Below are 72,089 nucleotides of genomic sequence, written 5' to 3' on the forward strand. Positions count from 1 at the left end.
AACAAGTTGTGAAGATATGATTGATAAATAAATTGACAGACTTCAGTGATTTCTCTCAAATTGTTTAAATACTGATTCCGTACACTTTCTTTTTCCTCATACCTAGTTGCAGGTTCTTAAACGATGCCTTTTAACATAAAAGAGATCCATTCCACAAATGACCACAAATAGGGATATATATTTGATAACTCTCTGTGTAACAAAATGGAGGTGAGTCACAAAGTTGCCAATTAATGTATGATTGATAACAAATTCATATTCTTAACTTTCATATCCTTTATCAAATTCTCCTTAAGCTTTTACCGATCTGTGACTCCTGATCTTTCTGCCTTGATGAAATCCAATTTGTTAGCAGAGTGGACTGGCTCCCAATCGATAAAAAATGACAATTGAAGACTGCCCATCTCCTATCTATCATAATAAGTAACCTTTAAATAAATTCACGCAACTTAAATTAAAATAAACGTGTATTTCTCAGAATATATCTATACTTAGCACACTGAGATGTATTTATATTGCTAATACAACAGAATACACGATACCATCTTCTTTTTTACTGTCATACCTATTCACCACCGACTATATACAAAGCATAAATCATGACTTTCATCATTAATAAGACACAGGTATTTAATTATAAGTATCACATCGATAGTATCATGTTTTAAAAAAACAATTAAAAATATATACTACAGCTTTGAAGCAAGACTCTCAGGACGAGTTTGAGAATTTTCAAAAGGAAAACATTTTCTTCTCATCGTAAGGCCATTTTATAAACTCTTGTGGAGTCATAAAACAAGATGATAATGAAACACTGTGATATACATCGTCTTATCAATGGTTTGGGGGCATTAAAACAATGTTTAGACCAGATGGTTTGTACACAACATGAAAGTATAGAAAGTCAGGCAAATTATTTTTTTCTCCTCACATTTTACTGAAGACCTTAAATCAAAATTCCACATTTATTTCTATTTCATGGCAATTCATTTCAGCAAAATATGTACACACCAATGTTTCTTTGATCAATTTAAATAGACACACAAATGTGTTACTGTAAGTTAATTGAAAGTAAAAAATGAAATGATAAAAAAGTAAAAGATGGTTAAATATGCCGAATTACCATTCCTTTTTAAATAAAGCTGACCTTTAGGCCATTTTATTAAATATCATTCCAACTAAAAAGAATTTTTCATTATTTGTATAAGATGCATAGGGTTAAAAAAAATTGCATAACATTTTGTAATTGTGTCATAATCATATCATAATCTACATGCACAAGACATAAATAGGACTGTTACTTTATTTCCTCTAAAAAAATAATGAAGTAAAATTCAGCATTCTGTCTTTTTATCTATTTCTTTTTTTATATAGACAAAAATGATGCATTGACTCACATGCATTGCCAAATGAAAAGAGTATAAATTTTTAAAATTGCAAGGCACAAGTGCTGAATACTGTTATTTGTCAAAAAAGAAAGATTTCTTTAAAATGATTAAAGTTCATGACTTAAATGCCTTATTTTCCCCCTTCATCTTCTGAAATAAACAAGTTGTAAACCTTATCTCTTCTTTGAAATCTCCAAGGGCAATTCTTATCCTGGCTCAAATGAAAAAGAAAAAAATCACATATTATAGGGAAGGTCGAGTTTTGGAGAGATTAACAAAAATGTAAAGCTTTTTCATTCTCTTTATGTACATGTAAGTGTGGAAAATTGTCATTAGAAAAAATGACCAGAACTTAACTCACCTTTCAAGAATGGTATCAACAAAATTGTTCAAATTATGGATTTTGTGAAATGATCTAAAACCACAGTACTATTAAATCGCTTGAGAAATAAACAGAAATGATCTTCACTTAGCCCAAACAAATAAAACACTTAAATTTCAAATCAGTTCGGCTGGACAATTACTTTACTCCCAACATTGAAATTAACCTAAAAACAATTACAAACTTTACTTTTAAGACAGCGTTGTATACAGTGAATATTCAGCATAAAACATGGCTTTAAATTTTCTACAATCTTATAAGGAGAGCCTACATCAACAGTACAGCCCTCAAATAGTTGCATGATCAAGGCATGTAGCAAATAGCTCTTATAAATAAAATGTAAACCTAAAACAAAAGGTGTCCATTGTGCATATTTGAAGCAATAGCACTTAAAATGATGATTTTTTGCCGTTGCTGTCCAATAATCATAATGATTTTGTTACATGTATGTACAACGAATAGGCGTCAGATCTTTGTTATCAACGAGTCATAAGTTACAAGTGTACCGAGACAACCGGCATCAAATACAACATTAATCTCACTTGTAGCTTTCATCATCGTAACCACCAGTCACGTGTTGAAGACATATCGTGCATACATACAGAAGTTATTGCGATAATATTGAACCAAGTTTATATGAATGTTAACCTTTTAAATACATTCATGTTAGATACTTGCCGATACCATTTCAAAAAACAATTATTCTTTATCATCATCATCATCATCATCATCACCATCATCATCATCATCATCAACATCACCATCATCACCATCATTCGATCATCATCCTCTTTCATTCAAAATATGCAAAAATTGCAGTGAACAGTATTGCCTACATGTATATCGTTGGCAGCAGCAGCAGCATCATCATCATCATCATCATCATCATCATCATCATCATCATCAAGTTTACAAAATTCATTTCCTTTACAAGATTCTTTCTCAAAGACAACATTACATAGACATGTATAGATTACATAATCAAGATTATTCAGACGTATTATGAACACATTCTCCCCACAGGGAATCATTCATAAACATTTACAAAATACTCACTATCGACTTATAGTACAACTTATTCATTTCATTTACTTGTGAGCAGTTGCATATAAATAAATACACAGCTAAAAGCCATGCGCTGTTTTAAGGCACTGTGCTTCTCTCAAAGACACTATCTTGAAGTGACATCAAGTAGGTGCAGATGTGGATGGTTTGTCGCCCTCTGTGTTGGCAGTGGGTGATGTCTGGGGCTCGGTATCTGGAGTCTGTGATGCTTCTTTGGCTTCAAGGGATTCTTGGGTGGGATGAAAGAAAAGATTTGTGAGGATTCAAATATGCAAGGAACAAGTGTAATAAATATTCTGAGAATTTAAACATTTGACTGATTTGTTTCTCTCAAGCCTCGTTCAAATATGATGATTTTATGACAATGTAAAGTTTAATATGCTCCACATTTCTCTCTCTTTTAACACAGAGGTTAGTGAATACTCATTAGGACCTTGGTTACGTACAGTTGCTATTCATTTACCTACTAAAATAAAACACAGTGGTGTTATTGGTGGTTTACCGCATCATATTTCAATGAGCCTTCATTTTTACAGTTCTGTTTCAGCCGACTCGATGGCTGATAGAAACATTCCTTCAACCCCATCAACATAGTATGGAGGGTTTCTTTATACCTTCTTTTCTTTTTCTTTTCTTAATGTTTTTAATACACATACCCAAGGGTCTTTGTTACATAAAAAATGTAATGGGTGTATCTATTAACTAAAAGGTTTTAATAAAATATTTGAAGACAGATTCAGCCACAATTATAGAAACATGAATAACATTCATACCAGATGTCTGATTGGCTGCTCGACTGTCAGAGGGCTCCACTGGAGATGAAACACCCTCTGTCATTGGTTCTTTAGGCTCTTCCTCTATGACACTGGATGAGACGTGCTCTGTGATTGGCCCCTTTGGACCATCATCCATGCCAGTCAAGTCAAAGGGGTCAGGGATTGGTGAAACATCTACACAATCAAATGAACAGAAACACTGTAAAAACAGGAACATTCATGTAACGTTTCTACGTGGTGGCTGTTTTAATGCATTACAAAAGTGTGAATGTTGAATCGGTTGTAACTGAATCATGTACATGCATACATACATTCCAATTCAATACATAGAATCACAAATTTTTATTATTAGATGTGGTCCTAGGAAGAAAAAAAAACGTCTGACAATCTATTTTGACTACAAAATCATGCTGTTTACTGCTTTGCAAAAGGAGAAAAAAAAAATAATTTCCTTCAATGATCAAGCTTCAATTTTCAACCATGGCTAACACTATATGTAACCCTTAAAATGACTTGTTCCCCTTACCCTAAAGCCAAGGGTTCGTTCAGATATGACGCGATAAACGGCTACAAAAAACAGTTGCAGCTTTTCTATGTGCAAATCAATGGCATCTGCGTGCAATGAAGATCCAACGTGTATTCACTAAGCTATGCGTTTTGAGATACAGAGGTGGGATACATATTTCACTTTACGTCATTATAATGCAGCTGTTTTGCCGCTTCATATCTGAATGAGGCCTTACCCTACATCTTTGACAAAATTTGTGATATTTGTAAAGAGCAATGTCGCAGGAGTAAATGTAAAATCACCGATTAAATAAGTCTTGGTAGAGGTATATACCTTCATTAAAGAGCACCTCGTGTGCTTTGTAGTAGTACCCGTCTTCGCTCTTTGGTTTGTTGATAGAGCACAGCTGAAAACCACTGACCGGTTGGTTCCCGAACACCGTCGCACTGTGTTGGCGGTAGAGCTCAGACTTGATGCGACGCACGCCCTTCTTGCGCAGACTAGGGGCGCGAGAGAGTTTCATGACGGTGAGGTGAGGCTTGAACCCTCTCTCTCCGGTGGATTGGATGCCATGGCGTCGGTAGCAGTTCTCAACAGTTTCTGGAACGGAACAAAAATGTGAAAGAAAAAAAATTAAAGGTATAGACTAATACGTGGTGATACAAATTTTGCTAAGAAACCGCCTACTAATTGATATATTTGGTACATTATTACATCTATCGGGACTGGATAGATATTGCGTATTCCCATATTCATCTTTATGTGTACAGTGCTTATCAAAAACTGGGCCAAATTTCTTATCATTTTGATGATTCCAGAACCTTGCAATACACACCAATACATGTACTATATGCTAGATGATCAACCTTTTCTGATCTATTCCACAACCTTTCTTTCACAATGCAATCGCATGACCAGAACTGGTCTATACCTTTAAAGTTTGGCATTGATCTTCAAACACTGGTAGCAGTTCTAAGCGGTTTCTGGGGGAAAAAATTGGTATAAAAACAGATATGTTTACCTTGCTACCATAAGCTCATATCACTTTTCTCATCTTCATAAAAAAAAGCTAACGGGGCATTCTAAGGATTCTTATTCATAGATGTCCCACAACAATTGAGCAGCGCAAACAGACATGAGCTCTATACAAGGACCCATTTTTATTATTGTTATTAAGACAACCAGATGCCAAATTCTACCAAAATAGAATAGTTGAACTCTAGAGGGCTAAACTCTTGAAACTTGGGCCAGGTTTCTCATCCCCTCAAAATCCAATTTTGAGTCCTCCTGTGGAGACTGTGCACACACTGAGTGTTATCCAATGACATTCAAACCTGCTTTAGTGACCACCTGTCAACAAAGACCACATTTTTTTGTTTCCCTAGAAAATTGTTACTCATTGAAACATGTACTAAAGGAACCCGTCTACAAAGACCACTTTTTTCGTGTTTCCCTTGGGCGGTTGCTATAGACAGGTTGACTGGTCTTGTAAAGCACCAAGAGATATTGCAGATGTAAGAAGAGCTATAGAAATTCAAATTAATATTTTCACTATCATACCTGCTACATTATAGAGCGTGTCGAGGATCCCATCGATGTCCTTGATCTTAGCGAACATGACCTGATTGTTGAAGTGTCCTAAGCCATGGAACCACACGTTGAGTTTCTTGCGGGTGATCTCTGGACCTAGTAACCGATGGCACTCCATCAAGGCTAGCTTGGCTCTGAAAGAGAAGAAAAAAGGAAAAGTGGTTACACACATATGTTGGGTCAAGCTCGCTATCCATAAGGACCGCTATCCATAATGCGTAACAAAATGAATAGCGATCCCTCATAAATGGCGGGCCTTATAAATAGAGAGCAAACCATAGCCAATTAAGCTCTCTGTTCATAAGGACCGCCATACATAAGGACCACTATTCATAAGGACCGCTATCCATAACGCGTGACTAAGTGAATAGCCGTCCTTATAAAAAGCGAGCAGAACCCCTTACGTTCCAACACACAATATCATGACCATTACAAAATTTCAGCACTGGCTACATGCACTGATTTGACACTTGAGCCTTCAAAAAATATAATATTATCATGATTCCGTAGGCAACACAAAAAACTTTTTCAGATATGACTTGGTAAACCGGAGCATGTATTTTTTTTGTGATAATGCAAGTGTAATACACTATATTTTGGTGTCTTTAATACACCAGAGCACTATTAAATATGCAAAGATGTCATTCATTGACACATATCTGAACAAACCTTTGAGGGTTCTAAGTATAACTACATCCACATTGTGTCTCAGAACATAAAGTTGTTATCCCTATTAATAACTGTACAATGTTTTGTTTATACGTCTCAGTCAGGGATATGTGAATGTGCCCCCTCCCATCATTTCCAAGAAAGCTGATTACTTCTTGGCAAAGAGATTATAGCTCTTCTAAATATGGCACTAAAGCAAAACTAGTCTGACTCTTGGATGGGAAATTAAAGGCCAAAAGGGGGAAGAAAAAAACAGTGGTACACGGAAGAACAAAACAGAGAAGGAAAGAGAGAGAGGCTACAGGATGGGAGTGTGGGAATCACTTACAGAAAAACAGGATGAATAGGATGATTGAAAGAGAAAAAAGAAGAAAGAAATCAGAACAACAGGTGCAGCACAACAACTTTTTGTTATCGATAACAATTCAATCTGATTTGGGGTTTAAAGGTAAAACAATGTAGCTGCTTTCAGCTGGCCTCACTATTATCTGTTCTTAACACAGGATAACCTATTTAAATGTTGGTTGTTACTTGTGAATGTTCTTCCCACTGGTGATAATTGCTGCTGATCAATTCCAAGCATTTTGATAATTCTATGCATTTTTTTTAAAGCCGTGGCAGGACTTTAAGTGCGTACCGTGTCGGGTGACTTATCCACTAGACCACAACACCTTTACAGGATAAGACCTATCGGCTGTACGATTCTAAATGGTCATCCGATGAAAGTTTGAATGATTATCTTACCTTTCTACATCTTCATCGTTAGCTAGATGCATGACCATGATGGTCAGATGAAGCGTTGGTATGGGAACCATAGCATCCTTCAGCTTCTCATCTCCTGCCATCACTGTCTGCTGCACATTCTGAAGAGCTTGGTGAATCTGGACGTGACGAAGGAGAGAGAGAGAGAGAGAGAGAGAGAGAGAGGGAGAGAGAAAGAGAAAGAAAGAGAGAGAGAGAAAAAATTGTTTCTGATGTTCATTTCTTTCCCAATCAACAATAATAATAATAATATACCGTACTTCTATAGCGCATATCACAATATTTCTCTATGCGCTGTAAGAAAGAATAAGAAGGAAAGGTGGATAGAGTAACATAAGAAGAGTGAGATATGCTCAACATACTTCCTCTTGTTAACATTGGACATTATTTCTAAGAAGAATAGACAAGTTACAGAAAAGGAGCAAATAGGGACTTTTAGATTTGCGTGGACTGATACGTGAGACGTCCATTCAAGGCAGTGCATTACAAGTACGTCGATCGTAGCAATCCACGTTGTCGTTTGACAATTCTAAAAGTCCCTAATGTGTGGATGAGAACCTACTAGTCTTGTACAAACCACCCCTTGGTTAGCTGTGGGGGCATGGTTGAAATTATTGTCTAAGTTAATTTCAAAACTGTGCTTTGCTCTAGGACAAAGGTGAAAGAAAATTATTTAGACTCTTTGATTAAACGGAAGATTTGAATAAACCTAACATGAAAACAATTATATCATATACAAAATCCTACTGTAATGATTTATCTTTGCATACTGTGAAATTGAGTATAATATTAAAACTAAAATCTACATACATAATTAGGGCTCATATAGATTGGTAAAAAAGCTGCTGTACACTGTAATTTATTGGGAATGATTTTCATTAACATTTGTTTGCTTTGGTTTATCAACTATTTGGCACTACTTCAACAACACAGCAGCTTATTGGAAAAGGATCCTCTAATAAGTTTGACATTTCCTCGACCCTACACTGTGCCAGGTTTAACTACTAACATGTACACAACTTCCATCTCCTTTTCCTGTAACTTGATACAATCATGTGATTACAAACATGGGATACATGTATCGGAAAGCGAAAGAGGTTCACCGTCGGACGTTATTAGCCCATTAGACTAATGCTAACAAATTACCGTCTTGCGTCGTAAGCTTGCACTTCATCTCCCTCGACATAACCCTAAATCCCCCGTGTCATCTGATCTAGATCGTCAAGACTTAGTCACGGCCAAATATAAACACACCCCCAAGCTAGTTTCCGTAGTGGCCTGAGTAGCTATGTCTATACATAAATACTTGTAGGCCCACGCATAGACTTACATGTAGGTTGGGCCAACTAAAGCCGTGTCCACATGTGGTCATTGCAGCAGACTGCTAATAATATGCAGCAAAATAATGAGACAACTATAATATTGTATCTTATAAAATATAGAAAAGGAAGTAGGCTTAGAACCTTTGTTGCATGCAGCTCCTTATTTGTTTACATCCTTGTATTCATATATGTCTCAATTGTGCTAGCATTCTTTTCTTTTTCTCAGTTTACTACATGTATGTCTTGTGGGAACATGGCCACCTGTCAATGCTTTCAAATATGTTCTAAAGTTTTGCTCCCCCCCCCCCCCCCCCCCCCCCCCCCCCCCCCCCCCTCTGAGTATGTACATAAAGTTCTGTTAGGCCAGATACAGTGTAGCTGATAATTATTAGGATCTCTGTCCAGTAGTGCTGTGTTTGGGCCATCGAACTGGATCGACCAAATCAATTGATTCAAAGTATATATATATATATAATATTTTTTCCTGTAACATGAGAGTAATTTTAATAGTTTCATACTATTAATTAAATGCAATGTTAACTGTTATTGTATAACTGTTTTAAATGGGGGCACGCTACAAGAGTCCTATCTCGCACCCCGCGGCAACGTGTCTGACACGGCCAGTTGTAGCAACTACTCCGAAGATCAAGATACATTAAAGGTATTACAAAGTTTTGGTATGGGGTCATGAATTTGGTTCAAATTAACATATTGGAAGCATATGCGTTCCTATAATATACATTGATCGTTGTCGCGGTTGAAATCGAGTCTAAAGTTATGAAATTATAAATAATAAACTCTTTATGTTGTATAGCTCCCTCTCAAGGTCAAGATATTAATTTAGCTATGAAACAATGTTTCTTGACTGAAATCGACCGATTAGCTATTCCCGTTCGGAAATTATATATCCCAACTACATATTCTGAGATTTTCATGGTCGCAGCTACGATTGTACGGCCATAGGCGCTATTTGAAATATATCCAAATTTACCGGGAGCACCGGTAAATTTTTATATTCAATTTTTCTCGAAAACAGAAGTGTTTAGGGGCTAATTTTTTTAGTGCTTATAATACATCCACAGGGGCATCCAAATATATCAAAACTGTAAAGATTCACTATCCATCCAATTTTCAAAATTTCCCAAAACTTTGTATTACCTTTAATCTTGATCTAAGGAGACACGAACGAACGAGTGTAGCTGATCATAAAAATACCAAGATTCCTAATATATCCACTTGTTGTTTATTTTAGATTAGAATGACGAGTTGAGTTTGATTCTGTTATAACTTTCCTAAGTCATGTATGCAAATACACATGTATGGCATTGTAGCTGCAAAGCACTTAGAGACATCTTAGATGTATTAAGCGCTATATAAAAGCGGAATATTATTATTATTATTATTATTATGATATTAGTTGAAAAGTTATTGCTACTTTCAGTAGCTTCATAAAAGTACCTGCATATATGAATAAAAGCCTCATAACATTTATGTATTATTCCATTTCTCATGACGGCAAGTAAACACTTGTTGCCGATTGAGGGAATATACAGATTCTGTCATAATTGACGGGTCTCTTGCCAGGAAGCCTAGCTTTATCACTCTGCGGTTGAGGGGCTTGATGGCTTTGTCCTTACACTCAGGAAATACCAGATTAGTGCTTCAAGATACATTTCAAAGCCATCATGGCGTGTTTGGGTTAATGGCACTGTGTGTGACCTGTCTCTGATTAAATGCAAGTTTTAATCCACCTGTTTATTGTTTGGCTGGCAATCAGTATAACAGGTTTTTGTTATGAAGCCTTTAACAAAATTGTTCTGAAGTTTGAAATGGAAACTAGAATATCACATTTTTAAACCCCCTACAGCTCCACCCCACATACATGAGAATGAAAATGGTGATAATAATGATGATGAATATGATGATGATGATGATGATGATGAATATGATGATGATGATGATGAATATGGTGATGAATATGATGATGATGATGATGAATATGATGATGATGATGATGATGATGATGATGATGATGATGATGGTGATGATGATGATGACGATGATGATGATGCTGATGATGATGATGATGCTAATGATGATGATGATGACGATAATAATAATGATGATAATTTTTACTTTGGCAAAAGAAGAAGTTGATTTTGATACCAATTCTGGCAAATGAGAAAGACATTTTATACAATGCTTATCAATTATTTTTGAAACTTAACACCTTCCTTTGATGCTTGTTCTCATTCTATGGTTGTAACTTGTCATTTTTCATCAATTATTCAACATTTGTTTCAATAAAATTTCTGGATTTTTCTGTGCACCCTGGCCCCTGGGTGCTATTATATTCAGGCATAAGCACTTTCCAAATTAAAACGTTTCATTACTACTTTTATTTTGTATAAATTTTCTACACATACACATGTACATGTACTAGTACTACAAATAGGAAGAAAATAATCACACTGCAATTCCTCTGGCCTTTAACGTTTGCAGAAAGATATGCCATCCTGAATTTTAATTGGGAATTCCTCCAGCTTCAAGTTCCTGCTACTAGCACACATGGAATGAATATTTCGGAGACAAACTAATTGAGATTTCATGATCAGCAAACCTCCAACCAAGTTCATGCCCTTGTCTCTAGCACTTGAAATAGAGATGTTTATATTGATTAATAAATGTGTTTGGCACTTCAGTTTCATGCATTGCTTACACTAAATTAAAAGCAGCTAAATTTAGTCATTATGATATCAATGTCAGCGGGGTCTTGTGGTTGAAGTGAAAATGATATGAAATCTGATGTGTCGTACGGCTGAAGGCAAAACATCCACTTCCTTTTAAAAAGTGTGAGTAAATTTCCTAATTAAGTCTAAGTCTTATTAAATTACATAATTGTAAATCAATAGTCGGATACATGAACATGTATCTTGACTTTCTAATATCAGATTTTTGAAGAACACCTACTCTGAAAGGGATTTTTATTTTCAATGATAACTATTGAAAATTCATCCACTGCCTCGTGGATGAATAGAACAGATCCTTAATAGGCCTTCATGTTTGAATTAACCTTGATTAATCATAATAGCAACTAAGTGTGGAAAGATGTTCCTTATGAACATCAGCTTATTTAATCATAATATAATTATATAGGCGCGTCTCGGGTCATGGCAGGATGCAACGTCCCCTTGAGCCTATCAAACAGCCAGGCCTCTCATAGCAGTCAATATGTCTATACAAGCCCCCATGCAAACACACCCTTGATCCACAAATGATTACTGAAAGACTCTATAAAACACCACCTCTTTCTCACCTCTGGACTGCACACCTGGATGGCAACAAAGTAGTTTGGTGCGACTCTCTTCTGCTTTTTGTCGTCTCCCTCGTCTAGCCCTCCACCGATCACCGACCCATCACCGCCGGACTTGTCCGATGTCCGCCGCTTCCTCTTCTTTGCCTTGAGGGAAAGCTTCCTGGTCGCCTCTTTGAGAAGACTATCCCTTCCTGAGGTCATAGGTCAAGGGTCAAGAGAGAAAGTGATGATAAACATTTGAAAGACATGATGAAGAGGTTTGTTGAAGAGCATCTGCTTCTTTTTGTCCTTGTCTACTCTTTGTATTATGACCGTGTTCTTCTATCTTTGTCGTGTAAAGTATTGTCTTGTCCCTTTCTCGTCTCTGTTGGCATCCCCCTTTTTCTTTTCCCTATTTTGTAGTTCATTTTGTAGTTACAGATTAGTCAATTTAATTACTCAATATTCCTAAGTATTATTTGAGGTGTTCACACTTGTACAAGCATTGATTTTTAGTGGACTCCTCTGTTTCCAACATGTATTTCTTACATTTGTTTTAAATGCTTATAATTGATTTGTAATGTTTTGTTGGAAACATGAATAAATTTGAAATTTGAAATTTTATATTAAATCTATGCTCAATTTGACCACTTTAATTTCCCTTGGAAAAATCAAATAGGACATATATGGCATTGATAATTAACTTCTTTAATATCCAGTTTTAATATCACACAAGTACATGTGACAGTACCTTAAAAATACGCAACAAACAAATGCTACAGAATACAAACTATCACCACTGTACCAACCCAATTGGGTATAATCTAATTTTGGTGTAATCACAATTGTCCATAGGCTCTACCACTATTCATCTTTGGTTTAGTGTCCATGGGGACAATTACAGTGCCCATTTCAATTGATACAGAGAGTCATGATGAAAGGATTGAGTCTGAAGGAGGCTAGGTTTTGGAACAAAGTGACCTGGGGGTGTTTCACAAAGACTAAGATCGACTTTAAGTTGGACATAACTATGGTAGGCTGTTCATGCCTCTATTTGCTATCACCATTATGATCTTTAGATAATAATTTTTCTTTCAATAGTGAACTATCAAAAAATGTAAATTCTGTAGATTTGTGACCATGATTTGTACGTCCCTTGAGAGACCAATGCCAGTAAATGGTGAGAGAAAACAGTGGCAAGAATGGCCTGCCATAGGTAATTCCAACTTGAAGTCGATCTTAGTCTTTGTGAAACACCCCCCAGGTCACTTTGTTCCAAAACCTGTCCACTTCAAATGCTGCTTGTACCATGACTCATCAATGAAATGCTCTCCAACATTGAGTCTTCAAGCACTGCCGAACCTAGCACCAAAAGAGATTACCAAACTAAAGCCTTCTCGACCATCCAATCCAATCCCTTCATATTTGGATCCCATATGTGGTCTAAAACTTCAATAAGGTTGGCATACACATAGAACTGCTCAAAGCAATTTGTTTCAATGCATTGTGATAGATAAAAAACACATAACACAATAGCCAAGTTTGTTAAGAGTTAAAAATAGCCTTCATGATTTAATTTGGGGTCTCTTCCATTTGTTAGGCTCTTTATAAAGTTAGAGGTGGTAACCAAGTTTTTGACTGACCATTTTGGATATACAAATATTTGATATGTTAGGGGTCTTTCTTGTATCAGGGGGAAAGAAAGCAAACTGCCCTAGGCCCCATTACTTCTTTTTTTCTTCGCTTCTCACCAGTTATTTCTTTATATTTTTTTTTATGCTGAAATCATATTTCAACCGTCACTGCAGTTTAGCTGTCATTACAGAGAGGTACATTTGTACGCAGTGCATGGAAACATGCATGTTTACAGATTACAAATTGTACTTGTAGCTTGGGCACTATGGGTTTATAGTTTCACTGACTGGCAGAGTGACTCATCAGCTCATATGGTATGCCCTCTGCCACACACATTGAGACTTCAAACCACACTGAAGCACCAAAGGAGATTACTCAACTGAAGTCTTGTCGGCCATTCTACCAAATCCCTTAATACACAGATCCCATATGGGGTATAAAGCGTCAGGAAATATACTTTTCAGAAAAGCTAACATTCCCGCAATCTGTCGGCTTGGATAGCATGGGAAAGTATGACATGCAAATTAATGATTTTTCAGTGAAATTCAGTCTTTCATAGCACTTCAATACAAACATTCAATTTTGTCAACACATCCTTATATCTAATATGATCTAATTTAAATCAAGCATGTTTTAAGATACTTTTTGGAAAAGAGATTACTGATTATTATGCAATGCATACAATTTAACTCTGCACTTTTGATAACAGTGGATTTGAAAAGTACCTTTTATTAAACATGATCGCCTATTCATCCACGTTCTCAAAATAAGGGACAAAGCCATAGGCCCGAATTCACAAAGGCCGTTTGGCAACAAACCTAGGTTTATGTGTGTCATATGACGAGTTCTGATGTGTTTCAGACCAAGGTTCAGACAAACCTTGGTCTTATTCTTACACTTCCTTTGTTAAATACATTCATTTGACAAATGCACTAGGGATGTAATTATCCACCTATTTGATCTGTTCTTGTCTGTTTTGTTATCTTGCTAGCCATACAAGTATGGATTCATTTTGCCTGACATGATGTCCTTTGCTTAACATGTACAACAAAATACAACATTGTGGCCCGAATTCACAAAGGAGGTTTGTCAACAAACCAAGCTTTATGTGCGTCATATGCGTTTGGAAGCGTTTCAAACCAACGTTCAGACAAACCTTGGTTTGAAACGCGGTGAAGTGCAGGTTTATCGACGAACCTCCTTTATGAATTTGGGCCTGTATGTTTGGGGTTTGGTAGTTTCAACACAAAGACTTTCCGCAGACTCACCTCCCTTGTCGGCACCCAAGAGGGCTCGCCTCCGTCTGATCGTCTCGACACCAAACTCTTCATCTGTAGGAAAGAGATCAATAGCTGCTAGACCAGATTCTTGAAGTCCAGAGAAAGACTCTGGTAACCCTGGAAATGGACCACCTGATGACCCTTCCCCACCTGTCTCCTCCTTCCTCCCTTCAGCCTCAACAATCTCATCTCCCTTATAAGCCAAGCAGTCCATACTATCATGCTCATGATGCTCCTTACCAACCGGACATTCATTGTCCACTTCCATTTCATCTTCTTCTAATAACGCTAGTTCTGTCCTAACTGCCAATTCTTTGGAAGATGAACATTCTGTCCCAAGGACATCTTCCCTTTCCGCATCACCTACTACGGAATCGCTACCCTCACTCTCCATAAGTTCATCCCTTTCGGATTTGCTTGTTTGTCCTATTAATTTGCTACTGATGTCATCTTCATCTGACATTGGACAACTTCTTGAGGATTTGCCGACTTTTAAAAGAGATTGTCTACATGTAGGTGCCTTTCTGGAACTCTCTCTTGCTTTGGCCCTTCTCATTTGACTTGGACCCATGTTTCCACCCTGCGCATGTAATGCGACACTTCTCGGTACCATTTTCCCCAAAGCTGAACTTCTCTTCAAAGTTTCTCTAACAGGAGAGTGGTCCCTTGACCTTGTCCTTTTTGCAGAAGTCTTTGCTTCTGAGACAGTCACTGTGCTATCATGGCTTTTGTCAGGTTCTACGTCTTTTGCTTCGACCTGTTTACAAGGCTTCGAAAAATCCTTACAGCTTTCTTCCTGGTTGCTCTGTACAACCCTACTTTCAGTCATTACATCAGACTGTTCTATATGACTTGGAACAGTCTTTGAGGTTCTCAAAGCCTGTAAATGTACACTTTCCATTTCCTCTCCCCAAGATTCCTTTGGCATATCCCTTACATGATCTGTCCCTGAATGATATTCATCCATTACTGAGTAATAATCATCTATGAATCGCAGCCCTGATACATCTTCTTTGGCATTTTCTTCATCGCTACAAAAGAGCTTCTTGTCAGTTGATGACTGGCAAGTAATGTTACTAGGTGAGTGTAAGCTAGGATGACAGACTACATTTTGATGAGAACTTGGTGAGGGTATATCTTGGCTAGATGAGATAAGCGATTGTTTTAGTAAGCCCGGCAAAGCAACCCCAACCTGACTCTCCGAACGTGTTAGTTGATCGTCTGCAGGCATTAGCATACTTGAAGCTGGTGTTAATGTAGCCGGTAATGATGCATTTGGGGCTTTCGAAGGTGAAACGGTATAAGATGACGGGGATGTTAGTGGGGTTTGACACTGCACTCTAGCAATACATGTATCAGTTGAAAGGTCATCTTTATGGCAACGAAGATGTGCCTCATGGCTTGGACTGTCAGTCATGGAGGGTTTGATAATCATAGTATCTTTTGTAGAGGGCGGTATGGATAATTTGTGACGCTTTGCATGGAATGAAACGCTCCCACTTTGGAAATCAAGCTCCACCATTGCATCATCCTCTGGCTCTGATCTATGAGGACTGGTTGCTATGGTCTCATCGGATGAAGTAGTTTGCTTAGACGATGCTGGTGACGTCGAAGGGGAATCAAATTTACGTTTCCGGCCAGAGCCTTTGGCATTTTGGGCAAGCTGGTTAGACATGATGCAGTGTTTGAAAGCAGCTAGTTTCCACGGCAAGCAGTTGCTAGGCAACAGATTGTTAGTTAATTGGTGAAGAGTAACTGAGGTTTGATGAAGTGGTAGTGAGGTGATGTCTATACAAGCAAATGTTAGAATGGTTCTAGATAGGATCCAGGAATCCTGCCTCAATGAATGCTGTATGAATGATTGGATAAAAATATGTTTTTTTTCTCCACAATTCATGCAGTTATTCCCATCTCAAAGAGTCAATCACTCCTCATAAAAGATATGTCTTAAGTTATGGATTAGTTCTCTCTCATGCAGCCAGTGCAAAGCATTCCTTTACGTTCCAAAACTTACATAGGCTCAGGTCAGTCAGATCAGCAAGCGAACGGCTGAATATCGAATCCGGAGAGTCAAAGTCATGAGGTGAGAGTGCATACAGGTTAACATCAGCCAGCCGATCGTGGCACGGAAGTTCGTACTCGTCGTCCAAGAAATCGTTTGTACTTTGGTCGTCCGAGTCTGTCAAGTCCTGGCTGCGATCGCGGATACTGTCGCTGTCTGTCACGGACCCTTCGATGCGGCTTGGAATGTCGGATGTGGAGCCGCTAACGCTGCCTCTGTTGCTGCTACCGTTGAGCTTGCAGACCTCCGGACCGTTGTTGTTCTGCGAAAGCAGGAACGCCTCACGCTCGTCTACTAGCGCGTCCTCTAAGAGTTCTTTGGTCTCATTGGCGTCACCTAGTCCTGGGAAGTCTGTGGTGAGGACCAGAAGGTCCTTATTGAAGCCCAGTGTCTTGGCTGAGAGGAACGTCCTGTGGGGTAGTCTTCGGACCTGGATAGCACTGATTGGTATTTGGCCCCTGGACAGTGTGGCCTTGTTGGAAGCTTTCAGCTGAAATCAGAAGAAAACAAAGAATATGGACATTTTACGAACATACAATTGGTCTGAATTCACTTCTAAGAAAACATAAAAACACATGCACATGGTATACAGAGTATACAAACATACACGTACATATCCATGCAAATAACAGATATAACAAAGGAACTACACAATATATTCGCTGCCCAGAGACCTGCAATTTCAGTCGCTCCACAAAAAAAATCAAATATAAGGTTCAACAAATTCCTAATAAGAAGCACTTTTCCATTGCAAAGTCAAATCACATATTTTTTCATAATTACATAATCAAATGAAATGTTGTGTAATTCATTTTTAATGCTACTTACTGTAGCTCAAAAGTGGCAGCTTTATAGATACAGGTATTAATGTGTATCTTGCTCAAATGTATGTAGGAGCCTTTGAGATACATGTAGAACACGCTTCTACAATTGTTATCTATATTCAAGAAGTAGCCTTGTCACCTGGCCGTAGCACTCAATCAGCAGGACCTGATCATTTAATGAGGTCATTACTGGATGGTGGACTACGGTTCTTCAAGTGAGAAGAAGACAGACAGAGACAGGAGGAGGCAAAACAGACATGATGGCTGGAGAAGGTGAGCGGGAGAGAACAAGAAACAAAAGGAGAGGATAGAGGAAGGCCAGAGAGAAATGAAAGATGGACAGACAGAGAGAATGAAAGATAAAATTTGGTAATTTAATGAGGTCATTAATGGCCGGTGTGGGCCCTGTAACAATGCAAGCAATAAGGGGGATAGAAGTATATTTACAGATGGATGGAAGAGGATAGGAAAGCCTGGATGAGAGAATGGGAATGCAAACAAATGAAATGCATAGGGAGTGAAGAGGGAAGAAGAGAAGATGTAGAATGGGACAAAATGAAATAAGGAAAAAAAGTACATGTATGAAAAAACAAGAAGGACAGATTGGGATGGTGATAAAAGGGGGAATGGAGAAAGGAATAAGAGGAAGAACAGACACTATACAGGTATAAATGTATGAAAAGGTAACAGAATGAGAGGAGAGGAGAGAGAGCAGAAGAACAGAAGCAAAAGATGAGGAGGGTGGAAATTAAATCTTGAGGATACAAGATGGGAAGGGTGAGAAGAGGAGACATGGGAGAAGAAGAGAGGAGAGGAGAGGAGGGAGGAAAAGGAGAAGAGAAAAGAAAAGAAAAAACAAGTGGGGAGAGAGTGCATATGAAAGGAAAGATTATGTAAATGGACAATTAAAAAAAAAGTGCAATAGAGACAGTGGAAGAATGAAGGAAAAGAATAATAGACCGAGGACTTCCAGAGATAGAGCAGTACAGAATAACTATTACTGCACACTGCACAGATGGTACACATGTAATAACTGCAAGAGAAGGGACAGAAGACCAATGGGCAGAGGTATAATTTATATGGATGCAAAGACTTGACAGACAGAAAAGACATAGAAAGAGAGAGAGAGGATAGAGAGAGGGGATGATTGAGGAAGAGAGAAGGAGAGAAAGAAAAGGAGAGAAAGAAAAGGAGAGAAAGAGAAAGAGGGAAAGATAGAGAGAGAGATGGATGATGGAATGGGATGGAACATACATGATGATATCATCAATGTTTATTTACACGTATTCATCAGGAGGCCATCTTTGGTACACTCTGCTATCATCAGAAAGGGCAGATCAGTACAGATTGCATCAGTGTGACATGGCCATTACAATCAGACTTTTAGTTTCCTGTTCTCTCTAATTATCCCATGATCTATAACTACACTGTACTACATGTACATCTTGTATACAAACCAAATCAAAGGCCATGACAAACTACATGTATGTATTGACTATGTACTGACCTACATGTACTGTACTTAAAGGTAAAGGTCAGTATTAGAAACTCCCCAATTTCAAAAAATGAAATGGAAGCTCTTATACCAATCATGTGAAAGAATATGTTTTGACTAATACACAATGATACAAATTTTGCCGGGAAACCGCCTACTAATTGATATATTTGGTAAATTAGTTTATCTATTGGTGTGTGAGAGATAAACGCACAAGTTCGCGCACGTGTGCATAGTCCCATATACATCTTTCTGTGTACAGTGCTTGTAACTTTACAAAGACCGGGCCAAATTTCTGATGATTCCAGAACCTTGCAGTACACACCAATACTTATATGCTAGATGATCAACCCTTTCTGATCGATTCCACATTGCACAACTTTTCTTTCACAATGCAATCGCATAACCAGAACTGGTCTTTATCTTTAAAATGAAAATGAAACCAAACAATGTGAAAGATATAATGGCCTACACGATGCAATTTATTTGAGTGATTCATCAGCATGCCCATGACAGCGTATGGAGCCAGGTATTTATTTTTTGGTTTAGAAAGACCAGATAATCTCAGTCTTTCTATTTGCTTCAAATTAATAACTCAGTTAAACTTTATACTGAGTTTGTTCTGTATATCATCAGCTTTGGTTTTTCGATGATGGATCATAACAAAATGAAAGTGAAAAACATGAGTATGTGTGAGAGTGGAAGACTGAAAGTAATTAATATGATTAGAGGGGGGGGGGGGTGGAGAAGGGGATATAGAGAGAAGAACGTAAGGAAAGTGATGTAGTGAAAATAGGGCCAGAGAAAAAGGGGGAGGTATATTGAGGGAAGAAAAAGGTATGGGGGAAAGAGTAATGGGAAAAGAGGAAAAGGGGAGATATTATAATGGTAAAGGCACAAACCAGAGAGAGAGAGAGAGAGAGAGAGAGGGGGGAAGGGAGAGAGAGGGGGAGGGGAGAGAGAGGGGGAGGGGAGAGAGAGGGGAGAAAGAGAAAGAAAGAGAGAGAGGGAGAGAGAGAGGGAGAGAGAGAGAGAGAGAGAGGGGAGGGGGAGAGAGAGAGGGGGGAGGGAGAGAGAGAGAGAGAGAGAGAGAGAGGGGGGGGAGGGGGTGGTAGAAGAGCATAGAAGAGGTAAACAACAAATATATGAGTTGTACAGTACGTACAACTCATATATTTGTTGTTTACCTCTTTTCTCCTCTGTACACTTTTCTGTGCTATATTGACATACATGAAGAATTGCAGCTAATAGCATCAATGGGATTCTAATGATCACAGATGACCCACATAATATAACAATTCTACAATTGGCAGATAACACCTTTTATATCCTTCAAATGACCCCCGAATCTCAACATCAGGTCATGCCTATATTGTCAAAAGCATTTAAAAAAATAAACAATACTTTTACAAAAGTCTATCCTTCACATGACCCTGAAACACTTTACAATGGCCAAGCATACAGAAAAACAAATTCGATGTAATAACATAAACCAATACAAGCATCTCTGTTGTGTCAGTACTGGGGAGTGTTTCACAAAGACTAAGATCGACTTTAAGTTGGACTTAACTATGATAGGCCGTTCATGCCACTGTTTTCTCTCACCATTTTAATACTGGCATTTGTCTCTCAAGGGACATACAAAATTACAAATCATGGTCACAAATCTACAGAATATATTTTTTTGATAGTTCATTATTGAAGGAAAAAATATTATCTAAAGATCATAATGGTGAGAGTAAACTGTGGCATGAACAGCCTGCCATATTTAAGTCCAACTTAAAGTTGATCTTAGTCGTTGTGAAACACTCCCCTGGTCATACTTTATGATGCATGAGTCACTGACTTCCGGTTGGCTGGCAATATGAAGACAGGACATAAACAAGGGTAGGGGGAAGGGACACAAAGAGGCCTCATATTGTACACAACAAAGATCATAGCTCTTCATTTAATAGAGCCTACCGAAAGCCTACTGCCATTATACAAACTACATGTATCAAAGCTCTTCATGGAAATATGCACTTAAATGTATTGAAGTTCTCCACATCATAAGAAAATACATGCAGTGCCATTAAGTGAATCAACTGTCTGTAAGGGTCCTACAAGTAATTCATTTGATTCTGTACTGCAATCTGCTGAACAGTTACAAAAGTTTGCTATGAAATAACAAAAGAACTTGATATGTAAACTTATGGACTCGACTATTAATGTTCACAACTTGCATGGAACTTAAAACCAGAATAAAATCCATCACATTTCTAGCAGAATCCCAAGTTAAGCATTAAAGTAGTTGACCCTTTTCAGTAGAAGAACCACTCGGTAAAACGCACAGAACCATTTAGGTATTTTGGTTCTCGCAAGCTCTTTAAAAGAGCCATAGAAAAATGCAAACAGCTCTAGAAAGAAAGAAAAAAATAGTACTAATTACAGATAATTAATTAATCATAATGAAAATAAACTACTTTGTAGCATTTTCAAAGAGCAATTTTTACACAGAATAAAAATTCAGATATTCAATTGTCCCTTTAACCAAGGAGATATCACAGCGAGCTTGACAGATCTATCTCAGATCTACAATTCTACATGAAGTTCACCACTATGTTTAGACCTATGGGGGTCCCTACATACATGTACTGTATATCCACAGTGTACAGGCAGGGGGTACACATAATTGAAGGTCAAGATAGATGCTAGTTCAAGACCTCATGTTGGTGTATTCATATTACTAATTAACACTTCGATTGCTTCCTTTGCTCCTCTGCATGGTCACTTGTTTGCACATGTGCAATTATGTACAAAACAATAGCACCTACTGACAGAAGAATTGCTTTGTGCAACACAATGACTTTGCAAAATCACCCATTTCCGGTCTTCATTAGCTCCATGACACCATTGTAACACCGGTATACATGTAGATTAATCTTGCACTGGACACGGTTCAATAATCTTGAGGCATTTGATATATCGATCCCATGAAAAATACAATGTGGTGCCTTATGTAAATGGCAAATAAAGAGTCAAATACATGTATGCATGATCTAAACATATGAGCTACATGTATCATTATCTATGCTATAACAAGTTCAAAATGGCTGAAAGCTTGACAAGAATGACAACAATAAATTACTTTGAGAATTAAGAATAATATTTCATGTAAGAATTTGTGAACTATTTATTCTATTCTTAAAATATAAATGTACATAATTACTGCTACATGCTTTAAACTTTGGTAATACATGTAAAGTGTAGTTTACATGCTTCATTTTGGGCAACTTGATAGTACAGTTCTCTTAACTTCCGTATTGTATTATGTAGTCTCTTGTCCTTGTATTCTTTATTTGCAAAATAAATAATAATAGTAATAAATGTTTGTTGTTGTTGTTGCGGGTAAATGATTACATGCAATAAATCAATCGAAAGTCACTAACCCCAATAGTAAATTACAGGGGAAAAATACACGGGGGCTCAGGGCGAATTAGCCCCCAAAATGCCAAAAAAAGCCCCCGTATAAAAAGTCATAAAAGAGCCCCCCAAAACTGCATAGAGTTCAATGCAAAACAAAATGAAGAGTGATATTTTCATACAAGCAAGCTTGAAAAGTAGCCCCCAAATAATTTAAGTATTTTTTTTGTGGTAAGTTATAAAGTTGAGGTGTTCTGATCTAGTGGATGAAAGAGAGGATTATGGATGACAAGGAACAGGCGACAAGTCCCTGACATATCACCAACCTCCTTTCACAAGCATTAATCTGCATCTACCTCACTCGACCCAGGTGAGGAAAATCAGCAACTGTCAAAACTTAATTGCTTATCATGCCAGAATGCTATACGAGCAGCTGAGCTAAAGCCTGGGTAGTAATACATGTAGTAAAGCCCAAGGAGTGTCAAACTTGACAGGCAAGAGCGCTATACAAGAACCCAGGATTATTACAATTATTATTATTATTATCAAAAACTATGAAACATGACCACATGACTACAACATATGACAGGATATTGAGGCGTTGAGTTGAGTTTGGTTTCTACATAACATTGATTAAAACCAATCAAGACTTCCACCGATAAGTCGTGGGTATTCTCCCGAGGATAAAAATAAAACACAAAGTTGTTGCCTGTCAGTTGGTGGTGCGGACCCTCCCCCAGGCCACACGTGTGTTGCACTTGCAGAGGCAGCCAGCCTTCAGTCTCCGATGTCAGCCATGCTAATCAAATTAACGTAACCTTATCACAACACGCCCTCGGCAGACAGCCACACTCATAAACAAGACAAGGCATTTCGGTAAAAAGGATATGATCACTTAGTTTGCAGGGAATTAGTCACAAAAACAAGTGTTAAAAAGTGACAGCAATTAAGCGCTTTACGCCTTGGGCTACTTATTTGTTTTGAATACAAGTGACAAGGAAAGGAATGCAGCAGCTACATAGAATAATAATGAAGCTCTCTTCATTTATTCTGTTTATGATGCACAATCTCTCCTGCTCAACAATTTGCAATATACGGTAAATAGAGATACAATATGCATGTACATCTAGAATCTAGGACAGTTTTTAAGCTAGACTGAGAAACAAGAGAGCAAAACTAAATTTCACTAACTTTCTTGTCCTTAATCAGATTTTACTTAAATTACCTCTGATCAGTTTCTCGCACTTTTCTACTTTCCTCAAAACCCACTAGATGTCAAAATAGACCCCCCCTTTTGAAGATGGTGTAGGTCTGACAAGCTTTTCTCTGATGAGTGACCACATTGTTAATTTTTCTTAAATATTTGTGATTAATTTCTAAGATTCTAAATTTCTCTGGGAATGAAGCCCTGCTACTTACCAATGGAAGATAATTTTCTGGTAAGACTAGTTCTACTCCGTCATCCGTCTCCTCAATCTTGGGTCTGAGATCATAATCATCCCACTCAAGATCAAAGTCATTTCCCATCAAACCATTCCCTGATTTCCTCCTCCCATCTTGCCGTTCGTTCCTCTTCCTCTGCTGGGCGGCCTTCTTCGCCTTGTCCGACCCCAGGTCGTAGTTATCCCACTCTAGATCCCACTCTAAGCCGGAACCCCTCGACCCTCGCTGGGCTTGGTTATGCCCGGTCTGGTTCTGGTTTTTAGGGTAGTACGATGAGGAGTTGCTGGAGCTGTGGTGGTGGTGGTGTTGCTGGGATTGTGGTGGCGGTGGTGGTGGGGACTGTCTCTGGGGATGATGTTGCTGCTGCTGTTGCTGGACGTGTTGTTGATGTTGATGGTGGTGAGGGTGGTGATAATGTTGTTGCTGTTGATGAGGATGGTGGTAGGGTTGCTGCTGGGGAGGAGGGGAGTTGTAGTAGCTGTTGGGAGGGTAGCGGCCGCCTCGTCGCCCCCGTGGTGTGTGGTGAGGTGGGCTAGGTGGTGGGCCACTCCCGTAACCCCCTCCGCCGTTGTGGAAAGGACGATGATGTGGAGGACTGGAGTTCCTCGTTGTTACAGTGTAGACCTGAAACAACAAACCAGACAACAAAATCAAAAGAACCTATCCATCAAATTATTATTTGTTACATACACTGTAGCTCAGGCATCTCTTATAGTGAGGGAACATTCATAGAGTGCAGTTCAATGAATTACAAGCCTAAAAATTGGCCTCTGCTAGCCATACTAAATGTTGTATGATAAACGCTCCGATGACAATTGCTCCGAAATTGGTATCCTACACTAACTAAAGTCCTAAGACTGAACAACAACTATACCTAACCCCAACTCTGAGTTATAAAATAAAATCCAATTGCAACCCAGGCCCTAGTTCTAACCTACAGGCAACGCAAATCCCATTGTACCCTAAATCTATACCTTGTAAGGAGTGATTGTTATGATGAATACAGAATGAGTCGTACAAGTAGCCATAAACCAACCCACCTTGTAATTATTGTGGTAGCAATGTGCCCTACCTGGATGTACATATATATGTGTAAGTTAGGGTTAAGGGTCAAGGTTAAATTTAGGATTACATGTAGGTCTGGGGTTGAAGCTCCGAATTTTGGTTAGTGTTATAAATCGACTGTGAAACAATTGTCACAGGAGCAAATGTTGCTTCACCCTACTTACCTGAACAGCATTGTTGTAATTGTGTTGGTAGCGATGTTGCGCATTAGCTGGATGTATGTGTGGTATATCACCGGCACGACGCAGGGATGAGGTAGGATGGTACATCCGACCAACTGCCTGGGACATCTGAAAGCAAACAAAAATTTTATTAATTAATTAATTAGTTATTAAAACTACTACAGCTATAATTGCATAACAGGTTTGACAATATTCTCAGAATATTGATAGCATAATATTGATAGCAAGGCGGGTAAAAGTAATGGAACCTAGTCTTGTTTTGGGGATCTGGAAGCATTCTACTAAAAGAGGACAATTTGATGCAATTCCTTTGCTTTGTTCTTTTTCAAGTCCTTTCACTTTTTAGAGAAAGAGAGAAAAGAGAAGAGTAAGAAGGAGGGAGAGAGAGAGAGAGAGGGAGAGAGAGAGAAAGAGAGAGAAAGAGGGAAATACCTGTAAGGAGAGACGAGTGAGATAGAAAGTGAGATAATAGATGGAGTATTAAGAGAGAGGGAGAGGGGGGCATGAAGAAAAAAGGGAGGGAGAAAGAAATAGATGGAGAAAGAAATAGATGGGGAGTGCAAGAGGGAGAGATGGAGGAAAATTAAGTAGGAAAGAGCGGGTGAGAGGGAAGAAAGAGGACAGGAAACATGGAGAGATTAAAGGCGTGTTCAGATATATGATGCAGTTAACTGCTAATAAAAAGTCGCTGCAGTTTTCAACATGTAAATGAAAGGCAACTGCCCACAACAAAGGTCCTACGCATGCGTATTCACTGAAAAACTGAACCCTGTGTTATAAGATAGGAAATTTGAAGCATATTACACTTTCCGTCAATGGGTAGCATATCTAAACAAGGCCTAAGTAAGAAATGTATTAATGGTAAAGCTTACCTGAAAGATGGAGGTCGAAGAAGAAGAGAAAAGAGGAGATGGCAGGCAGCTGGTTGGGTCTGAGATCACCCCTCCCACTCATTGCTTGAGAAGCCCTTTAGGGAAGGTGCCACACATTCAGATTTCTGTAAGAAATTAAAAAAAATATATACTTAAGACACATTAGCATGACATATCAAAGCAGTACTTTTTTTCTAAAATAATTCCCATTGCTGTACAGTGCATTCAATCCATTCAAAGGGAGGTGGGCATTGTCTATATACAAAACTGGCCTCGTTACAATTTCGCTGACATCCCACGGAAATGCATGTATTTTTTTTCAATGGAATGTCGGCCAACTTAATGTTCTTTTCAATTTTAAAACTGTCTGAAGTACATGTTCATGTACAACTTTCCTAACTTCCTACTGAAGCAAGTTTCTTTCAATTCATAAGTTGCTATGGGATGTAGGCAAACTTTTAGTCATGATAATTTAGTGAAACAAAGATTATCTCAACTCAAAAGCTAGAGTTATAAAATACTGTACTATAATCTTGATAATAGTTTGATTTCGCTCTATCACAACTTTGTATTAGACATGGCTTGCCTCTGAATAGAACACGGACTCCCTGCAACTTACTGTAAGTCTAGATGTTGCACTACACATGTATGATATACCTTTCTCCCTCTCTCCCTCCCAGACATGTTTTGAAAGCTCACTAGCTCCCATCCCTGATACAATCTTCAAGCAGGCACATCTCCTTGTATACATCTAATGTAATCACACCCAGATGTGCTAAGGGACGGAGAAAGACGATTAAAGACGAGGGGAACCCGCGGGCCTCCCTCTATAGATGATGACGGAGCGCAGACAGGCATGTATGTGCAGGGAGGAATGCGGTAATCAAAGATGGCTCATCACAGCATCGCTTCATGTCTTTCAATGTTTATTTGTGAATCATGTAGACGAAAGAGAGGGCAATATTCAATTACATCTATATACATGTAGAGGGACCTCTTCACGGGCGGATATCAATGTACATCATTCAATAGTGCAATTGCACATGAAAAGATGCAATTGCATATGAAAAGATCAAGAACTGAGTCTGTACTACATAGAAACTCAGTAACTTTAGTCTTTTAGAGCTATCATGTACTTTACTCAATGTTAAAGTACATTCATACACTGTACTTCCAAGTCTCAATTCATTATCCAGTCACTTTGAGTATGAAAAGATCAAATCGATACAAATTTTTAGAACTATCAGTACTAATATGCATACAAAAATAGGGCTAGTTATTATTGTTTGAACAAAAATAGTCTATTTCCCATGAATAGAAGTACAGTCTTTCATGATAAAACATAGTATAAAAACATCATTCAGAAAAAATGGAACATACACTGTACCAAAGTAAATTTATAGGCTTTCATTTTATGTCTTTTTGTTTATTTTGTTTGTTGTTTTTGTTAATGTCAACAATGGGCATGGTTACATGTAAGTGAAGCAAATACAGAAAAGAAAACTAGGTTATGTATTAAAATCTGCAGCACATGGCACAATCATACTTCCAAGTATCAATTAATTTTACTCAGTCTCTTTTGAGTGATGAAGTCACAAAAAATCAACATAAAACCCCTAATCACATATAATTTCTAAGTCAGAATGCCTACTGTATACATATCATATGCACACAGGTTCAGAGATCCCAAACATTGGACTTGACCTGATATATTTCAAAGAATCGAGAGGTCATCTAAAGAGGAGAGGTCAGCTAAGATTATGGATGCAGCTAGGAATGCAATCCATTCAAATCACACATTTTCCATTCCAGACGTGATGACTTTTACCCAGCTCAGTCCTGCAGCTAGTTATAAAGTCTGTTTTCTCACAAAATGATAGGGCCTAAAATTCTGAAACATTTTAAGTTCAGAGACGTCAATATTTTTCTTTCTACATTCTACTTTTTCTTTTCTACTTTTAAAAATTCTTACCTGTAGAATATATGTACATTACCGTGTGATTTACATTAGTTCATAGGGACTTTTTCAACAACAGCCTTTAAGACCAAGACCCAATTTCATAAAACTTTCTATCAATAACAAGTTACAATAACTGTTATAAGCTACTGAAATCATGGCATTCGATTGGCCGAGAGCAAATTTGTCAGAGAAATTTGGCATTTGTTATTGATAAGTTTTATGAAACAAGACCCTGCTCCCTTACCCCCTAATGTATTTTACAGAATGGCCAAAGCCGCCAAATTCTCATTACCTAGTACATTTGGTTTGTGTGTCTGCATCTTTTCAATTTTTGCTATTTGTTTGAACTAAATAGATTTGAATACACTACAAAAGCTAGTGTTATTCCTTGGTAACTGCACTTTTTGGAGACACTCTCCAAATTAAATGAAGTTATAATAGAGAAGACTATACAATGAGCCTATACTTGGTATGACTTGTTTACTCCATTCTTTCTTCAGTATATATTTCTTAGTCATTGTTTATTTTTCATAATAATTTTCCCCCTCCTTCATCTTTCAACTCCAATCTTTTAGATTTACCTTATAAATAAACATTGCTAGAAAATATAAACAACTTTTTTTTCTTCCTCAATCAAGGTTTTTATTTCCATAATTTCATTACATATTTTCATCAATTACTAAATGATTTGTTTATTATATCACGGAGCAATATAATTTTGTTCAAAAGATAGAAAATCTAATCATGGCTGGATACAGGCTACAATGTAAGCACTACTTCATGAACTCCTCTCAAATCTCAGGAATTCACCTTCCCTTGGGTAGACCTTTCTAGTCTCATTCTTCAGACCTCTAAGGACATAATTTCATGTGGGATCAGAAATTTTCAGCTGTAAATCTTTTGTGAATTGTATCATGGTTAACTTTTTTGTTGCAGTATCAAACTATCACAAACCTGGACCACTAGCAAACTTTAAAAGAAAAAAAATCCACTATGGATAGCAAACAAATTAAAAAGTCTGATTAAGGCTAAGCTTGGACATATTTTCTGTAAGGAAATGATTGTTTGGAGTTACATATTGACAAAAGAAAACAAAAGATTTATTTAGATCTAGAAATGGACTACAACCTACAATTGATGAGTAAATATATCTTTCTAGCCTACATTAATCAATTAAAATCAACAAAATCTGAAAGAAAATGAGTCTTGGGGTGGGGGAGGAGAGATGGTTACCCCAAAAAAATCAATCTTTAACCCATTTCTTGTTGGAAGTAAAACAATTCTAAAAATAATAATGGTTATAACTTATATATCAGGATACAAATTTCACAGAGAAGAGATACAGTAGTTACAAAATATCAATCTTTAACCCCTTTTCGTGTCCGTAGTATAACATTCTAAAAAGTTACATGTACATTCCAGGATAGAAAGTTTACAGAAGAACATTCCAATAAAATATTACACATATAGATGTTCATTCATATCACTTATCATTCACTGTTTGTTGTAACTAAAACTACTCTAAGGGTCTGTTAGAGCAGACTAGTGAGTGAGGGGGCTCAGTCTGCCTACTTGAATCTGAAGGGAGTTAAATGACATTTACTTGAACTTCCACTCCTAACAAATACAAATGTGAGCATTGTTAGCATCTAAACTATGCTAGATTTGTGTTAAAGGTACACATAACCTTAATACTTCATGATGCATATAATATAGTAGATAATTCAGTTGTTGAAATAACAATAACATACTAGTTCTTTATTACTATTAGAATATCTTTGTATTGAATAAAGAGAGCACCACAAGTATCTACATGTACGTGTATAAAGATTTTATAAAGATCTGATATCTGCCCAGAAATTGACATATTATTGAATGCTTTTATCATAATTGTACAAGTCAGATTGATTCTCAGCTTCTCTTACTTCAAGATTTCCTTGGAATGAGGGGTTCAATGTAATTTGATAGAGAACTTTTTCCCCCACATAAATGATTTTAAAAAATATATATACATGTGTTCGTGTATAACATAACAAGACCAGAAATTGAAGTGCATGAGTACTTTGTGTCACTTCATTGTCAACACATTTTTATCACTCTCTCTCTCTCTCCCCCTCTCTCTCTCTTTCTCTTTCTCTCTCTCACTTTCTCTTTCTCTCTCTCACCAATAATCCTTCAATGGAATACATGTATGTCATGAGGACTATAGCATTTGCATTTAAGTTATCTGAGAAAGAGTAAAAAAAACTTACTCATGCAGTGTGTCTCAGTGCAAAAATTCTGACTCTAAGTTTCTAAATGTACATATTATTTTAATTACATGTATAACTACCGTAATAAAATACCTCCATTTACACATAGACTGTTTGTCTTTTGGGTCAATGAGTTCAATTAGTCTATGACAAGCTACAGGAGATCCGGTTAGTAGTTCCCCCTAATGGGGAAGTGACATATCGAGTACAAATAAGCTACTGCTCAGGATCTCATTAGCATGCTACAAAAATGGGTAATGAAAGATTACCGTACTGCTTTCACTAAAAATAGTTGAATATGAAATACATGTATATATGCACATACTGTCTGTTTAGAGCCAGAAGGTTGGTTAGTCATACTCATACATGTATACATCATCAGAGAGTTAATCCTTCTGGTTCTGAACAGATGATACATGTAGGTAATTTGGGGAGATTTGAATTTATTTATTTTAATTTGATGCTCATTTTCATTTAAAAAATTCTCAAACAAGTTTTAAAAACAAACTTTCATCTTAATTTGAACAGAAGGAAATGGAATGCTTGTTGACATCTATGATACAAAGTCCCACATAATTATTGTGTTTCCATGTATCCAGGATTCTATGGTTGGGGGAGGGGAAGGGAGGGGGCAAAAGTTATAAAATTATTTGAGAAGCAAAGAAAAATGTAATTAGCCCAGCCCATGCTTTGTTGTTTTTCTCCTCTCCCCCCCCCCCCCCAAAAAAAATATATATATTTGGCCACTGGCCTCCTGCCTGCCCCCCCCCCCCCCCCCCCCCCGCCCCCTGACAATCTGTAACACTCAATAACTTGTTATTTATATAAATATTTGGTAAAATAAATTACCAACTAAGAAATAACAAAATATCATGCTTAAATTTAACAATTAACTAACAAGTAGGCCATTTCACATTTTTGATTCAGGAGTAATACCTAATGCCATTTGATGTGGGCAATTTCTAGGAAAACAACAATGTGCACTATATTATATAGATACAAATATATATATCTATATATATATATATAAATCATTGCCCTACATTTGTTGTAAAGTGAGACATACTACATGTAGCGCCACATACCAGTCTTCAATGCAGAATACTCCAATCTGATGTCCATATAATTCCAAGAGTGAAGTAAATTGCCTTGATCAGGGATACTAAATGTCTCTGCCTCGATCATAAGAATGTACAGGTGTACACATGTACAACTGTATGTAGACTTTACATTTCCCTAAAAGACCAATACTTCACTGCACAAAGTACACACACAACAAAGAGTGAATGAATACAGCCCTTTAAATCCTGAACAATGCACCAGGAAGCGTATCAACAATTAAAATGCTAGGAAAATAGGCCTTGCACATCTAGCCTCTCCACCCACGATCTATCTCGAATTCATACAAGATGTTAAAAGCGTGACAGGGCTAAACAAACATCACCTTTGATAACATTTCAAAAATGCTACTTTGTTTGTATCATAAAAATGCAAATCATCATGGTCACAAATTGTTGATACAAAATAACTTGTAGTTCAGTTTTGAGTGCTTACAGTACATGTACATGTAGACACACACAAACACACACACCACCAGTGTACATAATGAAACAAATTAACAAGTTACAGAGAATGATAAATGGATAGAATCCGAAAGAGAAAAATAGAAAATAAGACAAAATGAGAAAGGCCTAGACAAAGACAGAGAGAGGGGGAGGGGTAGAGGGAGGGGGTAGAGGGAGGGAGGGGGTAAAGAGAGGGAGGGAGGGGATAAAGAGAGGGAGGGCGAGAGAGAGAGAGAGAGAGAGAGAAAGAGAGAGAGAGAGAGAGAAAGAGAGAGAGAGAGAGAGAGAAAGAAAGAGAGATAGAGAGAGAGAGAAAGAAAGATCAAACTTTCCAAAGAAACATAATATACCTTCAGTTTCAATTGTTGACCATTTCAGTGCAGGAAGATGAATTCTCCTCCCCTATTACATTATATTTCCTTATTTGTCTTTGTTTTTTCCCTTTCACAAACCAGTCATGAAAGAGAAAAGGGGGACTGTCCAAACAAGACCATCTTGGTCTTTACTATATTTGACCTTATGTATGTTTGATCTCACTCTTATTTTTATTATTATATACTACATGTATATGCATGATTTATTGAATAAAGAACAGATGTATAAGTTGTGTGTTTATTATAAGTTTTGGTAAATAATTTTTTAGTCAGACTATGGGGCACTTAGAGACACCCATATTAAGTGCCTAATAAATATTGTGTATTATTATTATTAATATTATTTACTGGTATGTTTTATTATCTTCTCTTCAGAACAAATAATACTGGAAAGAAGTTTGTAAGTCAGAAGTTACTACATTTTCATGATAATATAATCAATAAATTGAACTTGAACTTGACCTTGAAAGTATACAATAACGTCCTTGTTTTCACGAAGTGACGGTAGTGAGAATAATCGTAACGCAAAGTGAATGCAATTTTTTTTCACTACCGTCACTTCATGAAAACAGCGACGATAATATAATGATCCTCTGATTTGTTTATTAGCACCTAATACATCTAAGCACTTTACAGAAATATTAAACTTACCAAAAGAAATATTTAAAAGTTTAAAACTTTTTTCTGAATGAAATCCTGCATCACCAAACAATTAACACTCTTCTCAGAACTGCTCCTTACAAGATATGAGAAAGAAGCCCTACCTTGTAAACTACAATGACTGAATACAATCCAAGTGATCCAACTGATTACAAACACTGCCAGGCCAGGCATCTACAACGTACATCCAAGTTGCTGTCTTCGTCAATCTCACAAAATCCCTCTCCACAATACGTATTCCCTGACTCCCGGTTTATATGAAGAACAGACCAGGCAGCAGGTCCACTGTCGTTCCTCTCCCTCTCTGTAACTGTTCACTGTTCGCAGAGTATACTGCCCGCTTATACATGGAGATGTTATGGCAGATTAGGACTGAATATTATATGACCCGTCTATTGCAGCTGTCAGTTAGCACTTGGGGGGATAGACTCCTGGCCCAGTCAATCGGAGCAGTTCTGGAGACTAGCTTCGTGAACGGAATGAGAAGTTGTTGCTTTAGTTTTTTAAAGGGAACTGTAAGTATACTAGAAGTCAAACTTAGAGTAATGAAATGGGTAAGTTGTACAATATCCAAGAAGCAAAAAAAAGTTTCATGCTTGTGGAATGGATTATTCTTTACAAAGCACTATGACAGAAGAAGCTGCTTTCTTTTTCTTTTTCTGTATTAAACTACAAAGTCCCTATATAGAACAAAAAACATTTGACTTGATGTTCATTTTCTACATGTATGTGAAGGGGCTGTCAACAGCCAGAGGTATAACTGGGAAGGCAAAGGGAGCACTGAACAGTGAAAAAAATACACGGGGGCTCGGGGTGAAATAGCCCTGTAAATTTGCATAGAGTTCAATGCAAACAAATTTTAAAATGTTATTTTCATGCAGGCAAGCTTGAAAAGTAGCCCCCGAAAAATAAATATTAATTTTTTCCCCGGCACTGAATGGCAAAAAAGAATTCAATAAGGAGGAAAGAAGAGAAGAAGAAAAGGGGAAGGGAAATAGGGTTGTGAAAAGGAGGATCATAGGAGCCCTCCTACACTCTAATTTCATATTCTGACAACCAAGTTCAACAAGTGACCCCCCCCCCCCCCCCTCTCCCCCACATGACAGCAAAACTATTAAAAGAGAGTTAAAAACCTGAAGTACTATTAACCAGGGACAACATAATCCTTGCTATCTTTTGCCTAGGGTCCAGTCAAAAATCATATTGTACCATGCACTCCTTCTTCTAGTAAACATGGGTTTTACAAAGGTTAAGAACGACTTTACCCTTTTTTCACTGCTTTCGCACCCCCCCCCCCCTAACAATCTCATTTTTTTTTTAAAGAATCAAAGTATTTATTGATGAAAATACAACTTGATATAAATGGAAAACTGAATGAATGTAGAATACAAATATAAAGGAATCAAAAGTATTTACCCTGCCATTATTGCACAAAAGCAAATTAAAACCTCATTTTCCACATCCCTCCAAATTAGGGGTCGATAGGGGTCATATTCTCATATTATGAATAGCGACCCTTTTCTTCGATTATGAATAGCGGTCCTTATGAATCATGACCTTTATGAAAAATGACCCTTTTCTCAAATTATGAATAGCGGTCCTTATGAATAGCGGACCATATGAATAGCAGTCCTTATGAATAGCGGTCCTTATGAATAGCGAGCGGACCCCCTTGAGGAACATTATAAAACCAGCAAAACAAACAGCTTTCACATTTGAAAAAAGATATTGCGCTATCAAAAAGCCTGTCCTTGGAGTCTAGATGGGGCTGTTGGGTAGAAAGATAGCATTGACAATGATGTCATTCATATAGCATGATGTCATCTTCCCCCAGTAGCTAGCTACATGTAAACACTCATTCGTTATAACGTTAGGGAAAGTGCATAGGCACGGTACTACATGCAGTTCATTTATAAAATCAGGAAGACATTGCGCTTCCTGAGTCACAGGATAATACTTGACAGATATTGTTTCTTCTTTTCTGCACACTCATCCTGAGAGTAACTGAGAAAAGTGATCTAATCATCTAATGAGCCCCCCCCCCCCCCCCCCCCCACTCCCCACAATGAGGTGAACTTGCTCTTTCATTACTAAAAGCCTGTAGAGTTTCAGGAGACCCACAAAACTTTTCACATACATGCGGAGTGTTGGCTCAGTCAGTAGAGCGTCCGCCACACAACCGGGAGGTCGTGGGTTCGAACCCCGGCCGCGTCATACCAAAAGACGTTAAAAGATGGGAGTTGTTGCTACCTGTTTGGCGTTCAACAATAAGGAATAGAGCAACGTCGATCTGGCGCTGCTCAGTGGCTGCCGGGCTCACGATCAATTGGGCAAAAAGAATTTCCGTTTCGGTTTAATAAAATTTGGAGTGGACCATTAGGCTATTATTATTATTATTATTATTAAAATCCAAAAACAATGCAACTCAATTCAAACTTTCATTCAATGAAAATTTTGACTGAATTTCGCACATGTGGTTTGTACATACTTCTGAAAGTTTTGAGTTGCTTTTCAACTTTTCAAAGCATAGCATTATTGACAGAGGCCCTTAAAGTGAACATTAATTGTTTTTAAATATTGATTTGATTTGAATCATTGCTTAGAGAAGGCTAGATCGAACAAGATTATCAAAATTTACAGCTTGGAAACATTCAAAGTAACAATTATTATCAATTTTCAAACAGTAAAATACAGCCCCAATTTAGCACTTGAAGAGCTCTCCAAACACTGCCAAGATGTGTGTTATTTCATGTTATCATAGAATTCTTTCAAGTTTTAACATGTAAATGTTGCAACCCTCAATAAAAACACAGAAAGCCACAAAATAAATGCGGTTTGTTTTGTGAGCTGAATACAAAGGTAGGAAGCTGTCATTTTTCAATCAAAATAAATGATCAATTGACCACTACTTCCTCTTATTATTCTTGAAAATATATGGTTTAGAAAAACAAAACAAATTGTTCAATCCTTAAATCCGTTATACAGGAAAGTAATACTTTGGCACATTTAACAGGATTTCAATCTTCCTGCAAATTGTAAGTAACCAAGTAGACTTTTTTTTAATATGCATTTTTAGTTAACAATAGTAGCCTGCTTGCTTTAAACTTGTAAATGTGTAACGTGGGCAAGTGACTATTAAAAGCAACAAACCTTGTCCTTCTTTCAGATCACCGGTGTGTTGGCTCAGTCAGTAGAGCGTCCGCCCCACAACCGGGAGGTCGTGGGTTTAAAACCCCGGCCGCGTCATACCAAGAGACGTTAAAAGATGGGAGTTGCTGCTACCTTGTTTGGCGTTCAACAATAAGGGATAGAGCAACGTCGATCTGGCCCTGCTCAGTGGCTACCGGGCTCACGATCAATTGGGGAAAAAGAATTTCCATTTTCGGTATTATTATTATTATCCCCTCCCCCCCCCCCCCCCATCATCCTTTCTCTCTCTCTCCCTCTCTTCCTTTCTCTTCCTTTTCCTTTTTCACCTTCCACTGACTACAAATACATGTACATGTTATAATAATTCATGAAGAAATTTCTACACATGGATGCAATGTCAAACCAGGTACAGGAAACTCACATGAATGAAACCAAGTCAAGCAGAAGACTGTATTTTCCTTTATGGAATACATTATGTCAATGACTACAGTATGATGCCATGACGTACATCAGATATGGTGAGGGCGCTATACAACAGTGCTCAGTCATAGTATATTGAGAGAGACAGTTGTGACATGCACATGATACGCATACGTAGTAGCGGCCTCCCATGTAGTACAATCTCCATGGGAGGTAACTACAGGTGTACAGCTCCATGACAAAATGTTATGACTATCTCTTCCAACTAGCTATGACAGCAGCCAAGTTTACATGACATGCCGTTTCATTAATCATAACAATTTACAAATTATATCTACCCCTTTGAAGGGAACTGTAATTTTGTCCCTGCTGTCGATCTGCTTTCGAAAAATATTAAACAATTTAACAGTTCTAGATTCTAATTTTACCGTAACCAGAGTATACAACAACTGTGGCACAGTAGCACTATATTATACTGTAGGTCTGATCATACGAGCCTAAACCATTTTTCACTCTCTCACAGAAAAGGTTACAAATGTAATGGTCCAAGCAAAAGCTAAAATTGTCTTCCGTGGCCTACTTTGTGATGAGATTTGTCAGGAGTGGGCCTCCATGAGAGACATTCCTACTTTGTATTATAACAGCTGCAGTCTGGGACTACTCCAAGATACACATTGTACATGTATGTGTAGCCTAGATCAAAGATTTGTACATGTACATTTGTACATGTATGTGTAACAGGAAAAAATACACGGGCTCGGGCGAGTTTGCCCCCAAAATGCCAAATAGGGCCCCTTAAAATTTGCACAGAGTTCAATGCAAAACAAATTAAACATTGTTATTTTCATACAATTAAGTAAGCTTGAATAGAAGCACCTGAAATTTGTAAAATATTTTAATCCCTGATGTGTATGAACATTAATCAGGTTTTTACACTCATATACGTTTACATTTACATGTACTGTACATCAACCAATCAATCTTCTCGTACCAATCAACCCATGAAGACCATAGAAGATCCACAAAATTATCAGATTAGTGCACATGTACACCAGATGAGTGTGTTTGACGGATAAAACCTTCCTATGGCAGATGGAAAACTACACACCACACTCAACTCAAAGTCTCAAACCCAACAGAACAATCAATTTGATTTTATTGACCAATAGAGGTGGGAGCAAGGCCGATCGTTTGTGGTGTTGTCCAAGAGGGGGGTGGAAGATTGTGTTTGGGTCTGGAACCGACCATAAGAATGTTGATAGAATCGGCTGATGGCGAGTGGGTTCAAGAGAGGTGCCGCTCTATAGCAGTGTTCACATATGAAATTAAATTGGATAGATAAGCAGTAGCGTCTGTAGAGAAGCTCACATTTCAAATCTAATATACCTTTCTCAAACATAAATTAAACTAAACTAAACTGGAGGGGGGAGAGGGAGCCCAGTTCAGAATGAGAACATAAGCTATGTTCAGACGGGGCTTCATAGTCAGCGAAAGTTTTTCACTGCAGCAATAAATATCCATAAATAGTTGACTGAACACCATTACTTGTCCATACGCTCTTTAATACTCGGACCAACTTGCCAAGATTAAGTTAACGCAACCTTCCACCGACCCTGCAGTCTTCCCAAACGTAACTTCCGGAAGTGGTGATCAGTGAAAAAAATACACTGGGGCTCGGGGCGAATTAGCCCCCGAAATGCTAAAAAGAGCCCCCTAAAAATTGCATCTAGAGTTCAATGCAAAACTAATTAAAGAGTGTTATTTTCATGCAAGCAAGCTTGAAAAGTAGCCCCCAAAATTGTTTAAGTATTTTTTTTCTGGTGGTGATGCCCGCTGCGCCCCCACTATTTAAATGCGCAAAATCTAGTTTTCATTCAATCAAAATCGCTGTGAAAAACACTCTACAGGCACACAAAAAATTGCATGTGGTAAACTTTGAAAGTTTGACCCTTAAGTTTTAAATGTTAGGTCATACAACTCCCGTGAAAGGTCACAGATACTCCGAGTGCCAGGTGAAACCATTCACACGGTCAACTTACGCTACCGTCTAGTCGTGTTAGCGCGTTATTCCTGGGAAAAATCCATGAGTGAATCAGTCGGAGTAAAGGTAGGCGCAGCTTACACGACTATCGTTCAGACGGTCACTAGTTGAATGTTAGACATTATTTGTAACTGTGCTTTCCCCCTCACATGCACACAGTTCTGGACCCCCCCCCCCCCCCTCTCTCTCATAAGTTTCTACAAACACCAATGTAATGGTAGTATGAACACTTCTTGTGTGAGATGATGGCTGACTGGAATTCAGAAACCTAGGTGTACAGACTTTGGAAGATGAGTTATCTAGGCTAGGTTACATCAATGGACGACTGAGCAGTCTGCCAGCCTATAGCCCATTGAGTGAAGCTATTACAACTTGTAACGTATTGTATCTGACATATATCCAGCTGCAAGTTATCATCATTATACTCCCTCATACATGTACTGTACATGTAGACCAATAGGACTAAACAAATACGGAAATGTAAAAGTACATGTGTTGGACAACCGTAATTACAAAAGTACATTTGACATGCACTTCTAAATCTGAACAAAAAGCTACTGTGCACTCCTGTTTATATTTATACTACTGTAGATATATTAAGGATTTACACCTTATCTCCCTCTTAGGCAAAACATTGACCTGAAGAAGTTTCTACATTCCGATGGGTTATTTAAATGTACATTAAAATACACTGTACACAATCCTATCTCACTTTAAATACTTTTGTAAACAAGAGGACAAATCTTTAAAATAAGTTACTCCTGTTGTTTAGCAATCATTAGATGTACATGTCAATATGTGACAACCACTTCCTTCCCCCCCCCCCTCACACCACCCCCTCCTTAAGAATATTCTGTGCTTACCCGTTTAAATCTAAAAACCAAAAGGCATCCCAAGAATATGATAACTTTTTTTTTAGAAGGGGGGGGGGGCCGGGGGGGCTTGCTTGAGAGATATTTAAAAAATTATGCCACCCCTAACGCACCCCAGAAACCTCTATCAATCCACATACACTCTGCAATTCTAGAGACATTTTGCACACAACGAAAAGCATCAGAAACAGAAGAGTGCTCCAACACAATAACTTGAACTAAACAAGAACTAGTCAAAATCTGTTAAATGTCTCATTAAGAAATGTCACTTTCAATTTGAACTTGAAGTTTCATGACGTCCTAAGACAGTCCTATTCTGAGAAAATAATTTGCACTTGTTGTCAACAAAGACCTCGACAATCTCTGCCACTAGCTTTGTTTCAAGACTAAATCATGATACCTTTTCATAATGACATGTGTTTTCTGACAGAAGAAACACAATTCTGACAGAAGAAACACAAATTGATCAATTATAGTTTTATAAATATTTTGATTGAAGTGATACACTATTCTGTAAAAGTGTAAACTAAATCTCCAATTTGGGGCAAACATTCTATAGATGGAGAAGTTGAGATGTAAAATGAAGGGAAAAAATGAGGAGGATATTACCGTAATCATTTTTTTGAAAGATCTTATACAATGTATTTTCATGAAAGGTAATTTCTAATTTCCAATTCTAGTAATGGGGGACAGTAGACGGGGTGGGGTTAGGGAGGAATGGGTGAGTGGAGTAGTTCTTGGTCTTATATTACCATCCCTCTTCAATTCAATTGCCAACATTCGGATGTATTTGGAGTACTTTTATGTACACATAATAGGAAACAAATATAAAACTCCAGGTTTAAATTCTAAAGAGCAGATAACATTTCTTCATTCTTACCATTTTTTTGCAGCAAAATGCCAGCAGGCTGTTGGGAAAATGAAACTACTGAAATAACTGAATACACTTTTCAAGAGGACAAATGCACTATTTAATGTTAACTTTAAACTTTGTCACTCTATTTTTTCTCCTTTGTAAATATGTGAATACAATGTTTAAATCCCAGTTAAACTGGAAAGACACAGAAAACAGACCAAACGAAAATGACATCAAATCATGTACATCTACATGTATGTCCAACAATCATTAAGTTTGAAATTAGCTTGTTTGTGTACGAGTTATTACAATATACATACATGTAGTTACGTACCCAAGACAAAGACATCCCTACAAGTATAGAAGAAAAAATAATCTTGTCTTTGGTGAAAGGCCATGTGTGAAGCGACTTGGGGCATAACAAAGAGCGCAGAATGAAACTTGACAGAAGAGTGGAAATTAGTGCAGGAAGCTAGTAGCTCCATACGCCAGACAAGACAGAAGCACTCAAGAGCTAGGGGATGTGAATCACTATACATACAGTACATAGCCCCTTTCATACTCGTAAACTGGTGCTGATGCAGTCTAAAACAGAAGCTGAGCTACAGTGCTAACTTTGGAGTAAGGAGGGTATACCCCTTTCACAATGGTGTTGATGCGGTCTAAAACAGGATCTGAGCTACAGAGCAACATGTACAGTACATGTAGTAGGAGGGAAGACTCCTTTCATACTTTTAATCTCGGGGGTTAGTGTTTACACGGTCTAAAATAAGGGAAGGGCTGGTGAGGATGGGATGTACACTAAATCACCCTCACCCGTACTCTTTTCATCTCTTGTTAATGAGGTATAAGACAGAACCAAGCTTGTGAGGAGGGGGTGAATCACTCCGATTCCTCTTTCCGATTTGTAATCTGGTGTTGGTGCAGTCTACAGTGTTTAAAGCTTAAGACCAGTTATGGTCATGCAATTGCATAGTGAAAGAAACGTTGTGAAATCAATCAGAAAAGGTTGATCATTTAGCATAGATGTATTGCAAGGTTCTGAAATCATCAAAATGATAAGAAATTTGGCCAAGTCTTCATAAAGTTAGAAGCACTGTACACAGAAAGATGTATATGGGACTACACACACGTGCACGACACGTGCATTTCATATCTCTCAACAGGCAAGAGATACACTAATTTACCAAATATATCAATTAGTAGGCGGTTTCCCATCAAAATTTTTATCATCATGTAATATTCAAAACATTCTTTCACATGATTGGTAATAAGAGCTTCCATCTCATTTTTTTGAAATTGGGGCGTTTCGAAAACTGGTCTTTACCTTTAAGAATTCTCATTCAATACATGTACTGTACATGTATACCCGTAATCAACCATTCATGATTGAGCCTGTCTTTGTGAAAGATGTCAGGACTAAAGTGGCAAGATCGAGCCAATGAATTTGTATGCTAGATCGAAGCTGAGGTACATGTCAGGGGAGCTGAATTGCCATGACAATGCAAAAAACAACATGAAAGATAGGAGGGGAGGGGGGGGGGGGTACTTTCTTACATGTACATCCTCTATATAAGAATGTTTTCAAGAACATGAAGTGGACCATATTGTACAGCCCTTACCCACCCCCTCCCTGAAAATTAAAAGGATACTAGCAATTGCTGCCATAGCTAATGAAATAGGGCTCAGATATGCTTAATACATGTATTATATCATACTACATTGTAACATCACCAGTACACTGCATGAGAAAGAGAGTGTCTAATGACATGGTGACCTTTTCTTCTGATCGTCTCTTTGTGGCTCAGTACAGGTGCATGTACAAGAAGCTAATCCCAAGAAATGAAAACTAATACCGGTCTTAGTCAAGTCTGATGGATGACAAGAAGTTCACACGAGGCCCGTCTTCACTAGCTTGAGATTGCCAAATATCCCGCTATTTGAACTATCCCGATCGCAAACTATCCAGGTAATTTGTGTCTACACCAGCCTGAAGTTGCAATAAGCGGGATATTTGTCGGCAGGGAATAATTTTCCTCAAATTTTTTGATTAGCAATTTCAGCCGATGGATAAATATTTCAAATGAAATTCTGTACATTTCTATGGAAGAAAACTGCTACACAAAAGATATTTTGTATAGCAGTCATGCAAAAATGCATAGCAAATTGCGATGCGATACCAGGAAAATTATTCCCTGTTGTCGGGATTGTCATCCCAAGATAACTTGGGATAGTTTGCAAAATATCCCACTACAATGTACTTGGCAAAATATCCAGCTATTTGTCCGGTGCGGCTTCACCAGACCAAAGACTCGCACTCAGACCGAAGACTCGCACTATGCGCGAACGCTGAGCAACATATCGAGCTAATTTCTCAAGGTCGAGTTTCAAGTTTCGAGGTCGAATCTTGAGCTGATGAAGACGCGATTTGTAACTTCAGGATTATTTCCCAAATCAGAAATAGCGGGCTATTTGGCAATCTCGAGATGATGAAGATGTGCCTATGCTTTCAGATCTAGACCTCCAGTAGACATCCTTTAAGTAGGGCAACATGCATACAGGCCTTTACAGGGCAATATATAAATGTTCACCAAGCAATGGGGCCAACAGCTCTACATGCATTATACCCTCTCCATGTGGAATTCTTACTGTACATGTAGACTTTAGATGTAGTTCATGGCCCTGTTCCATGAAAAATATCAACTATAACAAGCTACAATAATAATTACAAGCTACTGAAATCATGATTGGCTGAGAGCGAGATTTATCATAGAAATTTAGTATTTGTTATTGATAGCAAGTCTTATGAAACAGGGCCCAGGCCGCCCAGCTGGTACTACACTTTATCTATTAACATGCATTATCTTAGATTCTTAAGCCCTTCCCTTAATATAATTGGGCTGCATTCTCAGCCCTGTAACACATCACTCGTTCAAAGTTGTAATGCATAAAACACATGTTAGACAACTTCTTTTCAATGTGGAACATGAGAACTTAATAGTTTTGTGATACAACTTTATCAGAAGGCTATCCTTCTTTCATCATGAAATGCCAAATGAAAAAAAATTACAAATGCAGATCAAAACACATTCTTCAAAAGTTTCATTGTCTTTAAATCATTGTTTTATTCTACAAGCATTGGGTACAAATGTACAATCAAGAACCATGTTAATCTGCCACTCTGTCAATCTTGTTTCAAATTGTTTGCAGAGTGGGTGTGTCTTGTCTAGTGTGCATGGCTTCATTTATGAAACTACATGTATTGTATACTGGTATGTACATTGTACAGTAAGTACACCTCAAAAGAAAAGAAAGTTAAGAAATGTATGAGTGAGCTGTTAAAAAAAACTGTATCAGTTTGAGCTTGATTGATATTTTGAGTTTTAGTGCAAAATCTTATTTACAGTGCTTGCATGCATGATTGGACACAATAAATTTTATTACAGTTCCAGTGGTTTACCTCAAACAAATCCAAGGTTTATGAGAGTATTGTCATTTGTCATACTACATGTACCTTGGATAAAGGAGTGCTTTTCAGAATATTATTTCAGTTCCAATGGTTGATTTTTTTTTAAAAATCCAGTTTACACAGATACTGGGATTTTAAATACCGGTACTTGTTTGACCAATGCAGTTTTCACACGGAATTGCTTGAAGTAAAGCTTGGTTGACTTTCAAATATTGGGATTCAAGGCAGTTTCTCACACAGTCTATCATAATAAATTGTTTCACGTAATCCCTTTTTTTTTAATGGATAATAAAATTGTTTGGGATATTGTTTTGTTAATTCACAATCATAATTCCCAGACAAATATACATTCTTGCAAAGGTCTTAACAGAGGGGGCACTGGACCAAGAATAAGGATCGTCTGCATAAACGAAGATCGTCTTCTAAACGCAGACCGATGCGTCCTCAAAAATAAGGATCATCCACATTTTCGCAGACGTTTCATATTTTTGATCGGCGAGCTGGCAATGCGAAAAACGGGATTCCGCTATGATTTTCTTTATGTATTTAACATTGACTTTGTACAGAGACTTTCACATTATGAGCGATAAATCCTCCGGAAGTAGGACAACCCATAAAAGTAGACGGTGAAATAGGGTTATTTTCTTACTAGGAATCCATTTTCGCATCGCCACCGGGCAGTTCGGTGACCCGAAACCCGCAGAGCACCAATGAAAAAAAATGTCAGCGAAAATGCAGACGATTCCTATTTATGAGGACGCATTTTGTCTGCGTTTATGAGGAGATCTTTGTTTATGAGGATGATCCTCATTTTCGGACCAGCTAGTGCCCCTACTGCTGAAATCCTTAATGTGTTCTGCAAGAAAATGAGCATTATTATTGCCATAGGATTAGGAGGGCTACATAACATGTTATTGTGAAAACAATGAGATTTACAACAACGAAACAAAACAAAAAACAAAATCAAATTTGTAACTTGATTTAATTAATATTTAATTACATGCAGATAATCCTTTAGCTTTAGAATAGCCATACAAATTGCAAGTTAATGTAGATATTCTACACTCTAGATTTGTTAATGCATTTAAATTCCCAGTTTATTTGCCTTAGGGCCTAGTTTAATTTTAAAAATTTACCCATTTCATGATTTGCTATGAATATGACAGGGTGAATACTTAAAGATCTATAGGTAAATTTTCAAAGTTGAAAGTGTATTCTGAAAGCCAAATATTCACCATCCACGCACCACACAGTCTCTGCAAGTTTCACAGACACTGCACTGACAGACGTGTCACTCAAATCACACACGACACATTTGCGGCCAGCGGCGCGGCACACTCAAAGAAAAGTACCGGCAAGTTTAGGGCGAACCCCTTCTAGACCCCGTAAAATAAAAGAACTGAGCGTATAATAAGTTTAACGAGTCATTATCACGAACAAATACTGATCAAATCACAAAATGTGAACAGATTTTTTGGAATACTTACTTCACTTCTGCCAGATATAGATGTAAAACCTGATATATTGGAGATCTAGAGAGCTGTAAGGTTGTTAAATTTGAGGATGAAATTGTCCGCAGTCCGACAGGGATCTGAGAGTTCAGCACCTAGTTGTCACCCTAAGTCGTCACATTATTTGCGTCTTTGGGTCTACTTTGGGTATGGGCCTATTTTTTTCGTAGGTTATTATAGGGGCAGGGAGGTTGCGGAATCTATGGTGCGGAACTTGCTGAAAATATAGAGGGGGTGAGTGAGAGATGTTATGTACCGATGTTATAGCCATCAATGAAATGGGGATGCCCTAGAATTACAATTTCATCCCACTACCCAGAGGCGGCGCTCCGGGGGGGGGGGGTACCCCCCAAAGGTGCCCCTTTTTACATACTGGATAAGTGCCCCTTTTACTTCGACAAGTGCCCCTATTAATTTTTTTAAATGCCCCTTTCCCTTACCACCGCTGATAAGTGCCCCTTTTATTTTGACACATACCCCTTTTCCTCCGACAAGTTCCCATTTTCCTTTGCAATATTAAAGTGTCCAATTTCCATTCTCACAAGTGCCCTTTTTAATCTCTAGTGCCCCTTTTCAGATACAAGAAGCGCCGCTTTTCACTTTTGATAAGTGCCACTTTCACATCTGATAATTGCCCTATTCAAATCTGAGAGGTGCCCCTTTTGCTTTGACAAGTGCCCCTTTTGCTTTGTAAAAAGTGCCCCTTCCCCTTTTAATAACTACCCCTTTTAACTCGGATAAGCGCACCTAAATTTCCACATGTCCCCCTTTCCTTTCTAATAGGTGCCCTTATTTAAAAAGAGCCCCTTCCCCTTCTTATAAATGCAGCTTTTCACCTATGAAAATAGGTCCTTTTCGTTCTCATAAGTGCCCCTTTTCATCTTTTGTAAATGACCCTATATATTTCTGAGAGATATTTGTTTTATTTTGTCAAGTGCCCCTTCCTCTCCTGATAAGTGCTCTTTTCATCTCTAATAAATGCCCTTTATATTTTGACACGTCCCCCTTTTCCTTCTTGACAAATGCTCTTTTTCCTTCTTATAAGTGCCCCTTTCCCTTCTCATAATTATCCCCCTTTTCATCTCTGATAAGTACCCCGTTTATTTTAACATGTGCTTCTTTTTCTGTTTAATAAGAGCCACTTCCCCCTAGGCTAATAAAAGCCCCCTTTCACCTCCGATAAATGCCCCTATTAAAATCTGATCGGTGCCCCTTTTCTTTCAACAAGTGCACATTTCCCTTTACCATTAGTGCCCCTCTTTCATTCACATAAGTGCCTCTTTTCATGCCTGGTCAGCGCCCCTTTTCATCTCTGATAATTACCATTTTAGCAATGATACGTGCCCCCTCTTCCTTAATTCTAATAAGGAACCTATCCCTTTTTCATAAATGCCCCTTTTTACTTCTTATAAATGCCCCTATCAAAATCTGATGGGTGCCTCTTTTCCGTCGACAAATGCCCATTTCCCATAAGTGCCTTTGGCCCTAGTGAGTGCCTTTTTTAGGTGTTAGAAGTGCCCCATGTTCACCTCTGATAATAAGCCATTGTAATTTGGCACGTGCTCCTTTTCTTATATAATAAGTATCCATTTTGATAAGTGTCCCCTTTTCCTCTCATCATTAAACTTAAGAGCAAGTCCCCCCAAAGCTCGTTTTAATTTATACATGTAGATACCGTATGTTACTTATCAAAGGTCTAATCCCATCAGGAATGGGTTATTCCTCTTTAAATGATGTAACTTTTCGCAATGCGACCTCAGAAATCTTTTTTTTCCCTCGCTCGCAAATGAATTTTCAGATCATCACACCCAACTGCAAAGGATGATGCTTAAGCAATATCTTATATGATGTTTAAAAAGAAACAAATATTGAAATCATCCCTGATAATGTAACCACAATAAAGGGGTATATACCAATGTCTAAAAAAATTGTATATTCTCGCTTTTAGATTTCCTTTTGAAGGTGCCCTTTTTTATCTCCAGAAAGTGCACTTTTTGTTGGTCCCCCTCCCCGACACTTTGGAGGTCGCTCCGCCGCCTCTCCCACTACCACCGTGGGAAAAGAAAAACAAACATAATTCCCCTCCTGCGTCCGGTCACTTTCCACAGTTTCACTTTATTCTGCTCACTACTTTATATTTCATTTATTCCATCTCGTTGTGAGTGTACATGAAACGTATTTTTTTTTTTTTAAATGCAGTTCTTTAGTGAAATCAAATTCTAACATTTTTAATACAAAAATATCATAAGACTTAATTTGCAAGCGAAACAAACAAAATAGGCTTAAAAGACAAGGACACACCATGAAAAGCTACCAATCCCGACCAAGGAACAGCTGCTCCCTGGCCATAGATGTGATTGGAAGACGTGGAAGTCCCTCAATAGGCTTCGCACAGGGGTGGGGCGATGTAAATACAACATGAATAAATGGGGATATACTGACGACACAGACACCAACTGCGAGTGTGGAACATCCGTGCAATCCATGTCACACCTATTAAGATGTCCACTCCTAATTGACCAATGCTGCCTGGAAGAGCTGGTGGCAGCAAATGAGAAGGCTCTTCAGTGTGCCAAGGCCTGGCAGAGTATTTGAGGACACGAAAGAAGAATACAAAGTGTATATATCCTTTTCTTGAACATGATATTATTTATTTTTGGTGCTTGATAATCTTTATAGATATTTATCACAACTAAATTTTAGATGGTTACCATTTCGTGTTTTTTCTTTTCTTTTTACTTTCTTTTTTTTTTCTTCTTCATTTTCATTTTTTTAAATTCAGTTATGAGTTATGAGTTTTTGATCGATCGGGTGGGTGGTACATGCACGACGTTACTTATTATAGGCTCTAGTAAGCTTGGCTTGTTAGAACTCTTGTGAGTAATGTGCCGCGGGATTCCATATCCTTAAACTGCTGGAGAACAGAGCAACAAGACCAAGCTCTGTAATTATTAGGATCTCTGTCCAGTAGTGCCGTGTTTGTGCCATCGAACTGGATCGACCAAATCAATTGATTCATATATGCAATATTTTTTCCCGTAACATGAGAGTAATTTTAATAGTTTCATACTATTAATTAAATGTAATGTTAACTGTAATTGTATAATTGTTTTAAATGGGGGCACGCTACAAGAGTCCTATCTCGCACCCCGGGGCAACGTATCTGACACGGCCGGTTGTAGCAACTACTCCGAAGATCAAGATTACATTAATCTTGATCTAAGGGGACACGAACGAACAAGGACAAAGAAAATCGGGCATTAGTTAGAATTCAAATTCAAGTGAAAGTATTTAATTTTCAAACCTCTGTTAATACGCCTCCTGTATTTTCTCTGAACTGTGCCAAATACCTTCTCATCTTCCGTGCTCTGTTTTAGTGGCTCCTCAGTGGCGGATCTAGGGGGGGGGGGGGTTAGGGGGTTTAACCCCCCCCCCCCCCCCCCACTTGTGCTAGTAAGTGAAAATATGATGTGCATAGAAAAACGCCACCATGTGTCCAGACCCACACAGTATCCGCATCGTCGTTGGGTCAACCTCACCCGCCCCCTCCCCCACCCACCCCTTAGCAAAAAGCTAGATCCGCCTCTGCTCCTTCTTCTTGATCCGACGCATTCATCATCGCCCCCTTCTCTTCTCGGACTTTTCTTTTTGGCTTCTAGCTCCATCTTTCTCATCTCCTTCGAACCGGCTTCTTATCCTCAGTTTTCCTACATATCCTTTTCATTCATTTATTTCTTTTATCTCCCAACATTTTAATGAAAACCAGTGGTATCAATCGTTGTTCTCCTACTTTGATGTTCTTCTCTTCCTTTTCATCCTCTATAGCACGTTTTGGCCGGCCGGCCCCCTCCTGGCTCAGCTAGCCATCCTTCTGCACCTCCTTGATGCTCTGCACTTCGTTTCTTTTTACATCCGACGCGCCATCCATCTGTCTTTCTTTTCTTTCACCTCTCCCCTCCTAACCCTTCCGGCTCCTCATTCTCCATCTATCTTTTAGAACATCTCTTCCGGTCTCCCCCTCCCCTATCTCCTAAAACCAGGCATGCATGATACATCTTTGCTTTGCTACTTCTGAATCAAAATATATATAACACTATATAGTTTTGATTCGTTGTTATCCTAACAAAAACGGGAATGATCTGATTAGTTTGGATTATAATCAATACATTTTAATAGAGAAAATAAACTTTCAGATATTTTTAGTTGATATATTCGAGTTCATTCCTTTTCACTTATGTCTTATAGGGGAAGTCCACTCCATAAGTAACTTACTTTCAATAGAAGCAGAAAAATCAGACAAACCAATCAAAAATAGTTTGAGCAAAATCGGATAAGTTATACGAAACTTATGAATTTTTAATGACATGAAAAACTTTGAAAATCCCAAGACAAATTGGCAACTCACTCATGAGTCTGTTACGTCATTGCCTCACTATCCACTAACTGTTTTCTTTATATTGATAATATACACTTCCAACTTTCCCCCTAAAATTCTTATTTCCTCACACAGCATCCAATTTATATTGATAGTAATATGTTTTTGTGTGGATGCATACTTAATTTTTTTTTATAACTTCCTTATTAGTTATCCGTTTTTCTTGATCTATTAAAAACAAATTATTTTAGGAGTGGAATTAGCCTTTAGGCTTCCATATTTGTTGTTCATATTAGAGAGCGAGAAAAACAAATTTGTATACATAGTCACGTTTTTATTTGTGAAAGGATTTCATTGCCCCCTTATCACTCTCACTCTCTTTCTCTGAATCTCTATTGCATTCTCATCCTCTTTTCTTCCTTCTCCAGCTCCCCCTGTCCCCTTCCCCCTTTTCTCTATCCCTCTTTCTATCTCCTTCCACTTTCTCCCTCTCTCTCTCTGTTTTTCTCTCCCTATCTCCTTCCCCTTTCTCTCCCTCTCTCTACCTCCTTCCACTTTCTCTCTCTCCCTCTCTCTCCCTATCTCCTTCTCCTTTTTTTCTCTCTCTCTCTCCCTATCTCTTTCTCCTTTCTCTCTCTCTCCTTCTATCTCCTTCCCCTTTCTCTCTATCTCCTTCCCCTTTCTCTCTCTCCCTATCTCCTTCTCCTTTCTCTCTCTCTCCTTCTCTCTATCTCCTTCCCCTTTCTCTCTCTCCCTATCTCCTTCTCCTTTCTCTCTCTCTCCTTCTCTCTATCTCCTTCCCCTTTCTCTCTTTCTCCCTATCTCCTTCCCCTTTCTCTCTCTCTCTCCCTATCTCCTTCTCCTTTCTCTCTCTCTCCTTCTCTCTATCTCCTTCCCCTTTCTCTCTATCTCCTTCTCCTTTCTCTCTTTCTCCTTCTCTCTATCTCCTTCTCCTTTCTCTCTCTCTCCTTCTCTCTATCTCCTTCTCCTTTCTCTCTCTCTCCTTCTTTCTATCTCCTTCTCCTTTCTCTCTCTCTCCTTCTCTCTATCTCCTTCTCCTTTCTCTCTCTCTCCTTCTCTCTATCTCCTTCCCCTTTCTCTCTTTCTCCCTATCTCCTTCCCCTTTCTCTCTCTCTCTCCCTATCTCCTTCTCCTTTCTCTCTCTCTCCTTCTCTCTATCTCCTTCCCCTTTCTCTCTCTCTCCTTCTCTCTATCTCCTTCCCCTTTCTCTCTTTCTCCTTCTCTCTATCTCCTTCTCCTTTCTCTCTTTCTCCCTATCTCCTTCCCATTTCTCTCTCTCTCTCTCTCTCTCTCTCTCTCTCTCTCTCTCTCTCTCTCTCCTTCCCCTTTCTCTCTCTCTCCCTCTGTCTCTGTCTCTGTCTGTCTGTCTCTCTCTCTCTCCCTCTATGAATGCACACTTCCCCTAGTTTTGATACCCTCATCTCTTTCTTACACACTGTCTACATCAAGCCTGCTGAGAGCCTATATTAACTAATATCATCTATAAAGAGTTATTAACCCTCTGGCTCTCAACAGGTGATTGTCAATATATCACTATCAATCAAATGCACACACAAAATGAGAAATACTTTTTCTTGGAGATAAATATGTTTAGCAGTTACCAGATCTATTACCAGCAGTATAGATATTACAATAATATCAAAAATATACATATGTGCATAGATTATACTCCTCCATTCACAATATGAATTATCTAATGAAATAGTACAGAACAATTACAATTACCCTCATGCACACAAAACATTAATAAGAAACATTAATACAAGACAGACATAGATAGGAATTCACCAAATGAAAGACAGTCTTCATTGGCATACCTTGCATAATTTCTGATAAGGTTTTTTGGGTCACATACATTGTATGCAAAAGTATGCATAAGTAATTACTGTTGAACATGCCCTTATGCAAACCACAGAAAAGATCTACAATTCTACATTACCCTTTTCAAGGTATTCAGGACATGCATTTTTAGTCAAGTTAAATTCAGAACCTTTTCATCTTTAAATTGGCAAAACTGGCATACATGTTTTGTCTATTTTTGCTACGTTTCACTCTCTCCGAAATACACAAAAGTAGGCCATTTCAATCCAAATGGGAAAAACAGCATATTTACCTTGAGCATATACAAGCAAGTGACATCATGATAATTTATAGAAAATATGCTACACGTACAACTTTTTTAAAAGAGGAAAATCTCTCTTATTAGAAATATACATCACAAACCTGTACAACTATTATACATGTGACTTGCCTGTATCGAACAGCAAGGCTAAGTTCTATTCCTACACCATTTAGGACTGTAAATTTCTTAAATTATTGCTGTAACTACATGTGCCAATTAGCATATTAAAAAGGAAAGCAACTCTGAACATTTGATTAAGTGGTTACATTTTAAGCAAGATGTGACAATGAATACATAATGCTTTCCTGAATGCAGGGATGAGACAGAGAATTTCCCCAAAAGGAGGAAGATTAAATGGGGGTCCATGGGGTAACACCCTGGCGAGGGTAAAAGGGGGCCACGTTCCCTTGCTGCAGAAAACTTTAGAATATATTTACGTAAGAGGACATGTTTTCCTCGCATTTAAATTCTAAATTTCAGAAATATTTGTTACCCATCTTGCTTAAAGGGACTCTATAACATTGTTCAGATGAGAGAAAAATTGCTGCTAAGGTATTGAGGTCAATATGCTAAATGATAATCTGAATTTTTTTTTTTTTTTTTTTTTTTCCGTCTTGGAATCGGTGGAGGAATCACATCCCTGAGAATGTTATGCTGAAAGGAATTTCTCAAGAGTAGGCAATGAAAGATAATTGTACGAGACATACTCTGGAGACACTAGCACCCTACATAATACCGACTGCTGTAACCCTTAAAGTAAACCCATCTATAACCCAAACTGTTAAAAGCCGACACTACAAACTCCAACATGTAATTTTAACGCCATACCAAGAATAATATTTAACTGTTGTAGCCACCCAAATTGTAAACTTACACCCATGTGTGACCCAAGATCTACACCAATATATATGAGGAAATAAAACCTGTAGCAAAAGTCGCAAGATATGTTGGATATGTTGACTTGAGGTCAATATGCTAAATGATAATCTGAATTTTTTTTTTTTTTTTTTTTTTCCGTCTTGGAATCGGTGGAGGAATCACATCCCTGAGAATGTTATGCTGAAAGGAATTTCTCAAGAGTAGGCAATGAAAGATAATTGTACGAGACATACTCTGGAGACACTAGCACCCTACATAATACCGACTGCTGTAACCCTTAAAGTAAACCCATCTATAACCCAAACTGTTAAAAGCCGACACTACAAACTCCAACATGTAATTTTAACGCCATACCAAGAATAATATTTAACTGTTGTAGCCACCCAAATTGTAAACTTACACCCATGTGTGACCCAAGATCTACACCAATATATATGAGGAAATAAAACCTGTAGCAAAAGTCGCAAGATATGTTGGATAACCTAAAAGATTTAGACACAAAGAAATAAGACACTTGGAGGAAAGCGTTCTTTCGAACTAAAATGGATGAATTTGATTGTAAAATACAGGCATACCCTTAAAATGTAATACTTGAGAAGATATTTGCACAAAGGCACAAAAGAGATTTGCAAAAATATGCATTAGATAAATATATTCAACCTACATTTAAGGCTTGCTTTGAAAGCCATTGCTTGAAGTTTGAAAATGAAAGACATCATAGCAGTGAAGAAAGTAAGTCAGAGAAAGCATTTTGGGTAAACTAAAATAATTAAAAACTATAAATTCACAAGATCCTTAAATAGATCTTTAATCTGATCCCCCCTCAGTTTCTGTTACTTGTGGTTTCAACTCCTGATTTTACTATGTCCATCTTCATACGCAATTTTATGTATCTGTTTTTATAATTGAGTGAATAATGAATTGAATGATCTGCCTGGGTAGTATTACTTTGAGTACATTAATAAATGCACTTTGTATATTAACAAACAATGTGATTTCATTAATAATAATAATATGGATATTTATATAGCGCCGGTATCCAAAAAAGAAAAGTCTTTTGATATGACCATTGAGTAATGGTAGTGTTACGGAAAGAGCCACTTGTTAATGGTCATAAACAGATAAAAGTCACATGTTGTGCGGGCACGTTGAACGTAATCACCCGACTACAAAGTATAAATTGAAAGACATTGTGCAAGAAGATGCTATGCGCTTCATCAAACTCCTATACTCCAGAACGTTGATGGTTTCCCGTTTCCGTCTCTCTCCCGCTTCACAAAGGATGTGAAGGATGAGACACAGTTACCAATGAAGAACTCTGATTGGCCAAGGATGATGAGGTCAATCTGTGGCATGTGGGGGTCGAGATGGTGAACTTTGACCTGGAGATGAGTGAAAGACAGATTATGCCATGACGTAAGAGCTTGTTTGTTCTCTCTGCTACCTTGCTGCCCATAACATACTTCAGATTGACTTTCCACCTATCATCAATCACTCAACATTTTCAATCATACCTTTTCATTCTTTGGCAAATCAATCAACAAATACACATAAAACAATCTTTAATAATTAAAAGATTGAAATGTTTCCTCAATCTAATATCTGATTTACACGAAGTCTCTACAGGTTCATACATCATATAATTATGTTTCGAGGCAGCATCTTGACTGCATCTCCTTTTAAATTATACCTTCTTGATACCATTTTTCTGATTTTCAATTACACCTTTGATGGTACTGCAAAATGAAAGAGGATATCAAACCAACCTCATCTCCAAACATCTCTTTCAGTTCCTTCTGGTAGGAGAATTTATCGGTAGCGATGAAGACATGTTTGGTCTTGTACTTCTCCACCGCAGCTCTGGTTTCCTCTAGAACCATCTCCTTGGTAGGGTAACACATGGCCTTGGTAACCGGCTCCTGACCCACCTTATGACATTGGGGTGATGCCATCATCTGTCTCATCCCTTCTACCGTCTCACATGATCTTTCCTGAAGAGTGAGAGAACAAAGTCAAAGATTAAAGCCCATCTGAAGTGTTGGGAGCCCTCCAAAATTTGATGGCAAAATTACACTTATATTGTATCATAATGTGAAATAGGATGTCATTTAAGACACATTTCAAAACAAATGTATTTGAAGTCGAATATTGATGAAAGAATACCAAATTAAGGTTTTCTGCGTATAAGTGAAAACCCAAATTACAATGTATGTATTCTTTTATTAATATTTGTAACACCTTCTTTATTTTTTTTTTTGGGGGGGGGGGGAAGGGGGAGATCTTTGCAGAAGAGTGTCGTAAGTGGCATCCTCTTTTAAATTGTGATACAATTTAATGAAATTTTGCCATCAGATTTTTGGCAAATTTGGGGGCTCCCAACACTTTAGAGGCTGGGGGCTTTAACCAAGGTTAAAGGTCTTGGATCGTTTTGGTAAGCCCTCAACAAATGTTTGTCAGACTTCTTTGATTTAGATTATAAATAGCAAGATACTAGTAATACTAAGACACTCAGAAGTACTTTCCTCCTCAAATGGAATACATGACCCTGCATTGATATTACCGGTAAATGCATTAATGTAGTAGTAGACTTTATTGGATAACTTGTTAAGCACAGGGCTAATCTGCCACAAGGTCTATGCATCGTTCTACTACATCTTTGGTCTAATCCAAGATCTGGTAGGCCTATTAAAGATAAACTCCAGTTCTGGTAAAAAAAAGAAAATTAATTCTCACAGAATCAAACAAAACTTATACTGAATGTTCAAGATTACAAATAAATGACATGTGCCAAACAATTTTGGAAGAAAACGTATACTGGCTGAGTAATGAGCATAGAAAGACAAGGAAATCAAGGTAGTACTAGCCCCGACACCATGTGTGTTGTCCCATATATAGCTTTCTGTGTACAGTGCTTGTTACTTTACCAAGACTCGGTCAAATTTATTATGATGTTGATGACTCCAGAACCTTGCAGTGCACACCAATACTTACATGCTACATGATCAACTGTTTCTGATCCTTTCCACACCTTTTCTTTCACAATGCAATCGCATTACCAGTACTAAAGTTTATCTTTAACTACATACAATCATCTTACACTAGACACGCTACCAAAACTGACCGATTTTTCTTCGTTCAGGGTAATGTCATATTTTGTTGTTTGGTCTGGTGTCGGTCTCATTGGTCTGGTGTCGGTCTTATTGGTCTGGTGTCGGTCTCATTGGTCTGGTGTCGGTCTCATTGGTCTGGTGTCGGTCTCATTGGTCCGGTGTCGGTCTCATTGGTCTGGTGTCGGTCTTATTGGTCTGTTGTTGGTCTCATTGGTCCGGTGTCAGTCTCATTGGTCTGGTGTCGGTCTTATTGGTCTGGTGTCGGTCTCATTGGTCTGGTGTCGGTCTTATTGGTCTGGTGTCGGTCTCATTGGTCTGTTGTTGGTATCATTGGTCCGGTGTCGGTCTCATTGGTCTGGTGTTGGTCTCATTGGTCTGGTGTCGGTCTCATTGGTCTGGTGTCGGTCTCATTGGTCTTGTGTCGGTCTCATTGGTCTGGTGTCGGTCTCATTTGTCTGGTGTCGGTCTCATCGGTCTGGTGTTGGTCTCATTGGTCTGGTGTTGGTCTCATTGGTCTGGTGTTGGTCTCATTGGTCTGGTGTCAGTCTCATTGGTCTGGTGTCGGTCTCATTGGTCCGGTGTCGGTCTCATTGGTGCGACTATATCTCAGATGAAGATATGGCTGGCAACATTTGGGGGAAAATGGCTTGGACGTGCCCAAGAAAAACATTAGGATATTGTAAAATGATCTCTTTTTTATGTACGCACTCTAAAGGCTTAATCCCACACTTTACACCGGTGTGTTGGCTCAGTCAGTAGAGCGTCCGCCTCACAACTGGGAGGTCATGGGTTCGAACCCCGGCCGCGTCATACCAAAATACATTAAAAGACGGGAGTTGCTGCTACCTTGTTTGGAGTTCAACATTAAGGGATAGAGCAACGTTGATCTGGGGCTGCTCAGTGGCTGCCGGGTTCACGATCAATTGGGCAAAAAGAATTTCCACATTCTTTCCACAACTTAATAAAATTTGGAGTGGACTTTAAAAGATTATTATTATTATTATTATTATTACCCAATCACTGGCTGGAGTTCTGAGATGAATGCCGACATGAACATCTAGACATGGTCAGCGATGTGCTAGATAATATAGCTTTCACGAAATGTTCCCTTATCTAATACCACACAGAATAGGCTTGATTTTAAACTTACCCAATCAATGCCAGTCCTAAGATGAATGCCAACGTAAGGCTCTCCGTTAAAGAGATGATCCATGTGGTGCTTGGCCTCAGCAAACAACCCCTCGTTCCATTTGAAGTAGTTCTGGATGACCCGGTTACTCGCTCTCATTGGGAATGGGGCTGGTGCCCCTTTCAATGCTAAGACAGGATGATCTTTTACTGGAAAACTGTAGGAGAGGGGAAATTGTTAAATTACAAATGAAAGTTTTTTAAATCTCTTTGAAATTCTTTATTAAGATAAGCAAGCTAATAATAATATTCTGGATTTATATAGTACCTAAAGGGATTGGGTATCTTTGTCTCAGATTCTGAAATAAAATCCTGGATTTAGCTCATGCTGCAATGATAATCATAAACCTTTCGGTCAGTCAGGAACCCCATGACTTTTTTGAGGCACTTTGTGATCATTTGAAGCGCAATTTTTTTAGGGCTTCAATATTACACCATATCACAGACACTGATAACACGTAGGGCCATGTATCTCAGATTTAACAATGTTAAACGATGCCTTTAATACATCGATGATATCTCTAAGCGCTCTACAGATATATTATTGCCCTGGTCATCGGATTCAGGCTTTCCCGCACACAATGTATGTAGTACATTCTCCACTCCCTAGGGAGCATTCCATACACATGCCATTTTACAGACGTTCACAATGCTGATCTAAATTCAATGATTTTCGCATTGTACCGGACACCCATTTATCATCTACATGTATCTGGAGATTGGCAAGTGTAGATTAATGTTTTTTGAAAGGACGTTAGTAGAAAACAAAGATGACATCATGGAGAAAGTCAGAGAATCAAAGTGGAGATGGGCTGGGCATGTACAGTGTAGCAAGACTTCAGGACAATAGATGGACAAATCGTTTAACAGAATGGCAACCAAGGTTGGAAAAGAGAAGAAGAGGAAGGCAGAAGAGAAGATGGAGAGATCACCTAACATCATACATGGGAACGGCCGCTTGGACTAGGACAGCTAGATACAGAAGAGAATGGAAATGTTATGAGGAGGGCTTTGTCCAATGTCTGGATGAACTATAGCCTGATAGATAGATATATAGTAAGGGGCTGGATTCAAAGTATGTTCTAAATCACCTTACCTTCTGTCCCAATGTTCCTTAATTTTTTCCATGTCTTGTGTATTGGAAAGGTCAGCATGGCTGAAAATCTCAAATTTGATCTCTTCCGCAAAATTAATGCCAAAGCCGTCCCAAAATGGGCCAAATGGATTCCCTGGAGAAAGAGAAGAGAAAGACTGAAAAGTGGACTGACTTTGCCACAAGAGGAAAGAGCTGTAAACAGATACGTGGCAGAAGTCCCACAAACTCGTTTGCTGTTCTACAAATTCCTAGATTGGACAGGATTAAACAACAAGGATATAGGAGTTTTGTTGTATAAAACAAAATATTATGTCTTCGATGCTTTATATCTGCTCTAGTTTAGGCTGTATACATGTAAAAAATCTCAACTCAAGTACGGATAGATGGTATAATGAACTCAAGTACGGATAGATGGTATAATGAACTCATGATGGTCGGTCTTTGTTTTCTTCTTCTAAATGTACGCATATGCATGCATACCTAGTAAGTTTTATTTATTTTGCTATTTAATTTGATATTGTGTTTACCTTGTTAGGGGCCTCATGTACAAGCACAAGTTGCTTCTTAGAGGGCCTGGGGACTTTAAGTTGGACTTAACTATGGCAGGGTGTTCATGTCACTATTTGCTCTCACCATTATGATCTTTAGATAATATTTTTTCCTTTAACAATGAATTATGAAGAAAATGTAAAATTCTGTAGATTTGTGACCATGATTTGTACGCCCCTCGAGACCAATGCCAGTAAATGGTCAGAGTAAATAGTGGCATGAACAACATACCATAGTTAAGTCTAACTTAAAGTCGATCTTAGTCTTTGTGAAACACCCCCCTGGCCTGATATTTATTTTGTATTTATGATACGTAATGTATTTTATGATGCAAAATAAACTGAAATTGTATTCCTGTGTTAGCTTACCTCTCTTCATTTCACATTGAGCATCACTGTTGAGGTAAAGCCAGCAGTAACCTCTCCTCTCATTCTCTGGCCAGTACTTGGGAGCTAGTTCCTCCATGAAGGTTTCCATGGTGATGAGACGAGGATAGAACTCTAGCATGGGTTCAAACTGAAACCAGTCAGTGAAAGGGATGTTGATCTGAATGATTGGAATAAGATGACAAGAGTTTCAAAATGAAATTGATTTCTGGTCAATTGATTACGTTGCCAAAGAATTTATATTTATACATATAGTTTGGAAGTAAGAAGGCTGACTAAAGCAAAAGACTGGATTCATATCCCTTATCTCATACAAAAGTCACTGCAAGTACACGTGTACGAGAAATAGTACACATGTAGTTGACGGAATAATCGTGTACATGTCGCAGCCTAATTATACTGACACTTTGTGATGTTGGAATCATGAACATAAGACAAATATGACTCAGTTTTGCTGAAGTCATACATGTACACTACATACAGATATGTTTATATGGGACTACACACACATTGACATTAAAGTTTGGTCCAAGCCCTTTAGCTGTTTCATAATTTGAATATGAGGGCATCTGAAGGAAATACTTTACAGGGGATCTCTGTTTGTGATACAATTCATAACTGATATAAAGAATAACAAGTACATGTAAGCCCACAAATCATTTCTCACCTTTACACAAACTCAACCTTCTTTCAAAAACCAAAGTTAGTAAATCATGGTGATTAAATGGCTTGAATCAGAAAAAGTTTGATGCCTACACTAACTATGATATGAAGATTCATTTAGACAAAAGGAGTTGGTGCATTTGGCAATAGCCACCCCGTCCCCTCCAATAATCTTGGATATATTGTTGGCACATTAAACATTATATTGAAAATAATACACCAGACTAATTTTCTTTCTAAATTTGCAAACACATTAGTATTTAACTTAAAATACTTCCCCCCCCCCCCCCCCTCAGTACCATGGTGGAGGAGGTCATATAAACTCAGGTCCAAAGCTGATACTGCACTCGAGTCGGGTTGGACTAGGCGGAAAAACCCGAGGCCAAGTTATTTGAGAGAGCTGAAGTGATCACAAATACTTGGGTGAAATTTAAGCATTGAGAAAGTTTTCAGAACCAGATTCAAGATCATTCAGTACAAATGTGGAAAGTAATTACCAAGAAGGTAATATTCAAGAAGTGAAATTCAATGGCTATCTAATTACAGACAATCAAAACCTCATTGATGCAAAGTTCGCAAAATAAGACGACCACCAAAATATTAATTACCCTGTACTTACATAAGTCCTGAACGGAGGTAAGATGATGGTTCTATTGAGTGCTTTACCAAAGGCTAGTGATCCAAGGTAGTGCTCTGCCTGGTTTCCAAACCTCCCTGTCAGAATCAAATTAGAAATTATTTTACAACTACCTGTAGTTTTGAAAAATGATAAGCCTGTTCATCATCAGGTTGGTAGATTGGATCTGGATACCAGAGACTTGATTTTCTACACCCTCATGTTTTGGAAAGGATTTTTATCTAGTTTGAACCCTTTGTCTACGGAAACTGGATTAGGCCTCTTGGAATGAGAACAAATTCAGTTGTCAATGGGTTTTAATACTGCAGACCCATTCTATAACACAAACAATGTTCATTTTTATTTTGTATATTTGTATAGGGCCCCTCCTAATACTTTGCTGTCTTAGGGGTCCTTTCAATTTATTTGTTGTACGTATTCATTATGTAATTATTATGTTTTTAATGGAAAATTAATTGAATTATTGAACATTTTAGCAAGAAAAAAAATATGCAGAAAACTCACAACACATCTCTGGCAATTTTTAAAAGAGCTTTGCTTTAATAGTCCATCTTCAAGAATACAAGCTGTAGTGTCTAGACACTTGACCAACCCTAATCCGTTAATGGTCATAAATGTGCAATACATGTAAGTGTCATAATAGCCCTGGACATTGTTTGCATCACTCTCAAGAGAGCAGCCTGTTTGTAAGGAGTCTGGATTGAACCTCAATAAAGTAAAGACATACCTTTCACATCTCTCTAAAACTAGCATTACTTTGTAAAGTATGGCTTGAATGCTTCAATGCTACACAAGCCGTAGACTATTTCCTTATCTTTAAGCAAACTTACCCATGCAGGGGCAGAATGTGAAGTATCCATTAGGATCCCATTCTAGTTTAGGTGCGGCTTGTGACACCTCAAGTCCTGCTCCTCCAGCTGAAAAGACACCATCCTCTCTCTCATCCGTGACAACCAAGCCTTCATTGCTCTGAAAGTCACTGTCAAGGTGATCTTCACAGAGGCTCAAGGTCAGGGAGAGCACTAAGGAAGACAGGGATAGTAGAAGTCTCATGGTAGAAGCACTTAAAGAGAAGTTGAGTTCTGGGAAAGAGGGGAAAAATCATTTGTGAGCGTTAATTATCATTATTATTAATATGCAAGTGTGGAAGAACATCAGATTAAAAATGTTCCCTGAAAAGCATAGCTCTTCAAATGCCTTAATATTCTAAATATGGCATGAAACAGCATACAACAGCATACAAATGGGGACAGATTTTCATGCCAAATGTTCGTGTAGTCCCATATACATCTCTCTGTGTACAGTGCTCGTAACTTTACCAAGACTGGGCAAAATTTCTTATCCTTTTGATGATTCCAGAACCTTGCAGTACACACCAATATGTACTACCCAGGACCAAAATCCAGTTCAAACCAATTGGAGCAAAACCAATAGAAACCAGTTGCCAACTAGTTCCAGTTGAAACCAATTGAACCATGGACCTACGATTGAACATTCCCAACTGGTTCCAATTGAAATCAATTGAACATTCCCAACTGTTGACATTTCCAGTTGATTTACCAGTTGAGACCAGTTGAGACCAGTAATCAACCAATATTCTGATAATCAATAATCAATATTGGCATCTGGCAACCAACTAGACCATCATATAAACTCTTGCAATTACCCCATCACAATGATCATTTGAGGTGGATTACAGATGAGTTTCATTCTCAGTTTGAATATTGGAGCTCGTACATACATATACAAAATTATAAATTTTGTTTCCTGGGTAATAATTACTTACATGTATATCAATATATCTATTTTTACGTCTTTAATTAGATGAAAAATATAAACAGACATAAAATTTATATGTCAATGATCGACTAAGAAAATATAAATCACAAAATTGATGTGCATTGTCACATTTGCTTGACAGATCATGATAATTATATTTTCTGTGAAAACATGCAAATTAGTCATGAATATATGCATAAGATACATTGAACTGGTTTTTCAACTGGTTTTTCAACTGGTATTCTACTGGTTTTCAACTGGTAAATCAACTGGTAATCATCTACTGGTGTTTAACTGGTAAATCAACTGGTTTTCAACTGGTAAATCAACTGGTCTCAGATGTCAACTGGTATCAACTGGAATTTCGACCTGCCGGGGATAGATGATCAACCTTTTTTGATAGACTTCACACTGTTTCTTTCAAAATGCAATTGCATGACCAGAACTCAACTTTATCTTTAACATGTAATTGGTGTTTGCATGGTTGCTTGAAATTGTGGGTCCTGACTGAAACAAACACAAGAAGATCATGAGGATGCATTACTAGTAATCCAAACCTTTATTCTACAGGGCTGCTTAACCCTCCTTTCGTTCGTTAAGCCTCTTATTTGGGTAGGGTCGGCTCCTCTTGAGCCGACCCTACCCAAATAAGAGGCTTAACGAACGAAAGAGACAGAAAATTCAGGCTATATAGACCCTAGGCCTAACTAGACCCTAGACTATATTTAAAAATATATATTTATTCATTTATTTATTCATTCATAGATCTAGGATGTTTTAAGGAGCTTTACTAAACTCTCTTCTCTTTTCTCTGGTCAAAGTAGAGCCTATATGGCCCTATAGGCTATACGAGTAGGGGGAAACCCCGGTGAAGTGGTCCACCTGCACACACCCCCAGTATAGTACGATAATACTCTGTAAAGAGGTCTGTACTCAAAAGGAAGAAGAAGAAGAAGATTTAAATGGGAGATCAAACATTTCCATTAAAAATTCTGGGGGGAGGTATAGGGTCTAAATATTAGGTAGCATATTGATAAATGAATATAAAATATTAAGAACAAACTACACACACTCTCCGACTCTCCGACATAGCGACAACAGCGCTAGACTATTATTAGTATTAACAGATTTGTCGGTCTCCCCTCATCGTAAATCTACGTGGCATTTACTCAGCCTCACGCACCGCTGAACACTCGGGTACAAATTCATTCGCTGTCCGCTAGCGGCCGCTGGCACTTGCGGGCGCTGGTACAACTTGTTTTGTAATAATACATCTAGAGGGTCTACAGCTTATTAAAGTGAAACAAAGAATTTAAACTTAACAATAACTAATTAAAACGGGGAAAACTAGACACACCTACCCTGAATTGGCAACGGTTTCTCAATACAGGACACTTTTGTGACTTCTAATCTATCATATCCCTCACAAAGCAAAGCAAGGTCAGCTCGAAGTGTTTGTCTGCAGACGTAGACTAGACTAGACGAGTGAAGCAGTTATGATAAGCAAAATGGGGACTTTTATTATAATTATAATAATATTTTTTGTTGTTTTGGTTTATAGGCGTTTATCATTCAGGATTGAATATTTACGCAGTTTCCATGTTCCCAGAAATGTCATGGATTGGACACAACTATTTCATTTATTTCATTCTTTTATTTTGTTTGATTTTCTTTCTTTTGTATATTAGTACCGTATTCTTCATTCAAAATTTTGAGTCATATTCATCCCGCAAATCTTTACCACTTTCAAAAAGTATAAAGTTATCTTTTTATCCTGAAACCGATTAATAGAGTGAACTCTGTCAGAATAAGGAACTTTTCTTTTTTTTGATAGACAAATAAGAAAGAAAGAAAATTTAAAACAAAATAAAAGAATGGAATAAATTAAATAATTGTATCCAATTCATGAGATTCAGTTCAGGATTCTTTTTGTTTGTTTTTTTCAAAACTGATATGTCTTTTTAAAGTGTACTCGCTATAATGAACACTTTCTATTATTTCATTATTTGACAACTTGCTCCTTATAATCTTGTCTTTCTTCTCCCCCGTCTCTCTCTCTCTCTCTCTCTCTCTCTCTCTCTCTCTTCATATCTCTTCGTAATCTCTTCCCTCTCTTTCTCATTATGCTCCCATCTCTATATCATGATCTATAGTCTCTCGCATCTTCATCCCATATCCCTCCCACCTCTCTCTCTTTCTCTCCTTTTCTTTCTCTCTCTCTCTCTCCCTCTCTATAAGTCTCTCCCACTCTCACATCTTTCTCACTGCTTCTCTCATCTTCTTCCCAAGTCTACTAGTAGTCCATATGTCTCTCTCTTGGATTCCTCTCCTTTCTTTCTCTCTCTCATATTGCCTCCATTCTCTCTTTCTTTCTCTTCTATCTTTCTCTCTCTATCTGTCTCGATCATCTCTCTCTCTCTCTCTCTCTCTCTCTCTCTCTCTCTCCGCCTCCCTCTGAAAATTGAGTCCTATATAAATATAATGGATGGCAAGTTAGAGGTGGGTCCAAGCAGAATATGAAGTGGGTGTGGGCGTGGAGTGGGTAGGTGGGGTTTAAATAATAATAACTCCCTGGGAGTTTGTGGAGAGGAACCATCTTAAGGTCAGGCGGGATTTTTGTATAAAGAATGAAATTTTGTACATAATTATATGGATGGAAAGTTTGGGGTGGGTCTTAGCTATCGCGGGAGCTTGGGAGGACGCAGTTATGGTGGTGTGTTAAAAAATGGAGAGGGGGGGGGGGGTATATAGCTGATTATCAGTCGTCAGCTAGCTGCACCTCGTCGTAGGGGACCATCTTAGCTCTAGATTATTCTCTAAAAGGGCCCCTTTTTTAGGGACGTTTAAATAAATGTCGGTCCCCAGACATTACACACACACACGAGCACACCGATGATTCCCCTAGGACTCCCTGATGTTTTTTCTTCTACAAGACCACTCCCCACCCCACCTCTTCTCCGCCGCAAGCTCCTATTATATTTTTTAAGATATTTATTTTAGAAACAAATTGCTATTTGATTAACATCTGACTTTCCTGCCCAAATATTTGAATCAAATGTAATACGTGGATTGAGTTACTCATTACACTTGACTTTATTGATTTATGCATGGGGCATATTGAATCCTCTTCGCGTGTCTCTCTCTCTCTCTCTCTCTCTCTCCCCTCTCTCTCTCTCTCTCTATGACTCTATCTACCCCCCCCCCCCTAGAAATACGTATGTTTACTTGACTAGCAAACAAGTAGGCTACGCGAAAGCCAAGAGTGATTTGGGTCTTTACGAAAAAAGGCAAGAATTTTGTTTGATTTTGTTTTGTTTTTTGGGGGCCAAAATAGTCTTGATTGCTTTAGTATTTATAACAGAAGATGGCGCTACACACTCTACATAACATAGAGATTTATTTATGATGTTGAAAATGACACCCGGCCTAACGGAGCGTCGCACAGTGGGCCAGAAAGGAACCAAAGTGCGCCAAATTCCGGTATGCACAATAAGGGTATAAATTATTTACTCCTTCAAACAACAAAATCTTACATATTCACAGTTTTGTGCAAAAGTGAATTATTTTATAAATCTTTCAATTTAACATGAAGTTTTTAAGTTATTGATATGAAATTTCTCTCACATACTCCTGATCAGGCCCGTAGCCAGAGTTTGATGTTCACATTCATGTAATCGATCGAGGTAAAAAAAAAAAGGGGTCTAAAAAAGTTCAACCGATCTTGAATTTTTTTGGGGGGCACGTGCCCCCCCCCCCCCCCCCCCGTGGCTACGTGCCTGCTCCTGAGAGTTCATTTTACTGCATTAATGGGTAACAAATGGATGATAGAAACACAATCTTCATAATATATTATAGGGTAATTCACTGAGAAATGGACTAACTATCCATGTAATTTAAGCGGAAATCCCTGGAAATCCAAACATTTCCTCTGGATTTATGAAAAATAAATCCCCAAAAATGAGTTTGGTTCCTCCCTGGCCCACTGTGCGTCGACTCAGCTGCAGGATAAACGACGGGTGAAGTTCTCTTTTTAATGAAAGTTTAACGCAAGAACCCCCCCCCCCCCCACAATGAGGGACAAAAGGCTTAACTAGAGAGGCACAGAGACATACAGCGAGAAAGAGAGAGAGAGAGAGAGAGAGAGAGAGAGAGAGAGAGAGAGAGAGAGAGAGGGGTGGGGGAGCTGCAAATAGCTGCAAAGACGCGTGTACATTCATTTAAAATACCGCTAGATGGAGTAATTTACATAAGGAAATGCATTACAACAATTTGTTTAGCCTACATAATGGTAAAATATCGCCATTTAATATCATGCTGACTCCCTCCCCTCCCCTTCCATCTCCCCCTTGCCCCTCCCCCTCCCCCTCCCCTCCCCCTCCCCCTCACAGTAGCAGACCGTCTCTTTGTTTGACATTTGGTTTATAGTGGGCGTGGCACATCGGTCAGGAAAACGTCTGCTCGTGTAGTCTATTTACTAAACTTTCCTTAAAGACTATTCATCAAAATTCTATTAATTTCTAAAATTATTTTCAAGATGTATGTACTGAGAAACCATAATAAAACCATTCATTATGAATATATCTGCATTAAGAGGTAAACAATATTTGAAGAGTAGATTGTTAATGTTAATTTTGTTTCAATTAAAGAAAGTATGAAACAAAAGACTACTGCTAAAGAGGAAGCGGTTGAAGCTATACAAGCTACATCTCAAACTGTACACAATTTAGCATAGTAGTCCGCATTAGAGTTCTATTTTTTTTTACCACCAGAAATTTAGAGATCTTTGTGACCCACAGTGTAGCCTACACCAGCTGAAAACAGGGACTTCACCATAGTGACTGCAGTGAAGCCTAATTTTGTATATATCACTATAGGTCTAAGGAAATTAGTGGAAACGTTCCAAGTTATTCCTCCATCCCGCTTTAACTCTTGTGTACTGCTGCAGTGTTGGGGAGCTGGGAGTAGGAGCGACGCTGCCTTGACTTCGGCGCGGAGGAGCGCTGGCGCACGTGGGTGGCTAGTAACGTGTACGTGTAGCAGCACTTTCACCTGTATTTCAGAAGGGCTCGTCGAATCGAAGAGATACCAGCATAACTCCTTGGTCGAATCTAGATCTCCTTTGCGGTAAGATGATTTCATTTTGTTTTGGTTTTATTCGGTGTGAACACGTTTAAAATCATTCATGAGTCGTCAACAGTTAATTTGATTCACCTTCTAAATTCTCTTCTCTGAGACTGAGTCTGATGATCAATCTAGAAATTATGATTATTTATAGAACGATATGCATGATGATGATGATCTACGACTACCTGACTACTAAGTAAATGTTTCTAATGTAGTATTATGTAATGACTAATGATCTTCTTAGTTCTTTTATCTTGAAGTTAACCCTTTCACTTCAAATTGACAGTGCTTTTTTGTTGTATTCCAAATGGCTTAATGCTTAATCTCATATTAATCCTCATTTTCTAAAAAGTAAAGTGTTGAAAATCTCATCAAAATTCAAGTAAGAGGAGTTTCATTTTCAGAAGAAAGGACTGTGGTGTCATTTTGTCATTGCAAAAACAGAGGTTCCCATGTTGATCTTCTTGATCTGGGCACTCATTTTAATAATTTATGCAGTTCACGATTTTTAAAGTGAATTTTGGTATTTTGTGGCTTGTGAATAAAATTACTAAAATGTGACTTTTCGTAAGACGCTTCTCTTAAATAGATAGATGTCAAGATTTTTTGTTTGTTGCAATGTTTTGTTTCGTTAGAATCCTGGTTAGAATCATGCAGATTAGCTGATCTATTGGTATATATGCCCAGAGATGCGAGCTTCATAAACATGGGTACACTGGCCATAATTAAGTTGTATATCATAGAGTTTACAGTTGTCACTGTATAGCATTTAAAATTGACTTCTAAGAGGAAAGTACCCTCTATGTCAAGTTAGATTTTAAAACATGAAAAGAAGAATATTCAGAGAAGCGGATGCCGATCGAAGGCTTTTTTAAAGCAAACTCAAATGTAGGTTTCTGAATTTGTTAAGTAACACCAATCAAAAAGAAGTATGGATGGCTTCCCCCTATTTGATATTAGTTTTTTAATTTTTCCTTTTTTTGGGGGGGGGGGGGGTTGTGTCTTTTTTCTTGTTTTTTACTGATCCACCTGATCTATAAAAAATTAAAAATTCATATTACCAGTATTGTACTAGAAAAGTTTCCTGTTTTAGATTACGGAATAAAGAAAGGAATTTTGTCAGTGGGGGGGGGGGGGGGGGGGGGGGGGGGGGAGACATATTCCCCAAAATGTCAGATAATATATATATGTATATATGGGAGGTGGCACAGGTACAAGAGGGGGGGGGGAATCAATATTTGTTGTACAATATTAATTATTAGAGCTGCTCGAAGAAAAATCATAGAAAAAATATACATCCTTTGTATCAACATTCTGTTTTTTTGTTGTGTTCAGACTCGCATCTTTGGAGAAAAAAATATACTCATTACCATGGCAACCCTCAAAAGTGATTATGATGACGTCATCATCCCTGAGGATGTTTCTGCGATGGATTTCATTTATGAAAAGTTTGAGCAATTTGGAGACTCAACTGCAGTGGTTTGTATTTTAATTTATAGGGTTAATGTATTTTTTTCTTAGGGAGGGGGGGGGGGGGGGGGGGGGTCTTTACATGTACATGTTGATCTATATTGAAATATATCTTAAAATATGAAATTGGGATGAAACATGAATTGTAGCCACACTTGCTGTTATAATCAATATGTGTTTACATTATGAATCATAACCCTACATGTAAATGCTTTATTTTGTTTTGTTAATTTTATTGAACTATTTATGTTTCATGAATTGAAATAGTTGAAATTAATTGATTTGTGATAAAAGGTAAATATTAACAAATCTTTAGATCAGTAAAAGAAATCAACGTGTATTTCCATAACAAACATACAACAAACATACAACATTCAGGGTAATACTATTTCCAAAATGTTCTTTCAGTACATTTAACTCTTAATTTTTTGATTTCCAGTCTAAAGTTTTATAAATAATTGATTAATGCATATATATTTATAAGTGTATAAACATATGATTAATGCATACTTCATCTTACAGATTATGTAAACAAATATCAATTAGTACAATCAAGTTTTAAAGATTTTATTTGAAATATGATTTCTTGGTTATTTTTTGTTTTGTTTCCACTCCCATGTCTTCTGCAGGCAGACGCTGCTTCAGGACGATCGTACACCTTCGCTCAGGTGAGAGCCTATTCCAGACGGATTGCTAGCGCCCTCTCTAGGCAAGGAATAAAGAAGGGGGATGTCATAGGCATTGTGAGCCCCAATCTCCCGGAGTACGTGCTGATGCTATGTGGGGTAGTTGAGATGGGCGGTATAGTGAGTGGTGTCAACCCCCTGTACACTGAAGGTCAGTGCTATTTCCTTTAAATATTGTAGGGTGGTCTTTGAAACTGATGGTCATTTTGGACACTTTTTTGCCAAAACTGACAATTAGGTGTGGGGTAAATTTTCAATTGTTATTATCAGCTAAAGAGTTTTGATGGGCTTATTCTATGTAAAAATGTACCCTGATGCTAGAAAGAGATGTTGAATTCACCCACATTAATAATCAAATGGTAATTTTGGTCACCTTTTGGCCGAAAAATAATATATAATCTATAATTTGTATAGATATTTGTCCATTAATGCCCAAAATAATGCCAAATTTTCAGTCAGAATCAATGAATGAATGGATTTTTATATTCAAATTCAATATCAAAATATTCACTGATATCGGTTCATTCAATTTCATCGAATTGATTTGCACAGTTCATCAAGAGTCTAAGAATATAATAATCTAATAATGATAGTACTGACAATTTTACTATTACTACACTACTACAGTGTACTAATACCACGGTAATAATCAATACAAATAACAGGATTTATATAGCTCCTTTTCCAGAGGATACAAGCTGCTTTCCTTTAGTCTCGGGACAAAATAAGAAGAATTCTAGAGGTGTGTTGTCAGATGTTTTTTGAAGATGTCAAGTGAAGTACCGGTACTATTTCTTAAAAATCCAGGGAGTTTGTTGTCCCTAATAGGCATAGGGAAACTGATTGAACGGCTCAAAACTTTTTGGAGGTTGTGCCCTTTCATAAATTAATTTTACTGCATGTGGTTATAGATTAATTTGAATTAATTCGAACATGAGATTGAATTTCTCTTTCAATACAGATGAGCTGCTGCATCAAATGGAGACTGTTGATGCAAGGCTTATCGTAACCGTGCCACCATTTGCCGAGAAATGTCTTAACACCATGAAACGATTCCCCAGAGTTCAGGTATGTCTTGTCATTTCTGCTTATAAGCTGCATCAGCCTGCCAAGTATTCCAATTTTATGCATGCTTGTACAACATAAGAAAAAAGAAGTAGTGTCAACTTGTAACATCCAGGAAATTTGCCTGGTATAGCAACAAAAAACTTGCAACAGGTGGCTGTAAATGTGTGAAATCATTCTTTGTAGAAAATGTATTGGATGAGAAAAAATCATTGCTCAAGTCTCATTAGTATATATCAGTAGACATTGTTATAAAATGATGACGTAGATCCTAATCAAATGATTGGTTGAAAGCGTACACGTGACCATGCATTTATTTAGCCTAACGCGAAATTCGGATAACTACCGGTCATTATCCTATGGTAATGACCGGTCATTGGCGATCATGTTTTGCGATCGCAACCATTGAGATTTATTGTTTAACTTTTACTCACGAAAATGGCTGCCGCGGAATTTAAAACGCATTAGTTTATCTAAGTTAGATCTAGATCAGTCATAGATGTAGACTTAGAATTAGTAATGTACGGACTTTGAGATGAGGGTGATTTATCAAAAAACAAGGATCCACATCATAATTTTATAAAACAAATAATACACAGCATTTTGTTCGGGCATTAGTAAAATTACCCACACTCGGTACCTTTGAAACAAACCAAACACCCGAGGCGATAGTTAGACTGTTCCAAAGGTACCTAGTGTGGGTAATTCTTACTAATGCCCTCACTGCAGTGCATTATTTGTATATTATCATTAATATGTGACCAGTGTTAGACCTCAGTGACACCGTCAAGTCAAGACCGACTTACCTTTGCCCATTTTCAATTCAATTCAATTCAATTCAATTCAATTCAATTCTTTATTCAACCACTATGAAACAATTTACAATGACAATATACAATATAATGGTTAGGACTTAGGACCACTTAGAAGCAAAGATCTGCTTGTAATCGGGGCCCTCTAACAAACATTAACAAGATAATAAACATAAATTAACACTAAATATTTGGGGTAATGTAATTGTTTGTTCGGTTTGTAAAGGATTATTCTTCAACCTCACTCAAAATATTTCAACTCGGATCGGAAATAGTTTATAGCTTTGTACCAAATTCATTGAAGTTTACTAGAAAATGATGGTAGTGCCTGCCCTAGTGTAAAAGTTTCTCTATGGGATTGTTATTGTTGTTGTTATTGTTATTATTATTGTTATTATTATTATTTCCATTGTCATTATTATTTTCATTATTATGAATATATTTTTACTTTTATTTTTCTTGAATTCTGTATCAGGATGTTTATGTGTTTGGGGAAGCAGAAGGCTGCAAACCCTTCAAGTCTCTCCTGGCTGATGATGGTAGCGCTTGCCCTCATGTGAAAGTCTCTCTAGAGGACACCTTCGCCTTGCCTTTCTCCAGTGGAACCACAGGCTTGCCGAAGGGGGTCATTCTCACCAACAAAACTATCGTCTCCAATCTACGCCAGCTTGAAAGGTGAGTACAGCATTGGTGATCGGACCTTTGCTCTGACAACAATTGCTCCGGGCTTTGTTTTGTCAAATTCATAAGGTAAGTGTTAAAGTTGCAGTTGGGTGATAGGTTAGGGTTAGGTTTAGGGCTAGGTATAGGGTTGGGTCCATGGTTGAAGTTAAGAATTCAACTGGTGTGGGATATTACCCAGGAGCAATTCTCGCTACCGCATAGCAATATACATTCCCATTATGTAATGGGCCTACGATATCTCAGCAATTTTGCAGACACACTAGCTTCCGGTGATCTAAAACACGTATTATATGCTA

At 37.9% G+C, this 72,089-nt stretch overlaps 3 protein-coding genes across 10 annotated transcripts in view; 1 reads left to right on the plus strand and 2 right to left on the minus strand.

Moving 5' to 3' along the window:
* Positions 1-2,595: 2,595 nt before the first annotated feature.
* Positions 2,596-45,278, minus strand: LOC754150. Of its 4 annotated transcripts, none has more exons than XM_001184597.4 (12): positions 45,124-45,278; positions 26,018-26,142; positions 25,128-25,253; positions 23,875-24,522; positions 16,687-17,224; positions 14,661-14,723; positions 11,779-11,969; positions 7,123-7,259; positions 5,680-5,843; positions 4,453-4,719; positions 3,609-3,785; positions 2,600-3,064 (listed from the first exon to the last, which is right to left on the minus strand). In XM_001184597.4, the coding sequence occupies exons 3-12, from the start codon at positions 25,251-25,253 to the stop codon at positions 2,958-2,960; spliced, it is 2,418 nt and encodes an 805-aa protein (XP_001184597.2). In that variant the 5' UTR covers positions 26,018-26,142; positions 45,124-45,278; the 3' UTR covers positions 2,600-2,957. The 4 variants fall into 4 exon arrangements, with proteins under 4 accessions (XP_030838544.1, XP_001184597.2, XP_030838546.1 ...); XM_030982686.1 differs by lacking the exon at positions 45,124-45,278 and adding an exon at positions 32,933-33,294; XM_030982685.1 differs by lacking the exon at positions 45,124-45,278 and adding an exon at positions 31,315-31,425.
* A 6,973-nt stretch (positions 45,279-52,251) lies between these two features.
* Positions 52,252-63,437, minus strand: pofut1 (protein O-fucosyltransferase 1). 4 transcript variants are annotated; one of them, XR_004063675.1, is made up of 9 exons: positions 63,314-63,437; positions 61,004-61,255; positions 60,156-60,250; positions 58,856-59,033; positions 57,939-58,071; positions 56,805-57,000; positions 54,311-54,535; positions 52,994-53,926; positions 52,252-52,588 (listed from the first exon to the last, which is right to left on the minus strand). XR_004063675.1 is itself a non-coding variant. In XM_030982651.1 (8 exons), exons 2-8 carry the CDS (start codon positions 61,224-61,226, stop codon positions 53,762-53,764), a joined length of 1,215 nt encoding a protein of 404 aa, XP_030838511.1. In that variant the 5' UTR covers positions 61,227-61,255; positions 63,314-63,437; the 3' UTR covers positions 52,658-53,761.
* Positions 63,438-66,659: 3,222 nt separating this feature from the next.
* Positions 66,660-72,089, plus strand: part of LOC581911 (4-coumarate--CoA ligase 1) — a 22,892-nt gene continuing 17,462 nt past the window's right edge. For both annotated transcript variants that reach the window (XM_030982687.1, XM_030982688.1), the window contains exons 1-5: positions 66,660-67,076; positions 68,412-68,555; positions 69,176-69,383; positions 70,194-70,300; positions 71,585-71,784. In XM_030982687.1, the coding sequence (XP_030838547.1) occupies positions 68,448-68,555; positions 69,176-69,383; positions 70,194-70,300; positions 71,585-71,784 (623 nt within the window). In that variant the 5' untranslated portion in view covers positions 66,660-67,076; positions 68,412-68,447. The remainder of the gene's footprint in view (positions 67,077-68,411; positions 68,556-69,175; positions 69,384-70,193; positions 70,301-71,584; positions 71,785-72,089) is intronic.

The sequence above is a fragment of the Strongylocentrotus purpuratus genome, unplaced genomic scaffold (assembly GCF_000002235.5).
Source record: "Strongylocentrotus purpuratus isolate Spur 01 unplaced genomic scaffold, Spur_5.0 spur5_scaffold_13, whole genome shotgun sequence".
In the NCBI taxonomy this organism is placed as follows: domain Eukaryota; kingdom Metazoa; phylum Echinodermata; class Echinoidea; order Camarodonta; family Strongylocentrotidae; genus Strongylocentrotus; species Strongylocentrotus purpuratus.

Coding starts and splice junctions, on each gene's coding strand:
- LOC754150 (XM_030982684.1), bottom strand. CDS start 16,569: ATGAATTGTGGAGAAAAAAAACATATTTTTATCCAATCATTCATACAG. Junction 7,260..11,778: donor TCCAGGTGTGCAGTCCAGAG/GTGAGAAAGAGG, acceptor CGTCACGTCCAG/ATTCACCAAGCTCTTCAGAA. Junction 4,720..5,679: donor CACGCTCTATAATGTAGCAG/GTATGATAGTGA, acceptor GTTCCGTTCCAG/AAACTGTTGAGAACTGCTAC.
- pofut1 (XM_030982651.1), bottom strand. CDS start 61,226: ATGAGACTTCTACTATCCCTGTCTTCCTTAGTGCTCTCCCTGACCTTG. Junction 59,034..60,155: donor TACCTCCGTTCAGGACTTAT/GTAAGTACAGGG, acceptor CCAATCATTCAG/ATCAACATCCCTTTCACTGA. Junction 57,001..57,938: donor AAGGAACATTGGGACAGAAG/GTAAGGTGATTT, acceptor CCTCTCCTACAG/TTTTCCAGTAAAAGATCATC.